Genomic DNA, 71,920 nt, shown 5'->3' on the forward strand with positions numbered 1-71,920 from the left:
ATTTGGACTTTCTTAAAACTGAGACAAATACATGTTGATCCATGTTTGTTGAATAAATGCAGGATGAATGAATAAAGACAGGACAAGTTTCTTTTTTCATTTCCTGCCAACTTTTTAATAATGTTGGTTTCTAAATCAGTGACTCACCCATACTCTAGACTCAAAGTTCTGTAATCGCCTCAGCTCCAGTGACTTTCACCTATATTCCAGCAACCCACATCCATGGTCACACTCCAAACGGTCTCTCCCTCCAGAACCCCAGAATGATTCTCCTTCTGAAATCTTTTTTTTTTCTTTTTTTTTTTTTTTTTTTTGCTGTACGCGGGCCTCTCACTGCTGTGGCCTCTCCCGTTGCGGAGCACAGGCTCCGGACACGCAGTCTCAGCGGCCATGGCTCACGGGCCCAGCCGCTCCGCGGCATGTGGGATCCTCCCAGACGAGGGGACGAACCCGCGTCCCCTGCATCGGCAGGTGGATTCTCAACCACTGCGCCACCAGGGAAGCCCCTTCTGAAATCTTAAAACTCAGAAAGCCAACGTCTGACCCTAACTTCCAGTAAGCTCTCTTTTTACCCCCATCAAGATCTTCAATCCCTTCACCCCTTTCTAATCTGTCCACGCTTCACTATCTTTATGCCCTCTCATCTCTAGATTCCAGCTCACAGTGAATCCCTCCAAAGACTACCCTACCCCCCTTGGTTACCTGACTTTTTTGTTCTTCTTCACATCCCTCAGTCAATCCCAAATCCTGGCTTACTCTGGCTGTCCAGTATCTGTGTTTCAAAGCTGTGTATCTCTGCTGGAGAAAATTCCCACTGAGTTCTCAGGGTCATTTCAAACATTATTTCCAACTTCCATTAGACACTCAACTCTCCTTGAGAGAGAGTTTATCATCCTATTCTCAGTTTCTTTTCCCCACTGAGATATCCATTTTCAACCTTTACCACATTCCCTTCCCCCTCATTTCCCAACTCTTTTGGGAAAATACTCCGTCGGTTATTCTTTTTATACCATCGACTTTCTCCTTCATAACCTCAAAGCATATCTATGTTTCCATCTTGCCAAAATAAATTCTTCTCTGTGCTCTTCTCTTCAGATCACCCTTTTTTCCCTATAACCAAACTTTTCAAAAGAGTCTCCTCCTTTTTCTCTCCCATTTACTTCCCAACTTGCTGTGATCTGGCTTTAGGCCTCACACTTTTTCCAAAAAACAAGATTTCAAATAATTTCCTAATTTCCACAACCAATGGGCATCTTCCATCCTTTGGTCCCATTGGACTCTCTTTGAAGCCTTGGACCCTTCTTAACATCCTCACTTCTCTTAACTTCTGTGAGGCCACTTGTCATAACATGGAAGATGAGGAGCTTTCTAGGGCCTCAGTCCTGGGATAATGGGGGTTGGGGGGGGGCATTGAGGAGCCAGGAGTAGGCAGTGCCGGGACTTGAGGGGCTGACAGGGATCTAGAGCCAGTCTCCAGAAAGGTCAGGATCGTAATTCACAATGTTAAGTGGTGATTGTCTGACAAACAGATTTTATGCCAAGAATGCTGCTTATTTTAGGTCAAACCACATGAAATTTTCAGTGTTCAGCTATTTGTGACCTACAAAAATGGCATGGCATACATGGTTCAAGCTAATAGTTAGATGCTAGTGTTTTAATAGGTGCTAGTATTTTATTTCCATAGAAATTCCATCCTGGTTGAAGCAACAGACAGGGCAACAGAAGAGGGACTGGCAAGGGCTAAGCAGGGCATCCGCTGTGTAGTTTCCAGTAAGTGGAGGTCCAGTGCAAACCGTGGTTCTGTCACACATAATAATTGTAACAACATATAGAGCTAATATTTGTATCATACTGCTGCCTACTTTTGCCAGATGCTGTTTACCTATATTAATACATTTAATCCTTATAACAACAGCAACCTTATAAGGTAGGGCTGTGGTTATCACCATTTTCATAGTAAGGAAACCAAAGCATAAGAAACTCAAGTGACTTGTTTAAGGTCGTACAACTGATAAAATGCCAGAGTATGGCTCAGACTGGGCAAACTAGCCTTGCATGCCACATGCTTAACCACTGTGCCGCACTGCTGCTCTGACACAGAGGTGTAGCTTAGGGCATGGGCTCCAGGGGCACAGTGGAACCGGGACAGCAAGACCCACTTCTAACTTGATCGACTAGTGGGGATGAGGTGCCTCCTGGGCAGGTCACCTGAGCGCTGGGCCAGATGCAGCAGAGGCTGCACCTGAGCCTGCAGTGCCCACATTTACCTGCGTAGGGTGTGAGCAGGCAGGGGCAGGCACCACTGCTCTCTTCTGTGTCTCTTCTTACTCCTCTGAGCTCTTTTTTCTCTGTTTCTTTTTCCCTGTTCATTCTTTAAATGTTCTTGTTTCTGCTGGATCCATATCTATATGTAAAATCCCTCACTGAATCTTCTCTGTTTTATAGGGAGTCTAGAACCTTTAGCCTATCTTACAAAAGCCTTGGCAGTCAACAAATACATGTCAAAAAGCATATATGTAGGTTGAAATGAGTCCCTGTAATGGACATTTTTAAAATGATGTAGTAGTGTGGGTTTGAAAAGGTAGTGACTTTCAAAAAATAATTAACATAAAATTACAGAGGATGAGAGCAGAGGGAATAAATAACCATAGAATAAGATTATTTAGTTAAACTCCTGTGATTTGGGGATGAGGTAAGAAGAAGATCCTTAGAGACTCAGAGACTTGGGCAAGGTCTGAAAGTCCGTTTCTCTTTTCTTTTTTTCTTCATGGATGTATCCAGGAGAGTCACAGCCTTAAGCAGCTTGGGAACAACCCATTAGTGGACAGTTAGAGGCATTTTATCCTCTAGTGTTAACCTTTCATGAAACTAAAATTTAGGAGAATATCTCTCTACGTAACAAATCACAAAATTATGAATCCCAATTCTGAATTCTTCAACATAAGAATATCCCTTATCAGACTTCAGTGAGAGGGTTTACTTTTTACCCCTGATTGGAGACCAGAGACCTGGGCAGCCCATCCACTCCCACCCTGTTCAGAAGATTCTAAGGCAACTCAACTTTCAGCCTAACCATGGATATTTTAATTGTGTTACAAACTTTATAATGATACTTACGATGATATTTTTACAAATTGTGTGGGAAAAGAATTACTTGTTTTTCATAAACGTTAAAGCTAGATGAAGGAACTGCCTACCCAACAATAATTTGAGAGTTTCTAGATTTCTGAGAATCTCCACTAAAAGTGTAAAGATACCAAATAAGAAGCTGAAACTCATTTTAAAAAATGAGAAGTTAAGTGTTGCTACTTCAAATGCAAAGATAAATCCCACCTAATAAAGAAAATACCATGGACATATTTAGTAAAACATAAATATCACAAAAAAGTCAGTTGGCCATTCAGCTGGCATCCTAAGGAACTTATTGCAAAATTCCTCAAAGGTTTGGATTGTTCATCATAGCACTTTATCTCCCGTAACCACCTCGTGTAACCGCAGCTGCTGCACCTCGTCTAGGGCAATAATATTTGGTGTTATAGTCTGGCTGTTCTCATAGGTCTTACTTCCTCTATAAGAGTGTAAACTAGCAGAAAAACTTTTTATTCATCTTGGGAAAATATCTGAAGTAGACGTTACGTGTGCACATCAGTAGATCACAGACATTTGGGAGAAGAAAGGGAACTGAATGTGAAAGGATATATTGACAGACCGATGACATTAACTGATATTTATGGACTATTTACCATGCACAAGAACTGTGCCCAGTACCTTATCGGTATTAACTCATTTAATAATCATAAAACCTTATCAGGTAGGAACAGTCTATTATGTATTATGATCCCCTTTTTACAGATAAGGAAACAGAGGCACAAGAGATTAAATAACATGCCCCCAATCACATAACCCATAAGCGACAGAGCTGTAGTGTAAGCCCAGACCTCTGGCTTCAGAATGTGTGCTCTTAACCATTCTGCTAATGCACTTCCTAAACATAAGCAAAGGAAGCATCGGGTCCCCAGCTCTGAAAAAAATGGTAGGTTTCTGGGTCTGCTGGAATCAGCTTGTTCTACAAGAAGAAGTTGCTCAGTAGATCATCCAGCCTGGAAGCCCAGCTTCCTTGTTGTTGGTTATGTAGAACAGAGTCTGGCTGATAGGATGAATTAATTGAACACATAAAGATCTTTATAAAGGGAAGTTACAAATATTTCAGCATGTCATCATGAGCCCATACAAACTGATTTCATACATGACGTAAATACCCAGTTTTCTTAACTAGATCCATATCTTCTTTCTTTCACCACCCAGTATAGGATTGAGAGTGCTGAAAAATAATCAATAAATGCTCTTTTGCTGATTGATTGATTTACTGACTGACTGATAGGAGGAAGCCTTATTCTTTTTGTTTTTAGTCCCAGCTTCATTTATAGTCAGGTGCTTCAACACCCCACTCTCAGCAGCTCATAGAACCAATAAACAAAATCAGCAAGAATATAGAAGAACTCATCAACCAACAGGATCTAATTAACGTTTATAGAAAACTACAGCCAACTCAGTAGAACACGCATTTTTTCAAATGATCATTGAAACATTCACCGATATAGACCATATTCTGGGACATAAACAAGCCTCAACAAATTTAAAATAATTGAAATCATACAGAGTACATTCTCCGACCGTAAGGAAATCAAATTTCCTTTGGGTTCAGTCAAGCTACTCAACTAAATAATATAATGTTATTTTTGCCTTATTTTTGTCATGTTAACCAAATATGCTATTACTGTGCCTTTCTTCACAGGCTGGTTGATGTTAATGGTGTCACTTTAAAAATCTCATAAATATTTCTTCCAGCATTTTTTTTGAGAAGCCTGGTATTTCATGTAAATGAGTCTTCTCTGATTTGTAGATTTTTGCACCTATTTTTTCCTTGCAAGAGACGCTTTTATTTCTCAGTTCTCCACCCAAAGCATTCACAGTATTAAAGCATTAATCTGCCCTACATAATCAGACCAAGGTTGCTGGCTGCACTGCTCCTGAGCTAAGGGGATTGCTGGCCCACAGGTACAAGGGACTCCATAGTTCTCTGGGAGTCTGTCTTTAATCCCCTAGAGATGAGTTTATTCTGCTAGGAGAAAAAGAACAGAAGTCAATAAAGAACAGAAGTCAATAAGCTCTGTTACTCTCCTTCTGAGTTATTTTGCTGCTGTTGATAGGCTGTCTAAACTTCCCAGACCAATTGCTTTCTGGATTTGTCCTACCCTTGGAATTACCACAGGATTTCCTGGCTGCCCAAAGGTATGTTCTAGAGGCATTGTTATCCAGCGATATCCTTCTACTGCAGTAATCACATGGCCAAAAGCCATCTCAGGACTCTGAGGAAGCCATTAACTCAGTGGGGCAGTTCCAAGACCATGTGGACCATAGTCCCTAGTCGGCTGCTCAGCTAACAGGGTCTTCTTGAAGCTTTCCAGAGTCCTTCTCAGGAGTCACAAGGGGAGTCCATATCACTGTCAATTGTAAGGAAATCATGTACTTCTGTTTACAGAACCCATTCAGACTATTATGGACTCAAGTGTATCCCCCCAAAATTCATATGTTGCTATGAACAAAATTGTGTTCACCCCAAATTCGTATGTTGAAGCCCTAATCCCCATTGTGATAGTATTTGGAAATAGGGCTTTTGGAGGTAATTAGGTTTAGACAAGGTCATGAAGGTAGTAGGGCCTTCATGATGGGATTAGTTCCCTTATAAGAAGAGACACCAAAGAGCTACCCCGTTCTCTCTTTCGCTCTCGCTCTCGCTCTCGTTGTTTTTCTCTTTCTGTCTCCCCCACTATCTCCTACTCCCACTTCCCTGCCATGTGAGGACACAGGGAGTAGGTACCCGTCTGCAATCCAGGAAGAAAGCTCTCACCAGAACCTGACCGCGTGGGCACTCTGATCTCAGACTTCCAGCTTCCAGACTGTGAGAAAATTAATTTCTATTGTTTAAGCCCCTCAGTCTATGGTATTTTGCTACAGCAATCTGAGCAGACTAAAGCATACTTTGAAGTCCTAACTTCCAGTATCTCAGAACATGACTGTATTTGGAGATAGGGCTCTTCAAGGGGTTATTAAGTAAAATGAGACCATTAGAGTGAACCCTAATCCACTAGGACTAGTGTCCTTATAAATAAGAGGAGGAAATTAGGACACAGACAGGCACAGAGGAAAAACCATGTGAAGACACAGGGAAGAGGAGGTGGCTGTCCACAAGCCAAGGAGAGAGGCCTCAAAAGAAACCAACCTTGCCAGCACCTTGGTCTTGGACTTCTAGTCTCCAGAGTTGTGAGAAAATTAATTTCTGTTGTTTTAAGTCACCCAGTCTGTGGTACTTTGTTATGGTAGCCCGGGCAAAATAATACACAGGCTATATCGGGAGTCGTTACAGCATATTCACTTATATGCCAGCATCTCAGTCCATAAAGTAACTCAAAATATAAATCAGTTCAGAGATAATGAGGTACTAAAATGGTGGCAATGATAAAGCACACATGAAAGAGGAGGAAGAATAGGACAGACCACCTTAATAGAGAAAATGGAGATTAGGGCTGAGGTTTGGTGACCAGGGCAGGAGAGAGTTCACTGAGGGAGTGAGAGCAGGAGTGAGAAGGAGCAAAGTAAGGGAGAGAGTGGGAGGGGAAGGAGGTCCCGTACGGAAGTGCTTCCTCTGCCTCCGTGGGAGGATTTTAGGGAGGGGTGTATTAGGGGGTGAAAGCAGGGCAGCTGCCGCTCTGCCCTAAAGGTGGTGGTGTGCTCATCCAGGGGATGGCCTTGGAAGCTGCTTGCGTTATCTGACTCTTCCACCCATGTACCTCCCTCCTTTGAGGAAGGTTCTAGCTTCTGTGAGCAGTAAGGGTGCACATAGCTCCTCTGCCCTCTAACAAGGAGACACAGTTCTGTTATTAATGAAGTGAGAATGAAGTAATTATCTGGATAATTCAGACATCCATCACCGTATTCAACTAAGAAGTCCAGGTAAAAAAGGTGTAAGAGTCTAGAGGAATATATTGATTTGAATTAATTGCCTCAATTTACCATTTTATATTGGACTTGTCCAAATTAAGTTACATAGATGGCCTTTAGCTTTGCCTGTGGGTCAGCCAGTGTTCTGCCGGGGCTCCAGTCCCAAGAGCTGGTCCGGAATAAGAAGACAGACATATCATTTCATACTGACTCATTCTCAGAGATACTTTCTGGATGTGATAACAGTGTCTCACATTCCAGAGTGTTAATCCATAGGAATAATCGTGCAAGGCCATTATGTGCAAGATACGTATGGAAAAAGAACTGAGGTGTCTGAGCCAGCTTCTTGTTTACCTACTTAATAAAAATGCATGAAGGCATTTAGAAGGGGAAAATTGCAATAAACAGTATTTACATTAACACATCCAAGGAGCAGCGACCACAGGTGTTTCACCACATCTTTGCTTCTTCCCTAAGTACATTTCATCAGACATCAGGATGTTATCAAAGGCAGCCCCTCGGAAATGCCGCCAAGCCCCGTCTCCTTCTCTGGCAGTGGTTTGCTGCGGTATTTCTATGTTGCCTCTCTGGGAGCCAGCTACGGCTCAGAACCCCCATGCCTTATCTCTCTACCAAATTCCATAAAAAGTCCTGGGTTCCCTAATCCTCTCATTAAGATTCAGGATGGTGGAGTATGAACTCCTTGGGATATGAAATCAGAACACCTGATTTTGAGTTCTAGCTCAGCTAGTTACATGGCAGGTGATCTCAGAAAGTCATTTAACTCCAGGGAGCCTCAGGTTCCTCACCTGTGATATCTAATATAAAACTCACAGGGTTATTAGAAAGATGAAAAGAAATAATGGATACCAAAGCCTTTAACAGACCTTAAAGCAACATGCAATTGCAGCTCTTGTTAATAAGACACTAGCTTATTTCCCCAGATAAAGGGCAACTTAAGTATATGTGCCCGGGGTCACTGAGATGAACCTTATGTTGCTCATTGGATCCTCTTATACATTCATAGTTGCCTCTTCTAGGGCTCACAAGGAAGACATTGCATAACTTATGTAGACTTTAGCCCTTGCTTCCTTATTTGTAGGAATGAGGGTTAAAAATACCTATTTTGCAGGTTTTAGCTTTTGAATATTAAATCAGATAATTTATGAAAGTGAACTGTAACAATGATTAGTACATTTTGAGTTCTTGATAAATGTTAATGTTTTTTAACATTTATAATGATAGGACTGTTGTTCTGTTACCACTCAGGAGGAGACATGACTATCCCCCCTCCTCAGCATCTGGCGCACTGGTACAGGTCTGCAAGGGCCCTCCGTCTCAGTTTGTTGGTTTATTTGTTTATTTTCCATCCTAACTCCCCGTCCCTGCCCTCCAACTCCTGATCTTCTCCCCTTCCTCCCCAAAGCAACCATTCCAATGTGTTTGATGTCACTTTATTCTATTTATGTATTTGTTTGTTTGTTTCTAGTTCTGTATATTTCCTTGTAAAACATGTGAGCTGTTTTGGGTGCAGAAAAGCCTCATTTCTTTAACCACTGGATACTTTCTGAAGGAAAAAGGAAGCATGGTTATCAGAGGATCATGGACTTGAAAAGGAGCTTGGGATTTTAGCTTCAGAGACCAAAAACATCATTTTTCTTTCTGAGAAGACAAGGGCTCAGGGCCTGTGCCCTCGCTGACTGTGGCTCTCAGTCACTGGTGACTGGTCACCGCCTGGAAAGCACCAGGGAGGAGCAGCACCCAATAAGGGACGGATCAGTTCACTGAGCAAAGGGGACTGACATCATTGTCAGGAACAGGTCACGCCCTATTAGCAGAGAGGTGGGAGAGGTTACTCAGAGTCAGGTACAGGCTCACAGAACCTAGAAATGTCCAAAAGCAAGGCTTAGAAGGTAACTTCTATGTACAAAATTTAACTCTAAATAGATCAGAGACATAAATATAGCACCTAATACTATACACCTCCTTGAAGAAAATATAGAAGTAAATTTTCTTGACCTTGTTTTAGGCAGTGTCTCTTAGATATGACACCAAAAGAACACGTAACAAAAATAAATAAACAAAGCGGACTTTATCAAAGGAGATGTGGGGATATATGTATATGTATAGCTGATTCACTTTGCTATAAAGCAGAAACTAACACACCATTGTAAAGCAATTATACTCCAATAAAGATGTTAAAAAAATAATGAGGAAAAAAATTAAAAATGTACTTCAAAGGACATCATCAAAAAAGTGAAAAGCCAACCCACAGAATGAGAGAAAATATTTGCAAATCCTATATCTAATAAAAGGCTTGTATCTAGAATATGTGAAGAACTCTTACAACTTAATAATAAAAAGTCCAAATAACTCAATTAAAAACCCAAGGATTTGAATAGACATTTCTCCAAAGGAGATATACAAATTTCCAGTAAGAGCACAAAAATATGCTCGATATCCTAGCCGTCATGGAAGTGCCGATCAAAACCACAGTGAGATACTGCTTCACACCCACTAGGATGGCTGTAATCAAAAAAACATACAATAACAAGTGTTGGCCAGGATACAGGGAGCGTGCACTACTGATGGGAACATAAGATGGTGCAGGCACTTTGGAAAAGTCTAGCTGTTCCCCAAATGATTAAACATAGAATTACCATATGACCCAGCAATTTCACTCTTAGGGCATATACTTAGGAGAAATGAAAACATATGTCCTCACAAGAACTTGTACTCAAATGTTCATAGCAGCATTATGTATAATAGCCACTAAGTGGAAGCAACACAAATGTCCGTCAGTTGATGAACAGATAAAATAAGCTGGTAAATCCAAACAATGGAATATTATTTGGCAATAAAAAAGAATGAAATGCTACAGCCTGGGTGACCCTTGAAAATGTTATGCTAGGTAAAAAAACCTGTCACAAAAGACCACACATTGTATGATCCCGTTATATGAAATGTCTAGAACAGGCAATTTGTGGCTGCTTAGGGATGAGGGAATGGGGAATTTAGGGGGTGCTGGCTAATCGGCACAGAATTTCTTTTTGAGGTGTTAAAATTTTTCTAAAAATCAGTTGTGGTAATGGTTGTACAAGTCTCTGAATACACGAAAAAACATGGAATTATATACTTGAAATGGGTGTATTTTATGGTATGAATTTTATCTCAGTAAAGCTGATAAAAAAGAAGTCCTTTTCCAAGGTAGGTCTCAAAACAGCTGAACGTGGCCATTATTTTTTAAAATAACTATTAAAAGCTAAGTGCCACGATTAAAAAGAAGACAGAGATACTAAACAGCACGTTTCTACCCACTTTCTGCTTCGAATACCAAGACACCAAACCAGATTGGGTTCTGGGGATGGCCTGACTCCTCCCCCCATGCTAATAGGAAAGAAAGGATGTACAGATGAAAATAACATCAGCCAATCGGGCAGTTATTTGCTCTTGACTTCAAAATACAGATAAAGACAGAATCAGAAACTTCCGTCCCCAAACTGGCACCTTTCTTAGCTTTCACTGTGATGGATGGTCTGACCTGGACAGAGGACAGAAATAGAATAAACCTGAGATACGACCACAAGGCATTGCTGTCCATACACAGGATCCATCTGGTCCTCTGCAGATAAACAGGCTGGAGGAATGTCCCTTTTAGGGACTTCTAATTGCTGTGCTGACTAGAGCATCATGTAATTTCACAAAATTCCACCATTTAGGCAGTTTGCTAATGGATGCCCAGCTATTCTCAGTCTGATGAGATCCCCGTATTAGGAGATGAGTTGGATGCAGTGACTTTAATGGCCCTTTGACACCCTGAATCTCTGTGATTCTATGTAATTAGTAACATAACAATGTTTATTCTGAATACAAACCCACAAAAAAATCAATTAAGTTTTTCACTTTTAATGAGCAGTAGATTATAAGGAAATACACTGATATCAAAGATTCATTTTCAGTAAAGCAATCTCCAAGCAATTTTATGTAGTCAACATAGATTTAGTGCAATTGGAGTATAATGAATATTCTAAATTATAAACTAGGGGACCCAAGTTCTTGCCCTGCATTTGCCCTTGTTTGGGAAAAACAACAAGAACAAGAAAGAACCTCAGGCTGTCGAGACCTCAGTTTCTCTGTCTATAAAGTAAGAATATTGTCTAGAGTCTGCCTCTAAGACCTTCAATATGGGACTTCCCTGGTAGCACAGTGGTTGAGAATCCACCTGCCAATGCATGGGATATGGGTTCGATCCCTGGTCCGGGAAGATCCCACATGCCGCGGAACAACTAAGCCCGTGAGCCACAACTACTAGAGCTTGTGCTCTGCAACAAGAAAGGCTACCGAGAAAGCCTGCTTGCAGCAACAAAGACCCAATGCAGCCAGTTAATTAATTTGTGTGTGTGTGTGTGTGTGTGTGTGTGTGTGTGTGTGTGTGTGGTACACGGGCCTCTCACTGTTGTGGCCTCTCCCGTTGCAGAGCACAGGCTCCGGACGCACAGGCTCAGCGGCCATGCATGGCTCACGGGCCCAGCCACTCCGTGGCATGTGGGATCTTCCCGGACCGGGGCACGAACCCGTGTCCCCTGCATTGGCAGGCGGACTCTCAGCCACTGCGCCACCAGGGAAGCCCTAATTAATTATTTTTTAAAAGACCTTCTGTTTGTCTGACACTCTGGGAATCCCTGTTCCTCCATTTCCCTTCACAGCTCTGGACAAGGAGAATCCAGCCCAATAATCATAGCCTTCTCTACTAGCTAGAGTTTCAGTGCCATATGTTCCATATTTAATGCCAAATGTCTAATGTGCAGTTTACACAGTAACTCACAGTTAAATCAAAGACTGAATTAACCAGCACGCTCTCTGTCCTGAGCACAGCAAGGTGTGCTCCCTGCCGATCCCCATCCTGCTTTTCCCCAGCCTCTTCCACGGACTCAGCTGGCTGGCTGGGTTACAGACTGTCAGGCATGTCAAACAGTGTCAGCTCCCTGCCGTTGCCCTTTCAGTGGTGCCACCCAGTCCAGTTACCCAAATCCTGCCCATCACCCACCCAAGATCCACTCAAGTCCCACCTCCTCCAGGACCTCTGAGACCCACATCAGATCACTGAAGTCTGGCTGTGCAGACCCCACTCTGGACGCTTTATCTTTTCATTTTTTTATTAGCTGTGATGTGTATTCAGGCCCTTCTCCTCCCCTGTAAGCTCTCAGGAGACAAAGTGCTCAGAGGCTTCCTAAATACCTGAAGAGAATCAGCAGTCACGTGGGGATGGCGAGGCTCATCTAGCCAGCCAGCCGTCTGTGTATCATCAGCGCCAGTCAGCCCTTCGAGGCTAGCGCATTCTGAGCCTCAGTCCATGAGAAGACAAAGGAAACTTAGAAAAACAAAAATCAGCGAAGAGCAGCCGACCAAACCAGCAAAAAGTCTTTCAAAGGAAAAGCTAAGGTATACCTAAGGAAGGCAAGGCAAGGATGACGCCTGAAGTTAGACATGAGGAAGAACTTCCCGAGAGTCCCCAGTATCCCCAGGAGGGCATGGCCTCTCTTTATTTGGAAATCTGTTTAAAATGGGTGAAGGGTTATATTCCTTGCACAGTACTATGAGTGCAGGTCTATGAGGTAGGTGGCCTTCTAGAAATCCATCCCGCTCAGTGATTCCAAATCCTTAGCCACAGCTCCTCATCACAGTGAGGTCCCAGCACAGGATAATTTATGTACTGTTTTATTTAAGCTCCAAAGTCTTCACAGAATCAAAGTAGTCAGAGCTGCAATGGGTTTAAAAGGTCACGTAGGGCTTCCCTGGTGGCGCAGTGGTTGGGAGTCCGCCTGCCGATGCAGGGGACACGGGTTCATGCCCCGGTCCGGGAAGATCCCACGTGCCGCGGAGTGGCTGGGCCCGTGAGCCATGGCCGCTGAGCCTGCGCGTCTGGAGCCTGTGCTCCGCAACGGGAGAGGCCACAACAGTGAGAGGCCCGCGTACCGCAAAAAAAAAAAAAAAAAGGTCACCTAGTCCTGTCCACTCATCACACAGGTGAGGGACCATACTCAGAGTCTGAGACTGTCCCGTGATCCCGGCTCCGAGATCCTGCCTCTCTCGTGCTGATTCAGATTCACCATGCAGTCTAAATTAAGATATAAGCATACACAGCGGCACCTGAGAGTAAAACTGAGTTGCAGGTATGAAAAACACCTGTCTCACAAGGACCATCTCACATTATAATCACAGCGTTTACTCCTTTGCTACCATCTGCCTTGCCTAGTGCGAGGCGCTGGTGAGGGAGAGGGAAGGCGAATACAAAGGTGAAAACGATGCTCAGTTCTCATCCTCCAAGCTTATCTCTCTGGTTGGCAAGTTAACATGTAAACACATGAAAAGTTAGATAATATCACCCGAGACAAATGTAAGTTCAGGGCAACAGCAGGTCTGTATGAAGGCCCTTCACTTGCCCTGTGAAGAAACTGCCTGATAAGAGACCAGGGTCAGACGCCATGAGGTCTTACTGGACTGGAGCCAGAGGAAGGCTCCTCGAAGGAGGTGGGGCTGGAGCAGGCCCTGGCAGGGTGGAGGGATGAGACCTTCATGGTCAAGGAAGTGATAGCTGCACACACATAGAACCTGACTGCACGCTAAACGGTGCTGACTTCGGACTTTTCTCCCCAGTAAGAACCACTGCTCAACATTCTGAGCTTATCTCTTGGACAGCAGAATAACAAAGTAAGAAAGTTTCTTTCTGCTTCCTCACCGGAGGTTAATCATCCATCAGTAATGTCTTCATCTGGTCGACACTGGGCCCATCCCACCATCTTTCACTTGTACCACTCACCTCAATGCACTTTTTTTCCCTGACGTTTATCATTTGTGTCTGTGTTTGTATATGTGTGTGTGTGCACTTGTTATTAGCATGCACAGACCACACTGGGCATGTCTCCATCTACAATTCTTGAAGTTTACTTTCCAGCTTCTGGGCATCATGTGCAATTATAATGCTGTCATAGGCAGAAAAGAGATAGGCTAATTAGTCATTGTCAGCACTGGTCCCTATTTGCCAGATGAGTTATTTGAACAGTACAGCTGGGAATAATTTGCATCAGATTGTATCTCCTTGTTTTATGTCACTGTAAAGATTTATTTAGCGTCATGGTCACTGTACATAAATATCCTGGAAGCCGTGGGGTGTAACTGCATGGCGTAGATTCGTTTGTATTCGGCAAATATATATTGAACACCTATTTCAGTATATGAACTACACTAACTCAGGATATTGGGCTGCTGAGGGGCTTTTAATCGTCTCCATAGGTCCCTGAACTTGACCAGGACCCTTCTGGTCACCTGCACATAAACAATGCGTAGTTTCACTTCTAGAGGCTGTTAACTGGAATCCTTGGCATTATCTAATTCCTTGAAGTTCCATTAATCAGGTGACTTTCTGATGGGTACGCAGAGCTTTGTGATTACTCAGACTGATGGTTCACCTTATGGGACTTTGCATTCACAGACTGTCAAGTCATAGCCACTAGCTGAGATTAATCTTTGTGATATCAGAACGTGTCTCTGCTAGAGTCACTAGTCTGCTTGCTGTAGGAAGGCCTCCATTCACCCCCAGAAAGGACAGTGATTTCACATCCCCAGAAAAGTTAGGAATCATCAGAGACAAATGGATGTTCTGTCTCCCCTATGCGCAGCCCTCAAGGATGCCCTGTCTTGTTTCTGCTCTCTTTCCCTAATGCGATTTCCTGTTTTTGTTCTGTCAATCTCTGTCTCTATATCCATTGTGGTTAGCTAGCTCAATAGCTACCCTCTAAATATACTTCCACTCCAACACACACACATAATAAATGATAATTTATCATTCATTGTCTTTTTTGCCAGGCATCGTGCTATCAATGCAATTATTTACATAATTGTTTCACTTAATTCTCACAAAAATTCCTATGAGGAAGGTTGCTATTTTTAATCCGGTTTTAGGGATGGCTAAACAGAGGTTTAGGAAAGTGAAGTCACCCAAGGTTACAAGCCACACAAGAAACCCAGCTAGGACACAATCCCAGGTCTTCTTGAGTCTAACACTCATACTGCTTTCCTTTACATCAGCTGACCTCGCTCGACCTGGGTTTTCTCTGTTCAATGAATACCTTATACTAGTAGATTTCCTGACTCCTGACACCATTTGATGTCTCTGTGAAGACAGGTCACTGTCCTTTGAAACTTTGAATGTGTTTAGTAGAGGGAACTGAGAAATGTTCTTCTTAAAGGCAAAGAGATGAAGGGTGATATCTGTGTTCACAAATAATGCTATATTTTAAAATAGCTTTTGACAAAAGATCTAAGTGGATTTAGTAATGTAAGAATAGTCTACGCATTAATCCTTACAGTATTCTGTAAGTGTACCCAAGTCAACTCAACGATCCAACACTTCCTCTGTGGTGCTTCTGTACCTGACCTTGTCAGAGGATGAGTACTGCTGGCTGCTACCCAGCACTAGGGTGACCTTTCAGAGGAAATCAGGGGAAGAAAGAGAAGCTGAGCCCAATGCTTCCAAGTCTCCATTTAGAGATGGTGACAGTCACCTCAGGGGCATCTAAGCAACCCACAAGTTTTCCCTGCATCCAAGTTAGCAGATTCATTTTCTGATTCCCAAATCATAAAAATGATGTCCTCTACTTTTTTACATCATCATAATTCAGTATTTGTGTATGTTGTGAAATGATCACAATGCCAACATCTGACACTATACATGCCCCCGCACAATTTTTTCTTTTCTTGTGATAAAGACTTCTAAGATCGACTCTCTTAGCAACTTGCAAATACACAAAATAGTGCTATGAACTATGTTCATCATGCTGTACATTACATCCCCAAGTCTTATGTAATGTTCTCTGCTGACAGACTATAGGACAGTGGCTTCATTTGTCATCCAACAGAGAAATCCTGGCCTTGTGCTTATAAATTGAAGTTAACCATCTCATTTCAGTTTCTTTATACCTAAATATTTTTACCCACGTGCATGGGAGCATGACCGTTTCCTGATCTACTAACAGCAGCTCCTCCTGTGGAAAGACAATCCACGGAAAATAGTTCAAATAAAGTGTTCAGAGAAATGGGGTTCGGGGGCAGTTACTTCTTCCAGAACTTTCTGAATTCAGTGGTGTGGGTGTGAGCAGCCTTGGGTTGAAACCTCTGTAATATCCACTTTTAACAATATTAATATACCCTGGATGCAAAGCAGCTCATCACTGAAGGGAGTTTAGCTGCCCACAGGGAGCTCCTGGCTAAGGAAAATACATGAATTGAGGAGAATTGTGGCAACCCAAGTGCCAGTAACAAGACAAACATCCTCCTGCAAGTCTCGGCTAAGGTAATGGGGGGTTTATACACTGTTACTATCTCAGAACTGACCCTTCTGACCATCATGTTTGGCACCAGAAGATTTAAATGACTTCACAGTTAGTTTGTTACACCTGGATACATCTCATAAATAACAAATCGTAACAACAAATACTGACTTCTGCCTCCGGTGTTTCATGTCCCCGTCAGTCCACAGCCCCTTTTCATTGCTCCAGGACCCCCGTCTCCCACACCTCCCTTTGCTCTCCTCCAGCAGTTATACCCCACACAGTTTAGCATTGCTTTCAGCCTGCCTTCATTGCTCACCAGCAGTTTCCTGTCTACACACTTTGTCTCCCCAACCGGATTGGAGGTGCCTTGTGGACATGGCCAGTCCCAGACATTTGTCCATCCCATCACAGCACCATCCCATCATTCACCCTTTATCATCGCTTCTGGGTCAGTAAGTCAGTGTTACTGAAATATCTATACTGTGCCTTGGCACAAGTTTCCTGTGGGAAATGGACAGTACCTAGAAAAGAAGGGAAGGATTCATGGAGACGTTTCCGGGATGTTTAGGAGGAACATTATGCATCCACCCGCTACTCTACTTCTCCTCGCTGGCCTCCCCCATCCGTGAGGAAACCCAGAAGCTGTTAATGTAGGGAAAAGCCTCCTCTCCTCAATTTCTGAAGAAGAAATTGGGCTGCTGGGGGGAAGACGGGGGAGGCTGGTCTTTTCCAAAGGCCCCACCTTACTGGGGTTTCTAGAAAATTTAGGCTGCTGGATTTCTGCTTTGACTGAGATGTGGTCCCTCAGGTCGAGTGGGGGTCAGTCCCTCACCAGACCTCCCTCCTTCCCCTTGCTGTTTGCTCCCTCCAGATGGGCTGAATCCAGGGCATGTGACCCAGAGCCACGGGTACTGACCTGGGTTACAGGCCCCCATGCAAACTCAGAGTCCACTAAAGGGGGAGGAGGGGGTAGGAAAATGTCTCCACCAAGACGCTGTGAAGGACTGGCTCCCCAGTGGTTACAAAGCTCAGGGAGCAGGGGCGAGATTGGCTCCTGTGCTTGCATCTCCCAGAGGCACCCCTAACTCAGGGCAGGCGCTTCGGGTGCTGAGCCCACTGGCCCGGGGCCCTGAGACCCCGGGGACAGGAGAGGCGAGAGGCAAGGCCCCAGTGGCCCTGGCTGAGTCCAGGCTGAGCCCCCTCCTCGGGGCTCAGAGCAGGGCCTGGGGCGGAAAAGCAAACAGGCCCGGGACGCTGACCTTTGGACCTTTTGCAATTTGCCCAGCGCTCTTTCAGCTGCAGCCCTGCGCGGGCGGCCTCGTATAAATCAGGCCCGGGCGTCGGCCCCGCATTCCCAAGGCGGGTGCGGGTGCGGAGCTGCTGCCTGTGGGCGCCGGTCCCTAAGGAGCCAGCGAGCAGCGCGGAGGCCAGGCCCAGCCAGCGGACGGGAGGGAGCCGCCGGTCAGGTCGGCCATGGGCCCCCCGAGGCCTGCGCTGCTGCCGCTGCTGCTGCTGCTGCTGCCGCTGCTGCTGCTTGCCGCCAGCGCACGGGCCAGTGAGTGAGGCCCCCCCCGGCCGCTGGGGCGCCAGGCCGGGGGTGGGGGGCGGAAGCCAGGGCACGGGCGGGGGCAGGGGCAGCTTGGGCCTGGGTCAGAGGGAGGACGGCCACAGGGTCGGGGGACAGGGGCACAGGACCAGCTGGGTGGCTTCTCCAGACTCAGGTAATGGGTGGGGCTGGGGATTGGGTTCCTCAAAACCTGCTTCCCTCCAAGACACTGAAAGTCCTCTGCAGTTGTCGTCCCCGTCAGACGCTAGGACCCATCTGGAAGGACGGGAACACCCTCAGTTGTCGTTCTCCCTTTCTTACAGGAGACACCGTGCTGGAAAATGTCAGCCCGAGCTGCCCAAGTAAGGCATTTCCCGCAGGGGCAAGGAAGGGCCCCCCCACCCATCCCCCACCCATCCCCACCCATCCCCCTGCACCTCAGGCCACTTAAGTGCTGTGATGCTGTGATTGGCGTACCCTGCTCTGAGCCCAAGAAGCCAGTTCCTTGAGCCTCTGACCCCCTCCAAGGGGTCTCCGCTCTCTTCTACCCACCCTTCCCATCGGTCCTAAAAGTTCAGCCTGGGAGTAGGGTGGGGAAGGGACCGCCAACTGTTGGTCCATAGACAATTTAAAGAGACATCTGTCCTGTTTGTCAGGGGCTAATCATTAATTTGAAGCGCAGGAAGGTGAGGAAATGCTGACTTTAACCTTTGTGCAGAAATCCAGATGCCCACCCCTTTGTATTTACCTGACCCCTAGGGGTCAAAGGAGCTGGCCTTGCAGTGGTACCCTGTGTTCTCCCAAGAGCCGGAGGCTGCCCTCTGATGGAGCAGCACTGCCATCTCGTGGGCGTCTGGCATCACTGCATCTGGGCTCAGAACCCAAATGTTCTTTTTCTCAAATTGTTCAGAAAATGCCTCTCACGCCCTGTGGAAACCTCCGGAAATTCCTTCTTGGGGGTTTCTTAAATCAGCCGGATACCCTTAACGCTTAGTGAATTTAGCCTCAGGTGTTTGGTAGAATCAAAAAAGAGCCACAGAATTATGGTATTTTCAAGCTGAAAAGGCAATGAGAGGTATTTGCTTTCATGCTATCAACTCTTAATTTTCCAGGGAGTCTTTCCTATAGACTTTCTGAGCCTCATTACTTGACACTTCCTGCCTTGTGTCTCAGATTATATATTCAAGGATTACCAGCTAATTTAAATATTAGCCTCAGCAAAATCATAATGCAGAAGCTAAATCTATAAAGGAAAATTAATAAAAAATAATTTGAGTTTAGTTACCATTTTTTATTATCTTTGCCACTACCCCTCCCTGCCCAGGACTGACTGTCCTCGGGCGAGTTATTCCTGCTGTGTAGCTGACTGACTTCTCCTCATTGCAGAAGATGCAACGCGATTCAAGCACCTCAGGAAATATGTGTACAACTATGAGGCTGAGAGTTCCAGTGGAGTCCCCGGGACTGCTGATTCAAGAAGTTCCACCAAGATCAACTGCAAGGTATGAGGGGAGATGGAGGGCCACTGGAGAACCCTGGAGCCCGGGGCTGAGCAAACCAGCTTGTGCCAGGACTGTCGTAATCTCCAAGTGCTGGACTGGCCCTCAGTTTGAAAGTCAGCCACTTTGCTGAGAAGTTGTCTGCCACAGAAAAAAAAATTCTACCCACCAGGTTTATTTTCCCATTAGCTTCCAAGATGTAATTAGAATATGTGATCTAGAATATCAGGATTGCAGACCAGAAGATTTAATATGTTGAGAGATGTCCAGCGGGTGAGCCAAGGGAGGTGAGCATCCCAGGAAAGCATTCTGGAGAGCGGTTTTTATCATCTAAGTCAAATAGTATCTGCTACTACTTATTGTTGAGAATGACTGTACTCCTACCCACGTTCCTGTGGAACAGATCTAAGGGCCACTATTGGGGTTCGTGTGGGAAAGAGAAGTCAGGCTGGGCCACCCTCTTCTTTCTAGGGTCCCAGCGTCTGTGCTGTCAGAGAAGGTAGCCATTAGCCACGTGTGGCTATTTAAATTGAACGAAAGTAAAAATTCAGATTCTTAGTCACACTAGCCACATTTCACATGCCCAAAAGGCACCTATACCTAGCAGCCCCCATGTTGGATAGTGAGAATATAGAACATTTCCAGCACTGCAGAAAGTTCTTTAAACAGTGCTGGATAACAACTAGGGATCTGTTTAAACTACAGCTGCATGCAAAGCTCTGAATAGGCCCTGATAGGTACAGTGGTCTTGGATTTTTGGTTTTTCTATTGATGTTAAGGAAACATTCGCTGTTGAAAGCAGTGATAGCCCTCCTCCTGCCTCCTGGTTTTCTTCCAAACCCTCACTCCTAGGCTGCCTTTCTTCTAGCCAATTGTACATCTTTAAAGGGCGTACATTTAGAACCAATAAAAAGATATCATCCTTTGCATGCATAGGGGAAAGCTTCAGAAGCATGGTACCCTAGGACATGGAAAAGGCCAGAAAGCCCTGGGCTGAGGGGGGATCTGGTGTTCTTGGTGGAGAGTCTTAATGTGCTGTTCCCCTCTGTTGTCAGGTTGAGCTGGAGGTCCCCCAACTCTGCAACTTCATCCTGAAGACGAGCCTCTGCACCCTGAAAGAGGTGTATGGCTTCAACCCTGAGGGCAAGGCCTTGCTGAAGAAGGCCAAGAACTCTGAGGAGTTTACTGCCGCCATGTCCAAGTAAGACGTGGGCCTGTGCATTTACACTTCTGAGCTCTGAGTACCGCTGCACGTGTTGTACATGAGCGTGTGGGTGTGTGTCCACTGAGGCATGAATGTGTGTGTTTATGTTGGGCACGTATGTGAGTGTAAGTATTGGTATTCTCTGTTCACCATGGATCAGGGAATTGCTGAGTTTTCACAACAATTCAAAAGAGGGAAGCAGTATTTACCCTCCCCTACTGAAGTTCCCCTAATTATCATTTAAATGTGGTTCTAAAAGATCTCACGTTTTAAAACTCCTTGAGACAGTAAAGCTGAGATGGTTTGTTTAAACAAGTGAACTCACGTTTAAAGAATGAAACAAGACTACGCCTCGTAGTCTTCAGACAGGGTCCCGGCAGGACTTGCTGTGGCCAAACATGGCCGTGCAGGGCCGGCTCAGCAGAGGACACCAGCTTCAAGGGGTCCAGGGAGAGCTGAGGCCTGAGCTGATCTCCCTCCAGGGCTGGCATTTTGCCAGTGCACACTGACCAGGCCATTCCTCTTGTTTATGACTGGCATCACTTCTGACTGATCAGTGTTCACGTTGTACTGGTTGTTAGATTTTTTTTTTTTTTTGCGGTACGCGGGCCTCTCACTGTTGTAGCCTCTCCCGTTGCGGAGCACAGGCTCCAGACGCGCAGGCTCAGCAGCCATGGCTCACGGGCCCAGCCGCTCCGCGGCATGTGGGATCTTCGCGCACCGGGGCACGAACCCGTGTCCCCTGCGTCGGCAGGCGGACTCTCAACCACTGCGCCACCAGGGAAGCCCTGTTAGATTTTTTGATCATCCCTGCCTCATCTCCAGATCACAGTTTGTAGTGTCCTGAGTGTGTGCAAATACAGACAGTCATGGATTTGTTGATTTGGTAACATCGGAAACTCCCCCCCACTCCGTGCCCTTCTTTCAGTTTGTTAAACATCAGACTCGGAAGCCAGAGGGGCCTTAATGCTTCTGTCTCTTACCAATACATCTTATTTTATCCAGGACTTAGATGTATCTGAGGGAGTGGGGTGCAGTGACAGAAGGGAGTCACAGTTCCTTTTTGGTCCTTATCCTCCTGCAAAAAAGGACTCCTGCTTTTGGCCACCTCAAGGCTTTCCTGTGAGCCTGCATCATCAGTGTCTGCAATTTTCTGAGAGGATGGACAGCTGTGGGAAACATGCCTGGTCTTCTTTTCTTTACTCTGACTTAACTAGAGCAGGTGCTGCCAGGCCATGTGAAACCCCCTGAGGAAGTCCCCAAAGAAAGGTCCCTTAGATCAGAGTTGACCCAGGCTTTAGACATGGCCTGAGATCATATAAAAGAGTGAATGAATGTCCAACAAATGTATGGAAAGAAGCTCCAATTCGCCAGTGGTCGGGAAATGCAATTAATGTAACAATGAGATACTTATCACCTTATACCCATTAAGACTACAGAAATTGAAAACAGCTATAGCACTTGTTGCTAACAAGCCTATGAGGAAAAGTGTACCCTCGTGCACTGATGGTGAGAATGAGTGCCATTAGTCAATATCTACTATAATTAAAAATACTTGTAGCATTTGACACAGCAATTTCAAATGCTGGGACTCTAGCCCATGAAAAGAAAAGTAGTAATGTGTGACAATAGATGCATAAAAATGTTTATTTCAGTGTTGTTCGTGTGGAAAAAAAAAACTAAAAAATCTAGGAAGAGAAAGTGAATGCCATCAAACAGGGGACTATGAATAAGGTATATATAACCACAGAATGGAATGTTATACAGCTTTTTAAAAAGAATCTGTTAGAGCGCTACCAAATGACTCAGAAGGATTTTCATGGAGTATAATTAAATGAGAAAAGCAAGATAAAGACAAGCATGCATAATACCATCCCATTTGGATAAAACAAGGAACGACAAACTCTTTCTATGCAGGTGTTTTCACTCCCACGCTTCTATACGGGATTGTCTGAGTGTGGAGATACAAATGGGGGATGCCCAGTAGGTTGTTCTGTGGGGGAGTGTGACCGCAGAGACCCGATGTGGGTAGAAAAGAGAGAGAGGATGAGTGAGCCAATCAAAGAAGGAAAAGAAATGAAAGAATACCAAAAGCATACACATATTTGTATGCTCTTGAAAAAAATATATATGTATTGATATGTATGAAGAAAAAATGTAAAAAGAAAATAAGTAAAAAGGAGGCTACAAAGCCACCCAGCTTATGCCCATCAGGTTCATGGTGGAGAAAGGACACTGAGTGACCACACTCTCTCTGGGACAGGTACGATCTCAGGCTGGCTGTTCCTGAAGGGAAGCAAGTTTTACTTTACCCAGAGAAAGAAGAGCCTAAACACATCCTGAACATCAAGAGGGGCATCATTTCTGCCCTCCTGCTTCCCCCGGATACAGAAGAGGCTAAACAAGTGTTGTTTCTGGTGAGAATTTAGAAAGCTGATAACACTGGCCCTTTGAACGCATCTTCACATATTGGAGCCGGGTCCCACTTATACATCAGGTGGATCATTGATTCAGCTGCATGGCTAGTTACATGGGAGGCCCGATATTGGTGTGAAGCACAGTGCCCAGGGCTTGCCCCAGCCTCTGGGCTCACTGAGGGCTCAGCCCACGCAGCCTGAGCAGGTTGGGTCTAATTTTATAGCAGTTTCTGGGGAGTCCCAACCACCCTACTCCTTGGTTTGATTTTGTTCTGTTTCCACAAGGTATAGCCTCTGTGTGTTTTAAACACAGAAAATAATTGAATCTACTTGCCAGCCTCTTTTAAGAATTTCAGGTTTTGATCGGAGAGAGAATTCAATTTACTTCAGTCCCGCTAACACTTTTGAGCCCTTACTATGTTCTGAGTTCCATCCTGTGCTACTCGCAGAGAACTCACGGCTGCATCCTGCAGAGGCCTCTCCTCAGGGAGTTCTCAGGACCTGGGATGACAACCAAGACACATATAACACAAGGCAGATTGGAATACGAGCCATAAATGAACAGCAGAGAAAACGCTCTGCGAGCACAGAATATAAAACCAGCACTGGCTAGGTCCTAGGAGGGCAGGCAGGTATGCCTCAGAACCAGGATCACCTGTAAGTGGTTTTCTCACTCCAGCTCTGGCCGCCCTTGGAACCAGCAATGCCCACGCTCTGTCAGAGAGGATGAAGCTTTCTCCCAAAGCCACGTTGCACCCGCCTTTTCTCCCTGGCTCCTTTCCCAGCCCCACCCCAAGAACCTAAAGATGTTTCCCCGTGTTGAATACACCAATTGTATCTTTTGCTCCCATAGGACACCGTGTATGGAAACTGCTCCAGTGACGTCACCGTTAAAACAAGGAAGGGAAATGTGGCAACAGAAATATCCATTGAAAGGAACCTGGAGAATTGTGATCGCTTCCAGCCCGTTAGCACGGCAGTTAGCCCCCTTGCTTTGATCAAAGGCTTGGTGAGTTTCACACCAGCATTGCTATTCACACTGGCAGCAGCCTCTTTATTATTAAAATGATGGAATGTTAGCGCTATAAGGGATCTCAAAGAAAAACTTCTAGGCAAAGAAAACATAAGGAGCAGTAGCAGCTGTGAAGTGTTTGTGTTTGGTGGGATGGACAGGCGTGTGTAGGATACCAGCTTATATGTACTTTGTGCAGGATCATAGGTCCCCTGGGGTAGAATAAGAAGAGTCTGTAGCTTGACTCAGCTTTGGATCTGCCAGGTTGTTGCATCCCCTTGTCAAAATGTCAAGTACCAAGCTCTCTTCTCTAACTGAATTTATCTAGTGGTACAGAACCCCCATTCCCCCACCTTCTTCCCTGAAGGTAAATACCTAGGGCAGGAGACTCAGGTTCAAGCCCCAGGGACTGATGAAGATGCTTCTCCCCTGATCTCATTCACAGACCCGCCCCTTGTCAACGCTGATTGGCAGCAGCCAGTCCTGCCACTACACCCTGGACCCTAAGAGGAAGCACGTGTCAGAAGCCATCTGCAAGGAGCAACACCTGTTCCTGCCTTTCTCCTATAAGTAGGTCACCCTCTGCAGCCTTGATTCATTACTTATGGAGCCAGTAGGAGCTGAATGCTTCTCAGGTGCCCTCTTGCAAGCTAGGCTGTGCCTGGGAGGGGGTTGTGAAGAGGTACAAAGCAGAGCCCATCCCTGTCCTCCTGTCTCAAGCTAACAGGCAATTTGGTAGGAAAGTCTTAGGCATGCAGAATAATTTGGAACCAACAAAAGATAGCTGAGACCCAGACTTTAAGGGCTATAGGTCAGGAAAAACTGGGGATCATTACAGCCTGCCCTGGTTATAAAGGCTTTGCAGAAGATTTGGTAATTGGCATAGAGACTTGTGTATCCAAATCCATTCTGAAAACTGATCAGTCAACTAATGTATATTGAGTAACTGCTATAGTCTTGGCACTGTGCTGTGGGAGGTGCAAAGGAATTTCAAAGCACAATGTTAGTCCATTCCCTCTGGGCGCTCCAGAATGGTGGAGGGTGTAAGGTACATATGTCCTTCTGGTGGAAGGACAGCCAGCATGACCAGAAGGAGGTGGTGCTGTTCACCAGGGGGATCAAGGACAGTTGGCTTTTTTTTTTTTAACTGGAGTATAGTTGCTTTACAATGTTGTGTTAGTTTCTGCCGTACAGCAAAGTGAATCAGCTATGCATATACATATACCCCCTCTTTTTTGAATTTCCTTTCCATTTAGGTCACCACAGGGCACTGAGTAGAGTTCCCTGTGCTATACAGTAGGTTCTCATTAGTTATCTATTTTATACATAGTAGTGTATATATGTCAATCCCAATGCCCCAGTTCATCCCACCCCCCCTCCCCCCTTGGTATCTAGCTGTTTGTTCTCTACACCTGTGAAGGACAGTTGGCTATAACTATGGGTTGAAAGGTGAGCAGAATTTGGGTAGAAGCAGAGGTGGGGGAAACATTCAACGTGAAAAGAACAGAATGGTCTGGGGAGCCGGCCATTGACGACATGACGTGCCTCCTTTGTTACCAGGAATAAGTATGGGATGACAGCACAGGTTACACAGACTTTGAAACTTGAAGACACACCTAAGATCAACAGCCGCTTCTTTGATGAAGGTAAGACTTTATGTGCACCTGATTGCCAGGGCTGGGAAATCTGCCCACGATGTACCAGCCATGGCTTAGCTCCTTGCTGGGCCCGATGAAATGTCTGCTGGTGATGAGGTCATGGGCTCCAGTGTTCTGGCTGTGGGCCGTTCTACTGAGAAAGCATATTCGCCTCAGAATGTCAGGTGGCAATGGGATAAAGGAAAGGGAGTTCCCCAAAGCTACCTGGGTTTTTGTAAGTAGGAAACTGGTTTCCTAAGTCAACCTTTGGTAGATCTGACAACCTCATACACCCCATGATAAGGCCTGGGGCCTGGACAGGGTGGGGCAAGTGAGAGAGACCCTCAGGGTCAGGGATCAGTCTTTAGAGCTGACAGGAACTATAGAGACCTCTAGTCCAACCCCAGCCCTGCATGTCTTGTACGTGAAGCTGTCGTATGTCTTACCTCGTTGTTCTCAGCAACCTGTGATGTCAGGTGGTAGTAACGTGTGCTTTTATACCCATCAAAGGGGAGAGGGACCCAGAGAGAGGCTTAGTGATGTGTTCACAGTCACAGACTATTAGAGGTGGTGAAAAATAGGCCTCCAGGTCTACTCTAACCTAAGTGGACTCCTTCCACTGCACCGTATTTCCGTGCTGATTCACCTGCCTCCCTGGCACAGGCGAGAGCAGGGTGATGAAGGGGACACAAAAGCGTCTTCCCCTCCCCCACAAACTGCCATTAGATGCCCCTGGAAGAAAGGGTGGGCGAGCAGCAGTGAGTCAGCTTCAGCTGTTGCCACAGCAGCAGCAGCGCCTCCTCACCAGGTCTTTTAGGCAGAAGGGTTATCCAATACCAGAGTCACAAAAGCCTGGATTCAGTTCCAGCTCTGCCTCTCACACCCAGAAAGGTCTTGGGCAAGGTGAGTGGCTCGCTTCTGGGTCTTAGTTCCCTTATCTTTATTTTTTTATTTTTTATAAGTTTATTTATTCTATTTATTTATTTTTGGCTGCATTGGGTCTTTGTTGCGGTGCACGGGCTTCTCACTGAGGTGGCTGCTTCTCTTGTTGTGGAGCTCGGGCTGTAGGCGCACGGGCTTCAGTGGTTGCAGCACGCAGGCTCAGTAGTTGTGGCTCGCGGGCTCTAGGCGCGCGGGCTTCAGTAGTTGTGGCGCACGGGCTTAGTTGCTCCGCGGCACGTGGGATCTTCCCGGACCAGGGCTCGAACCCCTGCCCCCTGCACTGGCGGGTGGATTCTTAACCACTGCGCCACCAGGGAAGTCCCCCCTTATCTTTAAATTGAGGAATACTAATACCCTCAGGGAGAGTGTGATGAGTCAGTGAAAACAGTGAAGTCAGACCCCTAGCACAGAGCCAGATAGATACGTAATGGGCATCAAGTAGAGTACTGGATAGTTTTCTTTTCTTTTCCCCTCTGCTGACCCCTCCTTGATCTCCAGTTTCCAGTACAAAGATGAGGGTGAGCAGCAGAGGTAAGCAAGAATCCCTCTGACACATTCCTCCTTCCAGGTGCCGAGGCGGTGGGTCTTGCCTTTGAGAGCACCAAGTCCACATCACCTCCAAAGCAGGCCGAGGCCATCGTGAAGACCCTCCAGGAGCTGCAGAAACTGGATGTCTCCGAGAAGAACGCCCAGAGAGCTAACCTCTTCCATAAACTGGTGACTGAGCTGCGAGCCCTCAGCAATGAGGCAGTCACATCCCTCTTGCCAAAGCTGATCGAGGTGTCCAGGTATTTCTTGAATGGTCGCAGCTCAATCTTTCATAGATTATACACCTGTGGTAGCTGGCTGAGACCTCGGCCAAACAGAGAATCTCAGGGACCACTGAAATTTCAACCCAGTTAATCAATTAGTCAGTCAGTTAACGTTTACTGGATAGAGAAGTATCGGCTAAGGTGTCTAGAGTTCCATGGGCAAAACACACATACACACATTGCATCCAAGGTAGATACGTATTTGTGTATTAAGACAGGAGGAAAATATTTCCCACATTTTGATGTGTATCTTCTAATTCCTAGTTGTGCTCTCTGGAAGCCTATAGGCTAGAGGAGAGAGAACTCAGGCAAACAAAATAATACCGTGCCTTCTCTTTACTCCAATGCACTCACTGTTAGTGCCATGAAGACCAGAGAAGGGACTGAAGGCTGGATGAGTGTTTGCCTGGCATGTTCTGTGTTCTGACCAAAGGATGACAGACCTTTCTGGGTGTTGAATCCAGGGGGTCCTTCTTCAGGCTTTGCTCCGTGGTGCTTCTCCGGTGGATAATGCTTATAGGGAAGGCTTTCTGGTTCTAGGGATCTGAGTTAGATTTTGGAAGATGGTTGGATTTGGATTGTGAATAAGGGGAATAAGGGCATTCCTGACAGAGGGAACACCATGGGCCAAGGATATTTTAGCTGCCTAGAAGGTGATGTTTATAACTCTCTCTGCCCTTTTCTTCTCAGCCCCATCACTTTACAAGCCTTGATTCAATGCGGACAGCCCCAGTGTTACACTCACATCCTCCAGTGGCTGAAAAGTGAGAAAGCCAACCCCCTTCTGATAGATGTTGTGACCTACCTGGTGGCCTTGATCCCAAAGCCCTCTGCCGAGAGGCTGCGAACAATCTTTAACATGGCAAAGGAGCAGCAGAGCCGGGCCACATTTTATGCTCTGAGTCACGTGATCAACAAGTGAGTTCTACACTGGTTCTCCTCGTAGGAGCTAAGGAAGACCCCGCTTCTCTGTATTAAGTTTGTACCCTCCCTCCACTTTCAAATTATGATGCTTACTCTTTTGTTTTTCTACTGCTCATTTTGAGAGTAATGATTTGAAATAAGAAATCAGCAAATATAAGTGTATATTTTAAGATAAAGCTGGCTATGCTTGCTGAATCCTACCTCTTATTCTGTAGCTATCATAAGACAAACCCTACGGGGACACAGGACCTGCTGGAAATTGCTGATTACCTGTCGGAACAGATTCGCAATGACTGCACTGGGAACGAAGATCACATCTACTTGATTCTGAGGGTATTTTCAGTTTTTTGTATGAAATGCAGTTTTCCTGTACACCCCTCACTTCTTCTGTGCCCTGATTCCCTCTTGTTTCTTTTCAATGCAGGTCATTGGAAATATTGGTAGAACCATGGAGCAACTAACCCCAAAACTCCAATCTTCAGTCCTGAAATGCATCAAAAGTAGACAGCCATCACTGCTGATTCAGAAGGCTGCCATCCAGGCCCTGCGGAAAATGGAGCTTAGAGACGAGGTAAAGTCCACAGAAGAGGACTGAAAGTGAAAAGTTTATTCAGACTGACAAGGATTTGGAATGAGATTCTAAATCTCATCATTCTAGTGACTTTATTCTACTGCTTTTTAATTGCAACTTTCGACACACCTGGTGACTGCCTAGCAGTAAGGTGGACGTGAGAGAAATATTTGAGCTTGTTGCTACTCCAGCAGGCGGAGTGTGAGCTATTCACTATATGCTGTCCTCCCACCAGATTGACCATCGTTCCCATCTTGGGAAAACATGTCTGATTTTTCCCGTTTCCCTAGACTAGGATAGTCAAACTGGCCCCAGAAAGTGGCAGTGGCCCCAGAGCTTTGCAGACAACCTGACTTATTAGTACCAAATTCTCACTGTCCCTTCCCGCCTTTATCCTCATATTAATTTATGTTAAAACAACTTTATCTTCAGTTAGTGGCAGATCTCCGACAAGTTGTAACTTGGCCATAACTTGTGTATTTTAATGCAGTTGAATTCAACATGCATCTGATAGGTGTCTTCTGAGAACACTTCCTTCAGCTGGTTGCTCTGGGGGGAACACAGGCAAGAAGGTTCAGTACCAGCGTTTGAAGGATTCTTAGAGAGAAATTCAACTTGCGCATAATAAGACCAGGCACGTTTGCCAGGCATGTTCTGTGTTCTGACAGTGATAACAGTCTCCTCTTTTGGCTACAGGTCCGGGACGTCCTACTTCAGACTTTCCTCGATGACACCTCTCCGGGGGATAAGCGACTGGCTGCCTATCTCATGCTGATGGGCGGCCCTTCCCAGTCAGATATTAACAAAATCACCCAACTCCTCACACGGGAAAAGAATGAGCAAGTGAAGAACTTTGTGGCTTCCCACATCGCCAACATCTTAAACTCAGAAGAGCTGTATGTCCAGGAGTGAGTGAAGTTGTCCCCATCTGCCACAGGGGCCTGAAGTTCCAAACCTCAATTCTGATTTAGCCGCTGCCTGCCCTTCATACATTGTTCTTTCTTCTGGAACAAACATCTGGGTGAAAGGGTGGCAGATCTGAGCCAAGCTCTTGGGGCAAATGAAACCCAAATAGCTTGGTAGCGATTGGAAATCCATATTTACTTGGGGGTGGAAGAGTAACGTGATGTGTGTCGCCTCACAATATCCTCCTCCTCATCTAGGTTGAAAAAGTTAGTGGAAGAAGCTCTGAAAACATCTCAACTTCCGACTGTCATGGACTTCAAAAAGTTTTCCCGGAACTATCACCTTTCCAAATCGATTTCTCTTCCATCACTTGACCCAGTCTCAGGCAGAATCGAAGGGAATCTTATATTTGATCCAAGTAATTACCTTCCTAAAGAAAGCATGCTGAAAATGACCCTCTCAGTCTTTGGATTTGCTCCAGCTGACCTCTTTGAGGTATGTGTGAGATTGAAGCAGAGTCTTACGTTTTCTAGGCCATTCTGTTCTACATAATAAACATAAAGTCAAATCAAGGGAGCCGTGAGCCAGCTACGGAGGAACAGGAATCATCAGGCAGTGGTACCATCACTTCTTTCCCTCCTCCCTTGCCTTCCTGCCTCCCCACTAGGGGCCATCTGAAGCATGACTCCTTATATGAATGGAAATGCAGATGTCTCAGAGAAGCCCTTAGACCCCAAATCCAAGGAAGTGCATGGGCTGCACAGTCAGACGGCTCTGGTTCAAACCCCAAGTCCACTCCCAACTCTGAATCTTTGGTTTAACTATTTATGCTCTCTGAACCTTAGCTGCCTCTTCCAGAAAACAGGCAAGTGATAAGTTCTGCCTGTCAAGATTCTGCTGAGATTTAAATAAGACAACTCACGTGGAGTGCTAAGCTCAGCTCCTGCCCTGTAGTTGTCACCGAATACTTGTTTAATGAATTGGGCATAAAGAGGGGAATGGAAGGCTGACAGACAACAGAGAAACATGATGGCATTTTCTTGCCTGATTTTCTTTCTCAGATTGGTCTGCAAGGAAAAGGCTTTGAGCCAACACTGGAAGCTCTTTTTGGGAAGCAAGGATTTTTCCCAGACAGTGTCAACAAGGCTTTGTACTGGGTTGATGGTCAAGTTCCTGATCATGTCTCCAAGGTCTTGGTGGATCACTTTGGCTACAACAAAGAGGATAAACGTGAGCAGGTATGTTTCTGTTACGTATCCTCTCAATGAAAGCTTTGGGTTTCAATGCGAAAACATTCTTGTCTAAGCCTGGAAGTCACCAAGGTACTATCTAACTGAAGTGACAACTATGGCTATTATTAACCAGTCAAGTGAGGATAAGAGCCAGTATCCTCTGTAGGTGTGGCCTCCTGGAGATTCAGTCTACCCACATCCAGACTCATTAGAGGCCTAACATAATTAGAGGCTCTCTAACATTAGAGGCTCTCTAACATAGAGTTCATAATAGTATGAACTCTGGGGCATAGCTTTGAAATCTAACCTCACTCTCTTCAAGCTCTGCATACCTGGACAAGTTGCTTGATGTTATGTCTGTTTCCACATCCCCAGATTGCTAATAATAATCCGTACCCTTCATGAGAATATTTAAAGACTAAATGAACTGAAGTATGTAAAAAGCGAAGCAAAGTGCCTGACTCTTAACTTGATTACTCAAGAAGCAGATAGTATTATACTCGTTACTTTCATATTTTCATTATTACTAACTACTTTCTTTGGCTCTCACCCACACCACTGCACTAGCTTATGGGAGCGCGATCCTCTTTGAAGCTAGCATGAGCCTCCACTTAAGGAGTAGAAAATAGATTGTATGATCTGGAGCTTCTCATGCTTTAGCTTTTTGCTACCCAAAGTGTGGTCATCCTTGGCATCACATCAGAGCTTGTTAGAAATGCAGGTTCTCAGGCCCTACTGGGCTCTGCTGAATCAGAACCTGCACTCTAACGAGACCCCCAAGGAACTGGTGTGCACATTTCAGTTTGAGAAGCAGGGCCATAAGTTACTCCTCCATGCTCGCAAATGGTCCCACCTCTGTCTTCTAATTTACTTACCTCCGCTTGAGGCTGAGGGTCTTTGATCTGTTTGGAGCCTTTCAGTCAATCACTCTTTTCTTCCTCAATGCCCAAGCATCAGTCTATGGAATCCTTATCTCTAAGAACTTACCTAGATAAGAACTTACCTAGACCAGGTGTTTTTCAAGCTTTTGGCCAATGTATGTAGCAGCTATGCTTTCCCAAGAAACCCCTAGTGTTTTTGCCTCGTCAAAGGAGAGAGGGAGTAAGCAGGGGAGGGGTTGGCAGACAGAGGGTCTTCTAATCTTGGGGAGCCATTGGGATCCTGGCGTCCTGGAGAGCGTCCCTTACTATGGCTACATCATTCAAGTTAAGAACAGAGTGGAAGCGCCGTTGTCCCTGAGCGTCTTCGTCTCAGTCTGGAGGAGCTAGTATCTACCTTCTGATAAAAGGTGGGAGCCTGATTTCAGTGTCTGCCCTGTGCCCCTGCCTTGAGCATTTGTGTTTAGGCCCATCCCGGCTGCAGCAGGTAGGTCCCACATCTAAATCTACGGGTGTTTGTTCGACAACACTCACACCTCACTAGACGTTTTGTTGTTAAAATCCCAGGACATGGTCAACGGAATTATGCTCAACGCTGAGAAGCTGATCAAAGATTTGAAATCCAAAGACTTCCCAGAAGCCAGAGCCTACCTCCACATCTTGGGCGAAGAGCTTGGCTTTGTCAAGCTCCAGGACCTCCAGCTCCTGGGAAGGCTGCTGCTGAGCGGTGCCCGTACCCTGCAGGGGGTCCCTCAGATGGTAAGTGGGTGACAGGATTAGCCTGGGCTCCTTTTAGGTCTCCCAGGCTCCCTTAAGACCCCAGCCACACAAACCAGAGAAAGTGCTTGTACTTCCTTCAGAGAGGCAGGTTTGTCTTGAATTTCAGTGAAGAAGATTCTTGGATCCTAAGGAATTGATAACATTTAGAAATTAAGCTATTCATCATGTTAGATGTATCTTTCAACAGCGTTCATTTGTTCATCTGGAAAACAATGTTAAGTGTGTCTCCCTCTACCTATGCTACAGGTTCCTTTTAATATTGAAATGATGCAGTGATTATGAAACAACATATGTGGAAAACTGTAATCCACTATCTAAATATGAACTATAGGTTTTTGGGTTTTTTTAAGGTTTTTTTTTTTTTTTGGCTGCGTCAGGTCTTAGTTGTGGCACGCGGGCTCTTCGTTGCTGCGCGCGGGCTTCTCTCTTCATTGTGGCACATGGGCTTCTCTCCAGTTGTGGCGTGTAGGCTCCAGAGCACGTGGGCTCTGTAGTTGTGGCGTGTGGGTCCCAGAGCGCATGGGCTCTGTAGTTTGCGGCACGCAGGCTCTCTAGTTGAGGTGCGTGAGCTCAGTAGTTGTGGTGCGCGAGCTCAGTAGTTGTGGTGCGTGGGCTTAGTTGCCCCGCAGCATATGGGATCTTAGTTCCCTGACCAGGGATTGAACCCACGTCCCCTGCATTGTAAGGTAGATTCTCTACCACTGGACCACCAGGGAAGTCCCTATAGTGTTTTATAATTATTAATTTATTAAAAAGGGAGAAAATATCCAAGTATACTCCCTAGGATATAATGAATAATAATGTGGCTTTAATAAAAGAGATCTCAAGTTATTTTGCAGGTGTGTTATAAAGAACAAAGAACAATACATACTTGTATGTACATCATCTAAATAGCTCATCAGTTTTGTTTTTTTTATTATTGCGGCCTGCGGGATCTGCATTGTGGTGTGCAGGATCTTTTAGTTGCAGCATGTGGATCTAGTTCCCTGACCAGGGATCGAACCCAGGCCCCCTGCATTGGGAGCACGGAGTCTTAGCCACTGGACCACCAGGGAAGTCCCAGCTCATCAGTTTTTAAAAATCGGTTTTACCATAATATATTGTGCTGCAAGTTAAACCCTCATTTACATTTAGACTCCAGAAAATCAGAATTAAGCCATGCTATGCAGTGATATTTAAAGTTCATAAATCTCAGAGGCCCAGAAATATTCTGAAATGCCTTCTAAATCACCAGCTGAAAACAACGTGATATTTACACAGGGCAATTTTTTGTATCCCAATTTGTTGAAATCAATCATCATTCATCTTTGCTTATTAAACTATTCAGCTAATTAAAATATGCTGGTCCCTTCCTTTCTGGATAAAGAAGAATAACCATTGTCTAATGGGGGGGTCGCATTTCACAAAGCCCACTTTGATGAGGCGTACTTTTCGTCTCCCCTGTCGGATCTACAGATTAAAGAGCTCGTAAGGAAAGGTTCAAAGGGTGACTTGTTTCTTCACTACATCTTCATGGACAATGCCTTTGAACTCCCCACCGGACTTGGATTACAACTGCAGGTGTCCTCCTCTGGAGTCATCACTCCTGGGATCAAGGCTGGAGTGAAACTGGAAGTAGCCAGTGTAAGACTCTGTCCACTTTTTCCTTCCGTAGGTTGTTCTTTTCCTCCAGGGTGGGTGTCTTGTGCAAGTTAAAAAATGTGTTTCCAGTTCAAGACGAAGTGCGTCACCATTGGAATCACCTCGTTAACTGTTATGACAAACGTCAGACTTCCACTAGGATGCCCCACCTTGCTAGTCCTGCTGGGGCACGGCAGTAGCATGAGAACTCAGCTGTTTCTGTCGTCCTTGTGTCTTGTTATGCTTCAAGTTAACTTGGGCACTTGCTATTCCTGGGTATCAGTCTGGCCCTGGATGACTGAGAACTTGGCTTTTCCTCCTACAAACGAATCTCAGTAACGTTTCCTCTGGTGTGAGCCATCCAGAGATATTTGCCCAGGGGTGGGAAGGATGGTTGATCTGACTGCAGGGGACTGAGGTAATTTAACAAAGCTGAATAGGTTGTTTTGTGACTTACAGATACAGGCAGAACTGGTGACAAAGCCGTCTGTGTCTGTGGAGTTTGTGACAAGTATGGGCATCATCATGCCGGACTTTGCTAGGAGTGGGGTCCAGATGAACACCAACTTCTTCCATGAGACAGGCCTGGAGGCGAGAGTAGCCCTGAAAGCTGGGCAGCTGGAGTTCATCGTTCCTTCTCCTAAGAGGCCAGTCAGGCTGTTCAGTGGCAGGTAATTCTTTCAGTTAGAGCTGATGAGCCAGTCTGAAAGAAGGAATTATGACTACAGGGTTTGGCCAGGCTAGACAGCTGATTGAGATAATTCAGGCCCCAGTGGATCTGGGGGCGGTGGTGGCTGGAGAGAGAGAAGGTACTGGATTACCTATTTTTAACCTGGCCTAGACTCAGTATGTAATTACAGTTTCCTCGACTTTTCACATTTTACTAAGATGAGACTTAAGACCTACTGATTAATTAGTTGCTGTTAGGTTGTGTTTTCTTGTTGTTTGTTTTGAGAATGAAGAAGCACTAGCTATAGAGAAGTCATCTTTGGGAAATGGGTATTTTTCCCAGGAAAACCACCAAAGGACATACTGATTTGCAGTGGCTAGTTCAGTGCATAAAGCATGGAAGTCCTACTCTCCTGATTATGGGATGCTGCCTCCTATCGAGAGCTCCATTTTCAATGAAATCTTCAAACATTGATTTACCTTAGTTTCCATATTTTGGACACATTAATTTGTCCATTCAGATATAGTGAGGCAGCAGTGACTATCAAGTGAGGGCTCGGTTAGAGGAAGCAGGAGAGGACCATGAAATGACATATCACGGAGCCTGTGGCAGTTAGGGAACACCTTCTGAAGAAAGCCACACTTGAGCTGATCCCTGGAAGCTGTGTCGGAGTTATGCAGACAGAAGAGAAAGGAATGACTGTTCCCAGGCAAAGAGAAAAGCACATGAAATGGCCTGAAGGAAAAGTGATACGGTTTGGGAACTACAAGAAATTCCATGAGGTCAAGTACATGGGGAGCATGGTGAGAGAGGAAGTGAGAGGCTGGCAAGGGTCAGCCTGTGAGCCGTCTTAGGGAGATTGGGCTCTTCTGAAGGCAAAAGGGTTTCAAGTGGGAGCATAAGTAAAATAAGGTCGGTGCTTTAGAAAACTCTGACTCCAGAGCGGGAAATGGGTGGAAAGGAGGCGTGACTGGCAACAGGGAGACCAGTCAGGAGCCTGTTCCAATCACATACAGGAGGGAGACGATAGTGGCCACACCCGACAAGGGCCAGGTTGACAGATGAGTGAGCCAACCCCAGAAATCCTTAGGAGGTAGAAACACAAGTACTTGGTGATTGACTGACTGAATATGGTGGTCGTGGGCGGGTGGAGAAAGAGGCAAGAGGAGTCAGGGGTGCCCTTCTTTGAAATAAGGACTAAAGAGGAAGAGCAGCTGGTGTGGGGGACAATGACGAAGTCTATTTTCAACACGCTGCACTGGAAGTCCTGTGAGCCAGCCAACGAGAACACCCAGGTGTCAGCAGACCAGTGGGTCTGAGCTCAGTGAAAAGGTCTGAGCTGTGAATACAGATCTGGGCATCACTGGCACATAGCGGCGGTTGAAGTCCAACAGTGATTAGTATAGAGTAAGGCATGAGGGACTAGGGCAGAAACAGGCAGAACAGACACACAAGAAGGGGAGAGGAGTAAGCAGCAACGAGTGAGAAGGGGTGACCAAAGCCGTAAAGGGGCCCAGGAGTGGCCACGGGGTGGATCACCCCATAGACAGGCCAAGGCTGGCACGTAGGGCCCCAGCCCACCAGCAAACGCTGGTCTTAGGGCACCCCCTAAGGTGAGGAAACAATACTGAGAAAAGAACACAATATATCAAAGATCCTTTCATACTTGGATGAAATCAGGACATTGTTGAACTTTCTGGCACTTACTAATTTTTTAAGTACGTACTTGGGAGGAGGAAACCATAATCTTTTCAGGGGGTTCGGACTCAAAAGTCTTAATCTGGCCATAAGTGAGCAACTCTACTGAATGCTTCCAAGAGATCAAGGAAGACAAAGCCTCAAAATGTCCTTTGGAGCTGATTGGAGCTGCTGATGAAAGCAATTCCGGAAGCACCATGCGGGTGAAAGTCAGATCCCTGTTCAGTGAGATGGGTGTTGAAAGAAAGTGGAGACTGCAAAGGCAGACAAATTTCTTGACTGTGAGGGAGACAAGAGGGGGCTAGAAGGGAAGGAAAGGGGTGTGTGTGTGTGTGTGTGTGTGTGTGTGTGTGTGTGTACACACACAGTGGGAGAAGAAACTTGAGCATGTTTAATGCTGGTGGAAAGAAGCTAGTAGAGAGAGATTTCAGAGGAAAGAGAAGCAGGACACCTCTTATCCACACTTTAGGAAGGAAGGGGCAGCCCTGAGGTCAGATCCCAGTGATGATTACTGACCCCTCTGAGCCTCTTTCCTCTGTAAAAGGGGACTCTTAATGCCCACTGTTGTGGAAATTACAGATAACAAATGTGACGAACTTAGTGCAATATCTTAGTGCAAGTTGTTTCAGGAAACATAAGAGTCACCGTGATTGTTAGTCTTGTTAATGTTCTTACTTTTCTTTGTTTCTGAGTAAATCAAAGAATCTGAGGTGGGTGTGGACAGAGGGGAGACAGAGGGCAGGATAAGGGGGCGTTTGTGCTGCGAGAATCAGTGATGTTCATTTCGGTCCCTGACTTGAAGATAACTCAGATTTTTTCTTCCTTCACCAGTAACACATTGCATCTGGTGTCTACCACCAAAACGGAAGTGATCCCACCTCTCGTTGAGAACAGGCAGTCCTGGTCAACTTGCAAGCCTTTCTTTATTGGCCTGAACTACTGCACCACGGTTGCTTATTCCAACGCCAGCTCCACAGACTCTTCTTCCTACTACCCGCTGACTGGGGACAGCAGGTCAGAGATGTCTCAGTGTCCCCACCCAGCACATGCTTACCTCCTACCTTATGGCAACCGAGCAGGGCCAAGAAAAAACGCTGTGTGTTGTAGATGTCACGTCACCAGCCTCAGGAATTTGCACCGTCCTTTGATTATTTAGAACAGTTGTCCTTTGCCCAACACACCTGAAGGGTACCTACCTAACCTTTGAGTCTAGGGTGGGCGTCTTCATAGGTGGGTAGGAGTGGGGCGGTGCTGGAAGGTGAGGCGTCATGACCCCTAAGGGAGGTCTTTGCTCAAAAAATAAACAACAAGGGACTTCCCTGGTGGTCCAGTGGTTAAGACTCCACGCTTCCACTGCAGGGGTCACAGGTTCGATCCCTGGTCGGGGAACTAAGATCCCACATGCAGCACAGTGCAGCCAAAATATAAAATAAAATAAGAGTTACAGGACAAGTCTTATCCTTGTTCTCAGCTTTGCTGACACAACCAACCAACTCCTGCTTGTCCAAAACCCCAAGCACCCTGGGATCTGCCCTTGCCTTGGGCTTTCAGAGGGACTGAAAGGGATCGTAAAGATCATCATTAGTTAAGGACAAGAGACAATGTTAAATAAGGACCAGATTTTTGTTGCAGTTGAGGCTGACTTGTTTTGGGGACGTTGTCACCATCATGAAAGCTCTAACATTATGCATCACACGCATTGTAACATCTTTAGATTTGAACTGGAACTGAAGCCAACAGGAGAAGTAGAGCAGTATTCTGCCAGGGCATTCTACGAACTCCAGAGAGACGGTGAAGCTTTGGTGGACATGCTGAAGTTTGTAACTCAGGCAAAAGGCAAGTGCCCAGAAAAGGGTCCCTCTATCTCTCTGCCCTCGGTCTCAGGCCCAGGACTCACAAGCAGAATATATTTAATTTAATGTATTTAACAAATATTTACTGAGTGCCAGATAAGCGTCAGGCCTGTTCTGAGAGCTGAGGCTAGAATAGTGAACAATGGAGATAAAGTCCCCATCCTTGTGGAGTTATAGTAAACAACCAAACAAGTAAATATTCAGAAAGTCAGATTAGTGCTGGGGAGAAGAATAGAGCACAGAGGGGTCTAGGGAATGTCAGGAGTGGCAGCAAGGAGGAAGGATGGGGGAAGCCAGTGCCATTTGGAATGATAAGGGAAACCCTCACTGGTAAAGGGAGCATAAAAAAAAGACGTGAAGGAGGGAAGGGGATAAGCCATGTGGAAAGAGCGTTACAGGCTGAGGGGCGAGCTGGTGCAGAGGCCCTGAGGCAGGTGCATGGCTACTGTGTTTGAGGAAAAGGAAGGAAGCCAGTGTGGCTGAAGCAGGGAGATCAGGGAGGAAAATGGTAGATGAAGTCAGAGAGGTAGGGGCTTGTGAGGGAAGGATAGTCTTCTAGGCTGTGTACGGATGTTAGTTTTTACGATGAGTGAAGTAAGAAGCTACTATTTTTTTTTAATTGAAGTATGTTTGATTTAAAATGGTGTGTTACTTTCAGGTGTACAGCAAAGTGATTCAGTTGTACATATATTCTTTTTCAGATTCTTTTCCATTATAGATTATTACAAGATACTGACTATAGTTTCCTGTGCTATACAGTAGATCCTTGTTTATCTCTTTTATATATAGTACTGTGTATCTGTTCATCTCAAACTTCTAGTATACCCATCCACCCCCTTTCCCCTTTAGTAACCATAAGTTTGTTTTCTATGTCTGTGAGTCTGTCTTGTAAATAAGTTCATTTGTATCATTTATTTTTTAGATTCCACATGTAAGTGATAGCATATGATATTTGTCTTTCTCTGACTTACTTCACTTAGTACAATAATCTCTAGGTCCATCCATGTTGCTACAAATAGCAGTGTTTCATTCTTTTTTTATGGCTGAGTAGTATTTCGTTGTATATATATACCAGGTCTTCTTTACCCATTCATCTGTTGATGGACACTTAACGTTTCTTCCATGTCTTGACTATTACAGATAGTGTTGCTGTGAACATTAGGGTTCATGTATCTTTTCAAATTAGAGTTTTTTTCTAATTTGGATATATGCCCAGGAGTGGGATTGCTACATCGTATGGTAAGTCTCTTTTAGTTTTTTAGGAAACCTCCATACTGTTCTCCATAGTGGCTGCACCAATTTACATTCCCACCAACAGTGCAGGAGGGTTCCCTTTTCTCCACACCCTCTCCAGCATTTGTTACTTTTAGACTTTTTGATTACGGCCATTCTGACTGGTGTGAGGTGATACCTCATTGTAGTTTTGATTCGTGTTTCTCTTAGCAGTGCTGAGCATCTTTTCACGTGCTTGTTTGCCATCTGTATGTCTGTTTAGTTCTTCTGCCCATTTTTTGATTGGGTTTTTTTTTTGATATTGAGCCGTATAAAGCTGTTTGTATGTTTGGAAATTAATTAAGCCGTCGTTGGCCGCATCGTTTGCAAATATTTTCTCCCAGTCTGTAGGTTGTCTTTCCATTTTGTTCATGGTTTCCTTTGCTGTGGTTATAAGTTTGATTATGTCCTATTTGTTTATTTTTGAAGAAGCTACTGTTTGATTTATGTTTATGTTGAAGAAAGACTTGAGGGGGACAAGAGCAGAGAAACTAGTATGTAGGCCGTCAGAGTAATCCAGGCCAGAGACAGTGGTGCTTTGGGTTGGAGTGGTGATGGCAAAGGCGGTTGGACTCAGCCATGTTTTAAAGACTGGGCAGACAACAATCTGCTGATACAGTAGGTGTTCAGGGTGAGAGAAAAAAGGCAATCAGGACGACTCGAAGTTTTTGGCCTGAACAGCTGAAGAACAGGGCTGCCACATCCTGAGATGGGGGCACAAGTTTTAAAAGTTCACTTTGGAAGATTTTTTATGCAGGAATAATATGTCACAAAATTCAACAAGGAAAACAAAACGTGCAGGAAAGGGGGGGCACGCAGGGGGCACGTACTGAAAAAAGTGTCAAGTAAAGATTTTACAAGAGATGTAAAATGGGTATTGACCTGTGAATTCAAGGAAGCCTGGAAATCTTGTGGCAAAGAAAGGAGGAGCCGGGGAGAGGGGAAGGCAGGGCAGGGTGGCAGCGAACCAGGAAGGGTGTCGTAGGCAGACGATCATACAGAGATGTCACGTGTGCCTGACACAGAAGGACCCCGAGCCCTTACTGGTCCCTGAACACGCTGAGTTTTTCTCATATCCGAACGTTTGCCTTTCTGATTCCCTCTGCCTGGAAGGCTCTCCCTGCAGAATGCAGCGCAGCTCAGCCTCTCTCTTCATTCAGGTCTCTGCCCACATATCCTCTTGTCAGAACTTCTCTGACCACCCACACGTGAAATAGCACCTGTTCTATCCCTTTCTCTCCTTTATCACCTTATCCGGTTTTACTTTTCTTCTTAACAAACATGTATTGCCACCTGACATAAATAAGGTACTTGCTTATTTTCTGTACCCCTCCCATTAGAATGTCAGTTCCATGAGGGCAGGGGCTTCCAGTGCCAAGAGCAGTGCCTAGCACGTGATAGGCAATCAGTAAATACTTACAGATTGAACAAATGTGCGAGTACCACTGAGTTAAAAATTTAAGGTAAAATCCTGAACTGTGTCCTCATTTGAGCACATTAAGTACTTGAGGTTTCTCTGCCTTTTTCTCTCTCTTTCCTTCCTAAACATATCTTCTGAATAGACATCTTGATTCTCTTGTACACTCTTCCAGGTGTGAAGCAGACCGAGGCTGCTATGATGTTCACATATAACCGGCAGAGTAAGACTTTGTCCAGTGAAATCCAGATTGCAGATTTTGATGTTGACCTTGGGACAGTCCTCAGAGTTCATGATGAATCTGCTGAGGAAGGAAAGTCTTACAAGCTCACCCTTGACATTCAGAATAAGAAAATCACTGAGGTCACCCTCACCGGCCACATGAGGTAAGGAAGGCTCCAGGCGGGGTCTGACCTGAGCTGTGGGCCTTCGTGGCTCTTTCCTTTCTTCCTTTTCAGCTTGAAAGCTGACCAAGGGGTCTGCACTTTAAGGGGCAGACAGAGCCCTCAACACTGTGACCCTCTGCACGTGTCCAGTTGGATCTGCCTACCGTTCATTGGGTACTTACTATTCATCAGGCACTATACTGGGTACTTTAAAGAAATTATCTCAGCCCTCATAAGAAACTGCACATAGGTATGAGTTTCCCTGTTTTATAGATAAGGAAATGGTAGCTCGGAGGGGTTAAATAATTCGGGAAGGCAGTAGAGCTAGTAAATGGTAGAGCAGGATTCAAACAGTTTTCGAAAACCTTCTCTCTCCCATACCTCCCTGGAGTGTCCTGAATTTGTAGTGAGTTAGCTTTAGAAGTTAAGGAGTTCAATCTCTGGTCATTTCTCTGAGCCATTCATGTATCTTGTTTTCATCGCCACAAATGGAACTTGCATTGAACCCTGCCTATCTCTTTGGAATGGATGGAGTCACTGATGTCAACTTTTTCTTTTTCAATAGTTATGACAGGAAGGAAGAAGGCAAAATCAAAGGTGTTATCTCCATACCCCGTTTGCAAGCAGAAGCCAGAAGTGAGATCCTCACCCAGTGGTCTCCCTCAAAACTGCTCCTGCAGATGGACTCATCTGCTACAGCTTATGGCTCAACAGTTTCCAAGAAGGTGGCATGGCGTTACGGTAAGCACGTCTTCCCCACGTGAGCACTTCCAAGAGCACGGTGTACTCGACGGCAGTGCGTGTTGACAGCCACAGGTGGGAGCTGACCTGGCACTGCTGACAACTATTTCACGTGTGTGTTTTCAGATGAAGAGAAGATTGAATTTGAATGGAACACAGGCACCAACGTGGATACCAAAAAAGCAGCTTCCAGTTTCCCTGTGGATCTCTCTGATTATCCTAAAAGTTTGCAAATGTATGCCAGTAGTCTCCTGGATCACAGAGTTCCTCAAACAAACATGACTTTCCGGCACATGGGTTCCAAATTAGCAGTTGTAAGTACACATCAGCCAGTCAATAAATACACGGTTATAAGTGCTAATTACATAGTCAGCTCTGAGTTAGGTGAAAGAGTATCCAGAGATGGATAAGGCATGCTTCCTACCCCCAGGGAATTCCTGGGGAGAAAAAGAAGCACTCACGTATGCATAGTTACCCAGTTACACAAGGCTATGTTTTTAAATACCAAATGAATACTACTAAGCAGAAGAGTTACCTAAGATATCACAGGGAGCTTCAGGACACTGACTAGGGGTTTGACTATGCTACGTATTCCTTTTATAAAATACAGGAAGAGATTAATTACTGACAACCAAAATTCATAATTTTTACGATTTATTTTTTAACTTTGAGTATACCGTCCTGCTTAATGATCGAGCTGCCAAATACGGATTCTCACCTGATGTTAATTGTGTTTGATGCCCATCCATGCCCATTGCTTTTAAAACTTCTGTTATTTTGTAGGCAACAAGTACGTGGCTTCCGGAGGCATCGAGGAATCTTCCTTATGCCCAGAATTTACAAGATCATCTCAGTGGCCTACAAGAGTTGTACCTCCAGAAAATGGAATTGCCAGACTTCCACATCCCAGAAAACCTCTTCTTAAAAAGGTAAAAAGAGGAACCAGAAAAATTTCTTGAACCATGAAAAGTAAATGGAAGATTTTACTTAGCATGATTTAGACTTCTTTTAAATTTACATTTTTAAGGGAAACAAGGTAAGCATTTTAAGGAGATTAGTAACTGTCACACAAACATTGTGGCATTTTCGCATTTTAAATATGAGGTCAGAATGTGAATGCCAACCCAGTCGGGAAAAAAAAAAAAAAAACTAAGAAAGTAATTAGGAGATGCTGGTACTTCCACCCTAAGATGTTGTATTCACTTAGTTTTAAAACTGAATTTGAAAGCCATTTACTTTTCCTCTACTATAAGTGAACTCGCCTTATGCTCAGGATCAGGATATACTCATAATCGTGAAGAATTCAAGAGTGGCTGGCAGACTTGTTGGCTCCAGGCTTGCTGTTGAGCTCACAGGGTCAGAACAGCCATTGGGCATGGAATGAAGGCACATTCTGAGAGCATATGTCACTTTAGCAAAATAGCATCATCCTTATGGGGAAGTCAGATTGGAAAATGCTCGGTCCCCTTCTGTACTTACAGAAATACATGTGATGCTTTGATTTCTGTCATGAAAATTTAAAACTCAGAGCATGAGATGAAAAGACTGTTCTGGATTGACTGTTCTCTGTGTTATCCTCAGGGTTTAGAAAACAAGTGGCCTGTGTCACATGGGCCTTTCCATAGTCTGTGTCTGGGCAGCAAAGTGTAATAGGCCAGATAAGTGTGTGAAAGGGCTAAAATCCACCAAAACAGTCATATGGACAAAATATGAAGATAAGAGAAAAAAAGTGGCAGCTTCAGAGGACCCAGGAACCTCTTCCTTCACTCCTAGTGTTTCCAACCAACAGTCTTGTCTGTGCTGTGCTGAAAAGGCAGGACCACAGGACCTTAGAAATGGATGGGGCCTTATCAAGCATGGGATCTGATCATGAATGTTGGGATCTGGATAGGCAGCATCCAGTCCTTGACGGAGTAATGCAATGAACAGTTATTTGTTTACTACACTTACACTCTGCCATCCTACTTTCCTCTTGTGAGTTGTCAAAATAGTCCACTGTATGTGCATAGTACTGAAAAGATTGGTATTTTAGGTATTTTTTCTCATTTCATATCCAAGACCAGCTCTGTGAGATCAGCAGAAACGGTACTATCATCCTCACCACACAGATAACATCACTGAGACTCAGAAAGGCGAATTCACTAGCACAGCTCCCACTGATTGCTGATACTAATGTTGTAACTCAAGATTACTGATGCCCATGCCTGTGCTCTTTCCACATGTCAAGATGCCTCAATTCAGTTGAGCAGATACGTATCAAGTATCCCATGTGCAGTACTAGATTAGACTAGGTGCAGTGAGAAAATAAAAACTGGATAAGGTGTAATCCTTCCCCCCACAGGAAGACACTGTGTAGACACTGACAACTGAACAAATAAGTGCTAGTTATATAAGCAGATTATGAAAAGATCTTTGAGATAGGTGGAAGCGACTGTGTCACTATAAGAACAAGAGAAATTGACTGTGACTTAGATGGGATGGTAGAGATAAGGACACAGCTCTTGGGAGGGATTTGAACGGATGTGAGTGTTTGTAGGTAGAGGTTAAAGCCAAGGGACGCCAGGCCCGGGGAGCAGCAGGAGGAACAGTGCAGTGCAGGATTGGAAATGAGACACATGCACTATCGCTTAGAAGCTCAGGTGGCAGAGAACTTCGAGGGCTTGCTGTCTTACTGTGGGGACACCGTCTTTGCTCTTCATTTCAGTGACGGTCGGATCAAATACACCCTGAACAAGAACAGTGTGAACATTGAGATCCCTTTGCCTTTTGGTGGCAAATCCTCCAAAGATCTAAAGATGTTAGAGACTATTCGGACACCGGCCCTCAACTTCCAGCCTGTGGGATTCCACCTGCCATCTCAAGAGTTCCAAGTCCCCACTTTTACAATCCCCAAGTTGTATCAACTGCGGGTGCCTCTCTTGGGTGTTCTAGACCTCTCCACAAATACCTACAGTAACTTGTACAACTGGTCCGCCTCCTATACTGGCGGCAACACCAGCACAGACTCCTTGAGCCTCCAGGCTCAGTGCCATGTGAAGGCAGACGCCGTGGTCGACCTGCTCTCCTACCATGTGCAAGGTGAGCCCTGCCCAAGGGGAGGTTCACAGAGCGAATTTGCTGCAGGTTCCAATGGGCTAGCCTCCTCTGGGAAGGGAAAAACTTGGGCTTTCTTGCAGACACTGTTCTTGCTACTTGGAACCCTATTCTTTTTCCTTCCTCCCTTCCTTCCTCCCTCCCTTCCTTCCTTTGGAAATATGTATTAAACACCTATGTATCAAGTATTCTACTAGGCAGTAACAGAGAAAACAGATAAACTGGCAATTAGGATTCAGTGTGAGAGGTGCTGTGATAGGGTATAGTGTGTAAGGTACAGTGGAGGACAAGGGAACCCAGCAAGGTCTGTGGTGGTCAGGGAAGGCCTCCAGGAGGAAGGCCTTTTGCTATCAGATTTTGTGCTCATGTTATAAATGGAGGAGACTGTTGCACAACTGACCAAGACCAATGGGACTTCCTTATTGAAAGACTTTCAACATAGAAATTGTTGTGGAAGTGCATGACTTCATTTAACCAATGTGTTTTGATTTTTATGCTAGGATCTGCAAAAACAACGTATGACCACAGGAATACACTCACGTTTTCAGGTGATGGGTCTCTACACCACAAATTCCTGGATTCACACGTCAAATTCAGTCACGTGGAGAAAACTGGAAACAATCCAGCCTCAAAAGGTTTTCTGACATTTGATGCATCGAGTGCCTGGGGACCACAGATATCTGCTTCAGTCCATTTAGACTCAAAAAAGAAACAGCATTTGTATGTCAAAGAGGTCACGATTGATGGGCAGCTCAGAGCCTCTTCCTTCTACGCTAAAGGAGTATATGGCCTGTCTTATCAGAGGGATCCTACCACTGGCCAGCTAAGTGGAGAATCCAACATGAGGTTTAACTCCTCCTACCTCCAGGGCACCAACCAGATAACAGGAAGATATGAAGATGGAACAGTCTCTGTTACCTCCACCTTGGATCTGCAAGGTGGCCTCATGAAAAATACCGCTTCCCTGAAGTACGAGAACTACGAGCTGACTCTGAAATCTGACACCAATGGGAAGTATGAGGACTTTGCCACTTCGAACAAGATGGATCTGACCTTCTCTAAGCAAAGTGCATTGCTACGTTCTGAGTATCAGGCTGATTACAAGTCACTGAAGTTCTTCACCCTGCTTTCTGGATCACTAAACTCCCGTGGTCTTGAGTTAAATGCTGACATCTTGGGCACTGACAGAATTAATAGTGGTGCTCACAAGGCAACACTAAGGATTGCCCAAGATGGAATGTCTACCAGTGCAACGACCAACTTGAAGTATAGTCCCCTAATGCTGGAGAATGAACTCAATGCCGCGCTTGGCCTCTCTGGGGCATCCCTGAAATTAACAACAAATGGCCGCTTCCGGGAACACCATGCAAAATTCAGTCTAGATGGAAGAGCTACCCTCACAGAGGTGTCACTGGGAAGTGCTTATCAGGCCATGATTCTGGGGGTCGACAGCAAAAACATTTTCAACTTTAGAATCAACCAGGAAGGACTCAAGCTTTCAAATGACATGATGGGCTCATACGCTGAAATGAAACTTGACTACACAAACAATCTGAACATTGCAGGGTTATCACTGGACTTCTCTTCCAAACTTGACAACATTTATAGCTCTGACAAGTTTTATAAGCAAAATTTTAATCTACAGTTACAGCCCTATTCCCTGGTAACTACTTTAAACAACGACTTGAAATTCAGTGCTCTGGATATGACCAACAATGGAAAATTACGGCTTGAACCTCTGAAGCTGAATGTGGGTGGGACCATAAAAGGAGCCTACCAAAATAATGAACTAAAACACATCTACACTCTTTCTTATGCTGACTTATCAGCAAGTTATAAAGCAGACACTGTAGCTAAGGTGCAGGGGGCAGAGTTTAGCCATCGGCTCAACACTAACATCGCTGGGCTCGCTTCAACCGTTGACATCAGTACAAACTACAATTCGGACTCCCTGCATTTCAACAATGTTTTCCACTCTGCAGTGGCCCCATTTACAATGACCGTTGACACGCATACAAATGGCCATGGGAAACTGGTTCTCTGGGGACAACACACTGGGCAGCTGTATAGCAAATTCCTGTTGAAAGCAGAACCTCTGGCCTTTACTTTTTCTCATGATTACAGAGGATCCACAAGTCACCATCTCGTGTCCAGGAGGAGCATCAGGACTGCTCTTGATCACAAAATCAGTGCCCTGCTCACTCTGGCCGAGCAGACAGGCACCTGGAAACTCAAGACCCAGTTGAACCAAAATGAATACAGCCAGGACTTCAGTGCTTACAACACTAAAGACAAAGTTGGTGTTGAGCTCAGTGGACGAGCCCTGGCTGACCTCACTGTGCTGGACTCCCCTATTACAGTGCCACTTTTACTCAGTGAGCCCATCAGTGTAATTGACGCTTTAGAGCTGAGGGATGCTGTTGACCAGCCCCAAGAATTCACTCTTGTTGCTTCTGTAAAATATGATAAGAACCAAGAGGTTCACACCATCAACCTCCCATTCTTTAAAATCCTGCCAGAATATTTTGAGAAGACTCGAGAGGTAGGTATAGGTGCACTGGAAGCTATACAGAAAGAATTGAAACACATCAATATTGATGAACGCATGAGGAAATACACAGCAGCCTTGGACAAACTCCCACAGCAAGTTAATGATTATCTGAATGCGTTCAACTGGGAGAAACAAGTTTTGAGTGCCAAGGAGAAACTAACTGCTTTCACAGAAAATTACAGAATTACAGAAAATGATCTGCAGATCGTATTAGACAATGCCAAAATCAACCTTAATGGAAAACTATCTCAGCTACAAACATATGTGATACAATTTGATCAGTATATTAAAGATAATTATGATTTACATGATTTTAAGGCAGCTATTGCTAAGATTATTGATCGAATCATTGAAAAATTGAAAACTCTTGATGAACATTATCATATCCGTGTAACTGTACTAAAAGAAATCCGTGATCTGTGTTTTTTGATTGAAAATATTGATTTTAACAAAATTGGAAGTAGTACTGCATCTTGGATTCAAAATATGGATACTAAGTATCAAATCAGAATCCAGATACAAGAAAAATTGCAGCAGCTCCATGCGCAGATTCAGAATGTAGACATCCAGCACCTTGCGGACAAGGTCAGACAACAGGTTGAAGCTGTTGATGTCAGAGTGCTCTTAGATCAGTTGAGAACTACAATCTCATTTCAAAGAATAAAGGAAATTATTGAGCATGTCAAATACTGTGTTACACATCTTTTTGAAGATTTTGAAGTAATTGAGGAAATCAATGCTTTCAGAGTCATGGTCCATGAGTTCATTGAGACATATAAAATAGACCACCACATCCAGGTTTTAATGGATAAGTCAGTGCAGTTGGCCCACCAATACAAGCTGCAGGAGACTGTTCAGCAGCTAAGCAGTGTCCTACAGCAAGTCAAGATGGCAGATCTTGTTGAGGAATTGATTGGGTTTACCGACCATGCTCTCAAGCAGCTTGAAGCATTGTCTTTTAAACAATTCATTGAGGAAATAAACAGATTCCTTGACATGCTGGTAAAGAAGTTAAGGTCATTTGATTACCACCAGTTTGTAGGTGAAACCAATAATAAAATTCGTGAGGTGACTCAGAGAATCAATGGTGAAATTCGGGCTCTGGGACTTCCACAGAAAGCTAAGGCACTACAGCTGTTCACAGAGGACGTCAAGGCCACAGTCTCAGTCCATCTGGAAAACCTAAAGGCCACCAAAGTAACCTGGTTCCTTGATTGGTTACGGGTTTCTGTAGTTCACATGAAAGCCAAATTCCAAGACACCCTGGAAGATATACGAGACCGAGTGTATCAAATGGATATGCAGCAGGAAGTCCAGCGATACCTGTTCCTAGTTGGCCAGGTTTACAGCACACTTGTCACCTACATTTCTGATTGGTGGAATCTTGCTGCTAAGAACCTTACTGACTTTGCAGAACAGTATTCTCTCCAAGACTGGGCCAAAAACCTGAAAACATTAGTAGAACAAGGGTTCACTGTTCCCAAAATCCAGACCACCTTTGGGACCATACCTGCCTTTGAAGTCAGTCTCCGTGCCCTTCAGGAGGCTACATATCAGACTCCTGACTTCATTGTCCCCCTGACAGATCTGAAGATTCCATCCATTCAGATCAACTTCAAAAAGTTGAAAGATATAAAAATCCCATCCAGGTTTTCCACGCCAGAATTTACTGTCCTCAATACCTTCCACATCCCTTCCTTTACAGTTGACTTGGTAGAAATAAAAACAAAGATCATCAGAACCATTGACCAAATGCTGAACAGTGAGCTGCAGTGGCCAGTCCCAGAAGTGTACCTGAGGGATCTGAGCGGGGTGGACACGGTTCTTGCTAGAATCCCTGTGCCACACTTCCATTTACCAGAAATCACAATTCCAGAATTTGTCATCCCACATCTCAATGTTACAGATTTTCAAGTTTCTGACCTTCACATACCAGAATTCCAGCTTCCCCACATCTCACACACAACTGAAGTACCTACTTTTGGCAAGCTGTATGGCATTTTGAAAATCCAATCTCCCCTTCTCATATTAGATGCAAATGCTGACATTCAGAATGTAACTGCTTCTGCAAACCAGGCAGAGATTGAGGCTTCTGTCACTGCCAAAGGAGAATCCAAATTAGAAGTTCTCAATTTTGATTTTCAAGCAAACGCACAACTCTCAGACCCTAAGATTAATCCACTGGTTCTGAAGGAATCTATGAGGTTCTCCAGCAAGTACCTGAAAATGGAGCATGAGAGTGAAGTGCTATTTGTTGGAAATGCTATTGAGGGAAAATCAAACACAGTGGCAGGTTTACACACAGAAAAAAATACACTGGAGCTTAGTAACGGTGTGCTTGTCAAGATAAATCATCAGCTTACCCTGGACAGCAACACAAAGTACTTCCACAAATTGAACATCCCCAAACTGGACTTCTCCAGCCAGGCTGACCTGCGCAGTGAAATCAAGACCCTGTTGGAAGCTGGACACCTAGCATGGACTTCTTCTGGAACAGCGTCCTGGAAATTGGCCTGCCACAAATTCTCAGATGAGGGAACACAGGAATCCCAAAGTAACTTTACTGTGGAAGGACCCATCACGTCCTTTGGATTATCTAATAAGATCAATAGCAAACACCTAAGAGTAAACCAAAATATAGTTTATGAATCTCGCTTCCTCAACTTTTCTAAATTTGAAATCCAGTCACAAGCTGAATGCCAGTACTTGGGCCGCAGTGTTCTAACTGCTAAAGGTATGGCGCTGCTTAGAGAAGGGAAGGCAGAGATAACTGGCAACCACGATGCGCATTTAAATGGAAAGGTTATTGGAACTCTGAAAAATTCTCTTTTCTTTTCAGCACAGCCACATGCGCTTACCGCATCCACAAACAATGAAGGGAACTTGAGAGTTAGTTTTCCATTAAAATTGACAGGGAAGATAGACTTTTTGAATAATTATGCACTGTTTCTGAGTCCTGGTGCCCAGCAAGCAAGTTGGCAATCAAGTGCCAGGTTCAATCAGTATAAGTACAATCAGAATTTCTCTGCTGGAAACAATGAGAAAAGCATCGAGGCCCACATAGGGATAAATGGAGAAGCCAACCTGGATTTTTTAAACATTCCTTTAACAATCCCTGAAATGACTCTACCTTATACAAACCTCACAACACCCCAGGTGAAAGATATCTCCTTATGGGAAAAGACAGGCTTGAAGGAATTCTTGAAAACAACAAAGCAATCATTCGATTTAAGTGTAAAGGCTCAGTATAAGAAAAACAAAGACAAGCATTCCATCCCAGTTCCTCTGGCTGGATTTTATGCATTTATCAATCGTAACATCAATTCCTTCAACAGGCATTTCGAGACAGTCAGAAACAAGGCATTAGATTTTTTTATCAAATCCTACAATGAAGCAAAAATTACATTTGATAAGTACAAGGTTGAAAAATCCCTCAACCAGCAACCCAGGTTCTATAAAATTCCTGGATACACTATTCCAGTTACCAACATTGAAGTGTCTCCATTCACAGTGAAGATGTTGACATTCGGGTATGTGATCCCCAAAGAGATCAGTACCCCCAGCATCACCATCCCGGGTTCTGGAGCCTACGTGCCCTCATACACATTAGTCCCGCCATTCCTAGAGCTGCCAACCCTTCATGTCCCTAGGAATCTTCTTGAGCTTTCTCTTCCAGAGTTCAAGGTATTGAGTACCACAAACAAAATTCTAATTCCAGCCATGGGCAATATTACCTATGATTTTTCCTTTAAATCAAGTGTCATCACACTGAATACCAATGTTGGTCTTTATAACCAATCAGATATTGTGGCTCATTTTCTTACTTCCTCTTCTTCTGTCATTGATGCACTGCAGTACAAATTAGAGGGCACCTCAAGTTTGACAAGGAAAAGAGGGTTGAAGTTAGCCACAGCTTTGTCTCTGAGTAACAAACTCGTGGAGGGCAATCATGACAATACTATTAGCTTCACCAAGAAAAACATGGATGCATCCATGACAACAACTGCAAGAGTCCAAATTCCACTTTTGAGAATGAATTTCAAGCAAGAACTTAATGGAAATACCAAGTCAAAACCTACTGTCTCTTCATCCATTGAACTGAAGTATGATTTCAGTTGGCCCCATGTGTACACTACTGCTACAGGGGCGTTTGACCACAAGCTCAGCTTAGAATGTCTCACCTCTTACTTTTCCATTGAGTCATCTACCAAAGGAGGTGTCAAGGCTTTTATCCTTTCAAGGGAATATTCAGGAACTCTTGCCAGTGAGGCCAGCACTTACTTGAATTCCAAGGGTACTCGATCTTCTGTGAAGCTGCTAGGAGCTTCCAAAGTAGATGGTATCTGGAACCTTGAAGTAAAAGAAAATTTTGCTGGAGAAACCACTCTCCAACGCATATATGCCATCTGGGAACAAAATACGAAAAACCATTTACAGCTAGGGGGCCTCTTTTTAACATCTGGAGAGCATACAAGCAAAGCCACCCTGGAACTTTCCCTGTGGGAAATATCAGCCCTTGTTCAGGTCCGTGCACGTCAGCCCAATTCCCTCCTTAATATCAATTACCTTGGCCAGGAAGTGTCCCTGAATGCTAACACTGAGAACCAGAAAATGAGCTGGAAAAGTCAGGTCCAGGTTCATTCTGGGTCTCTCCAGAACAACATACAGCTTTCCAATGGCCAAGAAGAGGCACGCCTTGACATGGCAGGCTCCTTAGAAGGGTACCTATGGTTCCTCAAAGATGCTGTCTTACCAGTTTATGACAAGAGCATATGGGACCTCCTAAAGCTGGATGTAACCACCACCAACGATAGGAAACAGTATCTCCGTGCTTCAACTGCCCTTGTATATACCAAAAACCCCAATGGCTATCCTGTTTCTATCCCCGTGCAAGAATTGGCTGATAAATTCATTATTCCTGGACTGAAACTAAATAACCTAAATTCCGTTCATGTCACACCTACATTCCACGTCCCCTTTACAGATCTTCAGGTTCCATCCTACATACTTGACTTCAGTGAAATAAAGATCTACAAGAAGCTAAGTACTTTGCCATTTGCCCTCAACATACCAACACTACCCAAAGTGAAATTCCCCAAAGTTGATGTGTTAGCACAATATTCTAAACCAGAAGTCTCAGTTCCCTTTTTTGAGATAACTGTGCCTGCATCTCAGTTAACTGTGTCCCACTTCACCCTTCCAAAAAGTATTTCAGTTGGCAGTGCTGTTTTGGATCTAAATGTGGTGGCCAGCAACACTGCAGACTTCGAGTTGCCAACAGTCACCATGCCTGAGCAGACTATTGAGATTCCTTCCATGAAGTTCTCTGTACCTGCTGGAATTTTCATTCCTTCCTTTGGAACACTGACTGCACGTTTCGAGGTGGCCTCTCCCTTGTATAATGCCACTTGGAGTGCTGGTTTGAAAAATAAAGAAGATCACATTGAAACATTACTGGATTCCACATGCAGCTCCACCATTCAGTTCCTGGAATATGACCTAAACGGTAAGGAAATTTCCTGCCTCCCCTACGCGCTTTATTTCTTCAGTGCGAGTTGTGAATAAATAACTATGTATTTAGATATGACTCGAAGCAAAATTGCTCTCTATAGCAAAATTGAAAAGAGGCGGGAAGGAGACACATGTATACCCCACATGTGAAAACCATCCTGTTGAAAACCTACTGACATTGCTGAAGAATAGGTTCAGAGAAAATAGATTTTTCTGTAATCATTTTAGGACTAAAAAGGTCTCCTGTTTTTTTAAGTGAGGACCGCATGTTTCAAACATATAAGACAGTTAAGATAGAATTCTCTGCTTTCACAATGAAAATGTTTATATCCTGCAGTTACTAATCTAATGAAATATAAAATCTTTCCCATACAGTTGTGGGAACACACAAAATTGAAGGTGGCATGTTAGTTTGTAAAACTAACGGATCATTTGCACACCGTGACTTCAGTGCAGAGTATGAAGAAGTTGGCAGATATCAAGGACTTGGGTATGGAACTTCTATTTTCATCTCTTTTCCAGTCATTGTGATGTTTGCCATCTCCACATCCCTTTCGTGACAGCCCATCTGCTTTCTTTTGCTTTCAGGTACTGGAATGGAAAGGTCGACCTTAACATCACCAGCCCGACATTAACTGATGTCCGTCTGCGCTACCAGGAAAGCGAGAACCACCAATCCTCCTCAGTAGCCTCCCCAGCCATAGGCACTGTGGTCATCGACATGAAGAACATTAACGATACCTTATTGAGATGGAACCTCTACTACCGCCCTCAGGTGAGTCCCATCTAGTGGGTTACACACCCCAAGAGTAAACAGAGAATATGGGCAGGTAATACAAAGTATTACCTAGGGGCTTTCCCAAACTAGGTGAAACACAAGCAATGAGCAGGTTGAACTTCTCTTCTGAGGAGCTGTTCTCCAGAACGTATTAGGAGTCTTTTATTGATTGTATTTGATGCACACATGACCTCATGTTACCACTATTATTTTATTACATTTGGGCAGTTCTAGAAAGATGAGTTTTGCCTCATCACCTAAATCGTGGAAAAACTCTGCCATATGCTGAGTACATTTTTCAGACTGGGGCTTCTTGGAGTATTCGAGGCTTCAAAATTCTTCCCCACAGTAGGATTGTTAGATATGCCAGGTTTCTCTCACGTACTTTACAAGCTCTGCCAGGGCCCAATCAAAGATGCCATCAGTAGAGGAGAGAAAATAATCGGGTTCTGTCACTAAAGTTTATCACAGGCTTAGAGGATGGATGGCCCCTGATATTGGGCTTCTAGGTCTCTGCTCGGTGGGCCCTGGACTTTTTTCTTTTTTGTTACTTCTCCTTTCTCTGAATTAGTCTTTCCCTGTGTTTTTCTCCCCGTTCTTTTCCTCCTCGTCCTCTTCTGATCTTCAGGCCTCGAAAGGCCTGAATGTTAAATGTTACTGTGTAAATGCCTTACATAATTTTGTCCTTTCTGGGGCATGTGTTAAAGAGGACTTAACAAGAGTGTATTTGTTTAACCGTAAGACAAACACATGAACTGACATATGAAAGATAAATCCCCATCAGAATATGAAAGATCCTCTGATCTTTACTTTTAACTGCTAATGAAGTTTTAGTGTAGTATATTATGTGAAATCAAGATAATTGAAAACATGTTCTTTTCATCCTTTTTTGCTGGTTTTAGTCCTCTCCAGATAAAACACTCAACATAGTCAAAATTGAGATGAGGGCCCCGGAATCGGATGATGAAGTTCAGATTAAAGCTAACTGGGAAGAAGAAGCAGTGTCTGAATTGCTAAGCTCTCTCAAAGACAATATGCCCAAGGCCATGGGGGCCTCTTATGACTATGTCAACAAGTACCACCAGGAGTACACGGGACTCGATCTGAGAGATGCTTCTTTAAAACTGAGAAGAGGTTTGCAGAACAGCGCTGAGCAGGTGTATCAAGGGGCCGTGAGGCAGATTGATGAGGTGGACGTGGGGCTCCGAAGGATAGCCAGAGGCACCACTAATACCTACCAGCAGTGGAAGGACACGGCCAAGAGTCTGTACCAGGAACTGTTGGCTCAGGAGGACCACAGTGGTTTCCAGAGACTCCAGAAGAAGGTGTTTGACAGCTTAATAGGAGTGACTCAGGAATACAATGTGACAGTCAACCGTGTGATTGACTCGTTCATTGATTTCCTGAAGTCCACCAGATTCCAGCTCCCAGGAAGAGCCGGGAACTACACTGAAGACGAACTCTACACTATGGTCCTGAAGAAAGTAGGTAAGCTACTGTCCCAGGTACAATCAAAGATCCATAGTGGGTTAGAAATACTGTTTTCCTATTTCCAAGACCTGATGGAGAAATCTGAATTAATCAAGGACCTAAAGAATAAATTTCCCTTTGATTCAGTGTACTATCAACTAATAGGTATAGGCTCAGAGTATGGAAAACTGTTGAAATCTTTATCACAAGAGATCCAAAAGGCACTTAGTGACCTCCAGTCTGTCAAGACTACAGAGATGCTAAGTAATCTTAAGAGGTTTCTACAAAGCATTTTCCAAGAGATAGAAGAAGATCTTAAACGCTTGAAGGAGAAGAAATTTACTGATCTCATTAATGATATCCAACACGACATCAGCATAACCTTCGACACATTCATTTCATTTGTTTTTAGACTCCTGAAAGAAGACCTAGGTCCTAACTTTGGTGAGTTTAATGAACTTGTTCAAAACAAACTTCAGGAAGCCTCTCAAGAGTTACAGCAGCTCCATCAGTATGTGCAGGCTCTTCGCAAAGAATATTTTGATCCAAGTATGGTTGGCTGGACAGTGAAATATTATGAACTTGAAGAAAAGTTCATCAACCTGATCAAGAACCTAGTAGATGTCCTTAAGGACTTCCATTCCAAATACACTGTCAGTGCTGCTGGCTTTGCTTCCCAACTCTCAAGTCAGGTTGAGCAACTGGTGCAGAAAGATTTCCAGGAATATCTGAGCATCCTTGCCGATGTAGATGGAAAAGGGAAAGAGAAGATTGCAGAGCTTTCTACCAGTGCTCAGGAAATAATTAAAAGCTGGGCTGTTGCAGTGAAGGAAATCATCTCTGATTACCGCCAGCAGTTCACATATAAACTACAGGATTTTGCAGACCAACTCTCTGATTACTATGAAAAATTCATTGCTGAGTCCAAAAGATTGATTGACCTGTCCATTCAAAACTACCACATGTTTCTGAGATATATCATGGAGTTACTGAAGGAGCTACAATTGGCCACAGTCAATGGCGTGAGCCCCTACATAAAGGTTGCTCCAGGAGAGTTTACTATCACCTTCTAATTTTTTATAGCAATTCTCATTTATTCTTCTGCTCCAATTAAACTTCCACATAGCAGGGAAAAAATTCAAACTGTGTGTATTAATATAATCATCCACCAGCCAGCCCTGTAGCAGGGAGCTGACTACAAGCAGAAACACATATGAACTGGACCTGCATCGAAGCTGGCATCAGATCTCTGAGGGTCTCTGAACTCTGGGAAATGACATTTTTTTGCAAGTTAAAGAAAACCAGGATCTGAGTTATTTTGCTAAACTTTGGGAGAGCGAGAACAAATAAATAAATTCTTTACTGTGTCTCATACCACTCAATGTGACTCATTCATATTGAAAGATAGAGAAATGAGGTAATTTATTCAAATGTCTGGCATTTCAAAACCTCTAGAACACACACTGTTTTGAGTGATAGGGGAAAAGGAGAATTTAGGGAGGAAAACACTTTGCCACCTTGAAGAAAGTAACTGATCTCAGAGACTGTATTTGCCAAGTGAGAATGAACAACTATTTGCAAAGGCTTTCACATAATTTGACCCACAGGAGCATCTCAGTATGTGCCACACAACCTTCCTCACCAACCAGTCTGCTTTTGCCAGGTAAGGCTCTCTGCTAGGCTCTGAGATAAACCATCAGGCCCTTTATTTGACTCACCTGCCAGCAGTGGAAAAGGCGTGGCTAAGAAAGAAATCGTAAGGGCAAGGGCTTCATGGCAGTAGGGATCCCAGAAGGCTCCCTGCAGTTCGGCCAGGATCCATTCGTGGCAGAGGAAGTAAGGGTGGGAGAGGAGACTTGGGACATGGGTTCCTAACATTTCTGGGACCAAGCATACATTAATGCTCTTGAATTTCTTTATTTCTCCAAACTTAATATCCAGTAATCCTAAGTGTAATCAAAACCCAAGCGTTTCCCCTACTACATCCACTCACCTCAAACTCTGATTTTAAACACTGGCAACATCCAGTCAGAGCATCCAGGATAAGCTCTGGTGAGGGAAGGCTGCAGAGAAGCCGTGCAGCCCAGCTGTCCCTCATGTCATTGGGAAGGTCAGCGATAACTTGCATTTCAGCAGCACTGGAGGACAAAGGAAGGGTGTGACCTTTGGGGAATAGGAAATTGGAGACCACCCCAAGTCCTACATGAGACCTGTTTGGAAAAGGCCCTTTTTATCCCCAGATACCTTCAAGCTGCAGCATTCTTTCATAAAGCCTTCAGATTCCCTTGGTAAAGGCCACTCTTAAAATGCACAAGCATTACCTGGAAAAGAAAACACATAGCCTCTTGGTACCTTAGCAGGATTCTCCTGTCTAGAACCGAGGAGCCAGAAAGAGTCATAGGGAGGTGGAACATGTATGGATCTGGTGCTCAAAGAAAGTCTTTTGGCTAATGAATCAATAGATGGATGGATGGATGGATGGATGAGTGGATGGGTAGATGGATGGACAGATAGTTGAGTGAATGAATGAGAGGGTAGATAAGGGGTCAGTTCCAAGCGCGAGATAAGGGGAGAAATTAGGCCCAGGTCCCACAGCAGCATGTGAGCGGTTCCAGACATAACTCTGAGACTTTCCCTGATGAGCTGTGAGCAGCAAGGATCTACTGAGTGTTCAAACTGAAAGGAGGCCTGGGATTATGGCTTAATTTGGAGGGAAAGGAGGAGTCCAAGCTTCCTGGTGCTCACGTGGCCATATCTGTGTCTGGGGCATGAGAGGAAGAAAAGACAGACACAAATTCAAAATGATCATAGTATCACACAGTGCCACCTGTTCAGTTCCCTGACTGGTATCCCTTATACGAGGTGCCCCTGGCTGGCTTAGAGTATCTTTATCATGCGCAATAAAGTTGGAAGAAGGGATCTTTGGCAGGGCTTGGACTTTGCTTGTCCTCTACCTTGGTCTTCCACTACATATCAGGATACTTCTCTGGGTTCAGTTAGTGGCTACATTCCTTACTTGTTTGGAGCTTTGAGCATCTTATTTCCCCTCTGTGAGCTTCAGTTTTCTTATCTACAAAATGAGGATAATATCTATCCTACCTGCCTTGAAAGGCTGTCCCATGAAAATCAGTTGAAATAATAATGTGAAAGCGTTTTGTAACCTTTAATGTTGTGTAGAAAGGAAGTGTTATTATTATTAGATGATTATTTAAACAAGTTTATGGCAAGGAGAGAGAATGGAGACAAGGAGAACTGGCCAGTTTAGTGAACATTTATTAAATGCTTCTATGTCCTAAGCACAAAAGCTCTACAGAGGAGACAAAAATTAGCAAGACACAGTTCCTGGATGTCTGTCTGTCCATCTGTTTATCAAAGGTGGAATGTGTTGTCGCGTGATGGGTATAAACAAAGTACTATGAAGGTTTTATAACAGGAAAGGATAAGAATCAAGAAGTTTTCATGGAGACCATTGAAATGGATCTTGAAGTTACATAGACTTTAATAAGAGATAAGGGAGAAATGACATTCTAGAAGAAGAAAATAGCAAATAAAGATAGATGGGTGTGTTTGAAGGTGGCCAAAGCACAGAAAAGTCAAGGGGAGACAGGACTGGAAAGGCAGCAGAGGTCTTGAAAGCTGGAGTGAAAGGTGGTACTCTCTTGGCTGGAGAGGGCATCCAATGAAAGTATTTGAACAGGAGGGTGTTATGGGTTGTGACTTAAGAAAACTGATAATGGCAGCTCTTGCAGGATGAATTGTAATGAGATGAATCTGGGTATGAGGCTGTTCCAAGGTCCAAGTAAAAGATGCTGAGCATCTGAGCCAAGTCATAGGTGCTGCAGATGGTGAGGACCGGTTGGATACAAGAAGCATCATGAGGACATAAGACAGAGCCAGGGGGCTGACTGTTTAGGACAGAAGGGATGGGTACAAAAGCTATTAGAACTGAGCTGCCTTGGAAACTCACTGGAACCAAAAATTGGAGGGGTTGCTGGAGTGACCTGAAAACAAGGAAGAACGACTAAAGCAGACTTCAGAGTTACGAAATTTTGAACCTGCGTAACTTGAAGACCTATGGGGCATCACTAGAAATAGGAGAAACGTGTTGAGGGTAGACTATTAATGTAAGGCATGGACTCACAGATGATCAGTGACAGCTGGAAAGGGAGTGTGGGATCGCATGGTAAGTTTCAAGTCGCAGTGGTATGTCCAAGCAGAAGTATCTCTAATATTAAATTGGAAATGTGGGCTAGAGAAACAACATCCAAAGGAATGGGGACTAAGGGGAATGTTAACCAATTGCATTGATTTTATGTCTTTATACGTACCTTTAGAAACATAACAAGAAAACAAAGTGTGTCCTCTTGTACAATTAATTGGCCTATTGACCTGAGAGTGAGCCAACATGTATGTGTCCTGAGAACACACTGTGAGATGACTCGGAAAGCACTACTATAAACACAGCTATTCCTCCCGTAAAACAAATATCCAAAGTTTAAAACCAAAGGAGAAATAAGATAATGGCGCCCAGCCCAGGTCCCTGGAACTCTGGAAGCGTGATCAAGCTGTGTGCTTTGGTTTGACTCCCAGGTCCTGCCTTGGACTAGTGGTGCTGTCCCCAGAAGAAACCTTGTGATCGTTGGGTCCACTGAGAGTGGGCACCACCAGGTGCATTTGGAGCCCCCTCAGTTCTCTTTGCTTTTCACCTGGCGGCTGGTCAGTTGGGGAACCCAATTGCACTTTATTGGTGAGATGAGCAAAACCCCCTCTGACTTCTCATTCTAGGTCCCTCTTCTGGCTCTAATTTATGACTTAGTCCCCATTCAGTCAGAGAAGGGGCCAAGCTGGCCCTCAAATGGGGCCTGTAACATGGGAGCCAGAGTGGACAAACAGATGTTCCCTCTAAAAGTGTCTAATAACCAGAGATAAATGTGCAGAAACAGACCCTACCTCTTAGCTCATCTCCTTGTCTTGCTGTTTCACATTAAGAGGTCAGCTGCACTCCCTTCAAGCACTCCATTTGTTGGTGCGATGGTTGGGTGGTCACTAACAAATAACATTCCAGGGCCTCGTAAAAGCTGGTGGAGTAGGAGGTACACACGTTTCTAGGAGGAGAGGGCCCTGCCCTTCTCCTGTACAGACTGGCTCACGCCTCCTCCGAGTCTGAGCAGTGCTTTGGGTCAGTGATACCCAGGCACTAGGCACTGAGCTCTGACCTTTGTGTCAACTTTACCCCTCCACTGGCACCACCGAGGCCCAGTTTTAAGTGAGAGACACAACGCAGGCCTTGGAGGTAGCCTGGTCCGTGAGCTGTAGACCTGTGTCCCCACCCTTGCTTCTAAGCTGTGTCTGGGCCATAGCTGTGCAGCATGAGTACCACACAGAGAGCAGAGGCATCCACAGTTCAGACTGTAAGCTACAGAGTAGCCTGAGGAAAGGGCAGTTCAGTCAGCAGCCCAGCTCCCCAGTTCTCCCTGGCCCCTCAGGTGGACTCTCCACTCCTTCTCTTCCCTTCCATCAAGCAGGTCCCACTCAGACCGGCACCTAGGCCCCTATAGAGCAGTGAGGTCCAGGACAGCTCCAGGAGCCTTGTACCTGGGCTGGGCTAGATGGATCGGAGCTGAGGTCATTAGAACCCTCCTGGAATTACATGATGCCTGGGAAGTTCACGGAGAGAACAGTAGAAAGATGGCGGAGTCCTGCCTGTAATTCTGCTGAGCTGGGGCAGCACTACTTCCCTCTTCTCAAAAGAAGGCTAAGCTCTGGAGCCAAATTCAGGCTTCACCGTTCATGAGTTATATAACCTCAGGAAAGTTACCTGATTTTTCTAGTTTCACCTTTCAAATGGGAATAATGAAAGAACAGGTTGAAGCACTCTGAGCAGGAATAGAGGGTGGTTCCCTCTTACATTATAGGCTTGTAATGAAGGTGAAATGAAATAATGTATCTGAAGTACCTGGCACACAGAAAGTGGATTAATTGAATGTATCGTATTGACAGAAGTTAAAGCGAATGAAGTATAATTACAATTACACACAACCATGTAGAGGAATTTTACCAACATAAATGGAGCAAGAAGGTAAGTCCCAGAAGACTAAACACAGCATGATACCCTTTTAATAAAGTTAAAATCAACTAAAACCAAACAATTTATTTTCTGGAATTATAGTTTTAAAGGAAAGGAATGGTAGACTCAAGATTCAAAATAGGTTACATATGGTGGAGAGAGACAGGGGAAAGGATGGGTGTATTAGTCAGACTTCTCCAGAGAAACAGAATTAATAGTGTGTGTGTGTGTGTGTGTGTATACACATATATATGTATATATATATATATGTGTGTGTGTGTGTATATATATATATACACACATATATATATACACACACAGAAACAGATTTAACAGGAAATTTATTATAGGAATTGTCTAGAAAATGGAGGCCAAGAAGTCCCATGATCTACCATCTGCAACCTGGAGAACCAGGCAAGCCAGCAGTGTCTGGGTTTGAAGGGCTGAGAATCTGGGGGCCAATTGTGTGAGCCCTGGTCAGAGTCCAAAGGCCCAAGAACCAGGAGCAGTAATGTCCAAGAGCAGGAGGAGATGGACGTCCCAGCTCAGGAAAGAGCAAATTCACCCTTCCTCTGCCTTTTGTTCTATCCAGGCCTCAACAGATTGGTTGGTGCTCACCAGTATTGTGACTGCTATCTGTTTTACTCAGTCTACCAATTCAAGGGCTAATCTCTTCTGGAAGCGACCTTACAGACACATCCAGAAATAATGTTTACCAGCTACTGGGTATCCCTTGGCTCAGTCAAGGTGACACATAAAATTAACTGTCACAATGGGTGAGGACACAAAGGTAGGTGTGAGTTATGTCATGCTTTCACTCTCATGCTGGATGAGTTTGGGGGCATTTATTATGTTATTAATTAATTTAAATATATTATTATTTTTTACTTTATTCAAAAATGTAAAGAGAGAAAAGAAAACCTGCAAGGGCCTGACAAATATTAAGTACTTAATTTAATTTGTGGTTCCCTTTCTTTATGGCATCAACCTGGGATTTTTGGATGGACAAACTCCTCTTTGAAAAGAAAATTATTTCATATCTTCAGCAGCTGTTCATTAAGCCCCTTCCCTAGGCCAGGCACTGTCCTAAGCATTCAGGACACAGAAATGCACAAGGCTCTGCAGTGGGAGGCTGGGGGAGGCCCAGATGGGAAGGACTCACAGGAACCCTAGGGTCCCAGGGGACAGTGGGGGCAGGGAGGGAGAAGGGAAACTAGTTGTGGGGTCCTGGGAGAGTCACTCTGCCTCTCAGTCCTCAGTTTCTACATCTGCGAAATGGGAACACAAAAGTCATGCACTCCAGATAAAGTGAATTAGTCTTGGTCCTCTTCACTATCTAAACTTTATTTCTTATCTCCATGACTGATCCTTTTTAATTCTCCCTAGGAAAATCCTTCAAGCCTCAGCAAAAAATGGCTCTTACATAAAGGTGGCCAGTAGGCACATGAAAAGATGCTCAACATCGCTAATTATTAGAGAAAAGCAAAGCAAAACCACAACGAGCTACACCTCGCACCGGTCAGAATGGCCATCATTAAAAAGTATACAAATAACAAATGCTGGAGAGGGTGTGGAGAAAAGGGAACCCTCCTACACTGTTGGTTTGCCATGTAAATTGGTGCAGCCACTATGGAGAACAGTATGGAGGTTCCTCAAAAAACTAAAAACAGAGTTACCATATGATCCAGCAATCCCACTCCTGGGCATATATCCAGAATATAATTCAAAAAGATACATGCACTTCTGTGTTCACAGCAGCACTATATACAATAGCTAAGACATGGAAACAACTTAAAAGTCCATTGACAGATGAACAGATAAAGAAAATGTGGTATGTGTATATATATATATACACACACACAATGTACAATGTATATATATATTGTATATATACTATATATATGTATATATATATACAATGGAATATTACTCAGCCATAAAAAGGAATGAAATAATGCCATTTGCAGCAACATGGATGGACCTAGAGATTATCACACTAAGCAAAGTAAGTCAGACAGAGAAAGACAAATACCATATGATATCACCTTTATGTGGAGTCTAAAATATGACACAAATGAACTTGTCCATGAAGCAGAAACAGACTCACAGATGTAAAGAACAGACCTGTGGTTGTCAAGGGGGAAGGGGGACAGGGGAAGGATGGATTAGGAGGTTGGGACTAGCAGATGCAAACTATTATATATAGAATGGATAAACAACAAAGTCCTATTATATAGAACAGGGAACTATATTCCATATCCTGTAATAAACCACAATGGAAAAGAATATGAAAAAGGATATATATGTGTGTGTATGTGTATATATATATATATCTGAATCACTTTGCTGTATACCAGAAACTAATACAAAAATACAACATTGTAAATTAACTATACTTGATTTAAAATATATATATATATATATATATATATATATATATATATGTATGTGAAAATAATAGGTCTTAGTCCTTGAAACCTCTGGTCACCTATGATGCACACCCAGGCCACATGCTGGCATTGACCCATGTTCTTTGCTGCCCCAGACCAAATTCTGAAATCAACCAGGCTATTGCAATGGGCTTCCACTAAGACTTTGTCAGTTTTCTTCTACGTTCCACCTTGTGGCTGGGTGCTTGAAGGTCCCAGCCTCTTTTGAGGATCCCCTGAGTTTGGTGAAACAACGATTCCCTTCTGTGAACTCCTCTGAGACAACCCACTCAGCCCTGCTGTGGGCTGTTTGTTGACTGCCTGAGTGACCATTGCACTGAAGTCGTACTTGTAGACTTTTTCTCTCACGAAAGGGTTTGAATGGAAGAAGGAGGGGGCTGAAAACCCACAAGGCTGATGTTGGCTCTTTGGGGAGAGACCATCCATGTCTTCCAAGGAGGCTGAGCTGCCAGGGGCTGCTCAGGGTGGTGGGAAGCTGAAGTGTCTCTTCTTTCCTCCACACCCGCCCTGGAACTGCCCCTCCACACACCCACTCCCCCCAGTAAAAACTGGCCTCCTCCTAACTCCAACCCCCTTCCAACCTACCTGCTGCCTTCCCAGCCTCCACACAGCCACCACTACTTCCTCTGCTCCAAGATGACTGGGTGTGCATTTTAATTAATCAGGCCAGTTCATTTGGTCCATTTTTAGTGGCATTTCCCATTGTACGTCGTTTCTCTGATGTCTTAGATCACTTCGTCTGCCTGCTTTATTACCTTGACCTCTGGTCAGGGCTCTTAATGCCCCGGGTGATGGATAACAGAAGGCCACCTTCACTGACTGCAGCCTGATACTCTGGACTGCCTTCTTCCCTTCCCTCTGGGTGCTTGCTCCCAGGCCAGATTCTGTGTTTTTACCTCAGCTTTATCCTCCCCGGCCCTGGCACCCCACATCCCCATTCACAGGTCTCCTAGGCCATGCAGGACTGAGTCTTATTCTGTATCAGGTACAGATGCAAACTCTCCTCAGGTCTGTGTATGGGGCAAAGCCATGGGCTAGGACAGAAGGCACGTAAAGCCTCAACTCCCCAGTGACACCGGAGGCGGGGATAATCCAAACATGGGACACACCAACTCCAACTCCTCACTCCTCCTCTGACGGCCGCTTAGCTTCTCCATGCTCCCCACAGGGCCACCGTGTCCTGGGAAACCCCAGTGGAAATCTGGCCTCCTGGGAGTCCTCCATCTGGCCAGTGGGGCAGTCTCCATCTGCAAGCAGAGCCTCTACTTGGAGGAGTCCCTCCACGGCAGTCAGGAGGCCTGGCTCCATCTCTGCTGCAGACCTGGCTGGCTCTGTGACGCTGCACAGGTCACCCTGCCTCCTATGGTCCTCCCAGGACTGACAGCCTGTGGGTCCAGTATGACCACGGCATGCCCCACTTTGAGCAAATCCATATACACAGAGCACAAACCTAAAACTCATTATGCAACCAAGTGCTGGCTGCCTGGATGTGCCCACATTATGCAGCCTCCAAGGTCTCCCTCCTCTTTAACATCGGAATCAACCCACTGAGCTCCAGCCCACATACACCCCCTCCCCGAGGTCCCCTAACCCATGGCTGTCCTGTGAGCCAACTGCTCCCATCTCTCTAGGGCTCTCTTCTCCTCCCCCTTCAACTCTCCCCAGGTCCCCTCCCCAGGCCCACCCAACAGAGGAAGACTCCAGTCACTGTGGACGGCAGGAGGATTTGACTCTTCCTGGGGAGGCAGTGGGGCCTCCCGTTTTCCAACAAACGCCCATCGACCTATTTTCCTTTAAGACAAAACAAGCAGCCTTCTTACCAGGAAACATTTTGCCCTCCTCTTAGGCCAACAGGCTCCAACTGCAGCTGGCTTTAAAATACTTTTTTCCTACCTTTCACAAATAAAATGGGGCAGTGATTCATCCTACCATGTTTTTAAAAGAATCTGTTTATCGAAAATTCTTCACGCAGTTTTCCTGGGACAAGGTAGATAGGTAACAAGAGGCCCCCACGTGTTTCTGCCTTTTCCCGAGAGGGTGAGATGAAAACCTTGCACGGGGAAACTTAGTCAAGGCGTTGGTTTTGTTGTGAGGGGTAGGTCCTGTGGATGCAGGTTCCTGATAGAATATTCTCTGCGGGGGCTTCCCAGGTTGTGCAGTGGGTAACAATCCGCCTGCCAATGCAGGGGACACAGGTTCGAGCCCGGGTCCGGGAAGATCCCACATGCCGCGGAGCCGCTAAGCCTGTGCGCCACAACTACTGAGCCTGCACTCTACAGTCCGTGAGCCACAACTACTGAGCCTGCGTGCCACAAATACTGAGCCTGCATGCCGCAACTACTGAAGCCCACGCACCTGGAGCCCGTGCTCCGCAACAAGAGAGGTCACTGCAGTGAGAGGCCCACGCACTGCAATGAAGAGTAGCCCCCACTCACCACAACTAGAGAACGCCCGCGTGCAGAAATGAAGACCCAGCGCAGCCAAAATTAATAAATAAAAAATAAATAATTTTTTAAAAATTCTAAAAAAAAAAAAAGAATATTCTCTGCATTCCCTTTTGGTGTCTAAGGGAAGGAAACAGGTAGGAGAGAGCGGAGGATAGAATTTGCAGGCGATTTTTCTGCTGCAAAATAGTCACTTACATTGGAAGGTGATTTCTAAGCCAATCACATCCCTGACTCACTTTACACATTTACTAGGTCCAAGAAAATGTGAGCGTTCACTTTGATAAATCAAAGAATATCTGAGGGACTTCCCTGGCGATCCAGTGGTTAAGACTCTGCATTTCCACTTCAGGAGGCACAGGTTCGATCCCACACGCCGCATGGCGCGGCCACATAAATAAATAAATTAAATAATGAAGGGAAAATAAAGGGAAATAAGTGTCTTTAAAATAACATTTCAGTAGCTGATGTTGCCAAAGAATGTTTGAAATGTACAATATAAGAGAATCTGATGGGAAGATTCTCGTAAAGCAGTTTCCTCTTATCCTATGAAACATTCTCCCTAAAATGAATGTTCTTCGCAGTTTTCAGAGTTTTATGGAGTTTTCTTCAATCAGGGTGGTACCCAGCCACGTCCTACTGAGGCCACTGGAAGGCACTGGAAGACAGTGTGCAGTAAATATACCAGGTTACATCAGGGAGGATTTGTTTCTACTGTTACAGAAATACTTCTATTCTAGGAAAAATCCAATTGAGAAATCAGGCCGGTCACTTGGTTTGTACATATGGTGCATTTTCCTCACAGAGGTCCCAGTCTGACACGGAGGCAGGAGGTGTTTCCTGCCACGTCATCATCACCGGCACATACATGAGGGCAAGGTTACCCTGGGGAGTCCGTCAGCGGATCCAGCCTCCTCTCTCACCTAGAGCGCGGGCTCCGCCGGCCCCCTCTCCTGAGTTCCCTAAGTCTTGACTACCTGTCTGCCCACAATGCAGCCCCACTGTCTCCATCGTATGATGCGTCCTCTGGGCCTGACACAGGCTGGTCTCGCTGTGACACCTCAGCAGTACCGGCCTGGGGCCCTCTTCTCAGAGTACGGACGAGGTTCCCTACTCCCCTCAGCTCACTGAGGGCACAGAGCTTGGTTGTACTCCCCCAAGAGAAGGAATGACGACACACCCCAGCCCTGGAAGCGGCCCTGCTTCCGGCCAGCCAGCAATTTCTTTGTGGTGGAAAGGGCAGGTCAGGTGGAAAGCAGACTGGACTTGGGAGTCAAGTGGTCTGGGTTCTGGTCCCAGCTCATCCTCACTCGCACCTCTGACCTAAGTCTGGGAGGTCACGTAACTTCCCTGAGCCTCCATTTCTGCATCTTATAAAAATCCCTCTCACAGGAGCACGGAAACACCGGTGCCCGCTGAAGGCATGGCACACTCAGCCTGCCCACGGCCTGGCACACAAGGAGATGCTGAGTAACGTGTGTTGATGGGGTGAAGGATGGTGCAGGCTCTCCCGGAGGGCTGAGCCCTCCCCTGCCGGCTCTGACCCAGGAACGGGCCTGGCTCACCGGCCCGCCCAGCAAGGCTGCTTCTCTGCACCATCTTGATTCCCGCAGAAACTTTCTCTTGTCGGACAGAACACACGCTTCCCGTCATCTTTTATTTCTGTGAGGGCTTGCTTACGAGCAGGGCATTCTGTTCTTGGAATTTCTTGTTAAAATATTTCATTTAATTAAGTTTTTACAACCAGCTCTGCTTTGTGTCTGTCAGAAGGTAGGGGCCATGGCCGCCCTCTCCCCAGCTCCCTGGGAGGCCAGGTCACAGAGCCTCTGGGGAGGGACAAGCCCAGGCCTAGGGGCTGTGGCCTAGGTCTCCAGGCATGCAGCCACCAAAGCTGAAATTGTCAACAGGTGGACGCCCTCGACGGGCCCCACTGGAGAACTCAGTGCCACCAGAAAGGTTGCCGAGGACTCCACATGGGTATCTCTCTCTGCCCAGGAACTGCCCTGTCTCTGAGCCGGAAACACAGTCCAGGGCAAGCACACCGTAGATGATCACAGCCACCTCTCAGAACCTCCGAAACTCCAACCAAGACCAACACCTTGTGGCCTTCCTTCCCAGGCCCCCACCTCGCCCACTCCTCTGCCTGTACAAGCCTTGCTCAATTCCTTCTCTGCGGGCCCCGTGGTCAGATCTGCCTCCCCACTCCAGCCACATCATGAAATGCAGACCGTACCCACTGCCCGACTGGTTGTTCATCCATCCTCTCCTCCGGACCGACAGACCGTTGCCTCCACCACACCAGGCCACGGCGGGGTCACCACGTCCACGTGGGCCCCAGTTCATGGCCTTGCTAGGGAACCTCAGGAGATGCTGAACTCACCATGCCCTTTCTCCCCCAGGGCCCGGCTGCCACTGGGCAGGAATCTGTGGTCAGAGAGGAGGCAGGAGGTGCTGTGCCCCCCACACTCGGGTTTTGGAAGGATACAGACCATGGACACCTAACAGGTAGAACATGAGGTCACTTAGATGGGGGCGGGAGACGCAGGTGAGCAGATGGGTTTGTGCAGGGACGTGGCTGCGCCCAGCACCCAGCACGGAACCTTAGGAAACTCTCTTACACAGCAAACCAACCGGCGCTCCCCTGCTAGTCTCCCATGGTCCCTGGCAGAGCTCCCCCAGTGCTTCTGGAAAGCAGGACCCAGGGTGAGGGAGCTTAGGAGGGGTCCGTCCTGTGCCCCAGGCTAAGGCCGCACCCTGGTCTGTCTCAGGAGCACTGGAGGCCAAGGTTCCCCCTTCCTTTCTCTGGACCCGGCCTGTACCTGCCCTAAGGGAAGCACCGTGACCCCTGGATAATTCCAGGCTCCTGGTGGCGTTGCTAAGAGCCCGGCTACCACCTGTCAGGAATTTGCAGTCAGGGATGTGGCAGAATGCGCCGTTTTCCCACACTCATATTTTAAAAGGTTACAGACCATGTGTGCGTAACAGGCAGAACATTAGGTCACTTGTCTCACTTAGAACAATAATCCGTTTTGCTAGGGGTCAGGTTGACACAAAGAATCTGTCCAGACCAGGTCTCTGGATGGGACTTAGCCCTCCCCTCAAACTAATGAAATTTTCAACTCGTGGGTACTTGAGTTAATAAAGTGTGCCACACATCTGCTCGGGCCGCTGGCAGAAGAAAGCCCTGGGGTTCAGTTTTGAGATCACTGACATAATGTTTGAGTGGCCTCCCGCTGCTGCCCGGCGGGACACCAAATTAAGGAAAGCCGCACAATGAATGTGTGAGAAAAAACATTAGTGTCTAAACACAGAGGCCAAGGCTCCCCGAGGAGAGGGTGAGCGAGGGGAGGCCAAGGAATTACAGAGAGAGGGTCAGTGGGTGCTACCGCTGGGATTTCACACCAGCGGCCTACAGGTAATGAATTATTTTAAAGGAAATTGGCACCAACATGATCTTAGATCAAAAAGATGAAAAAAGTAAAAAGAGCGTATTTTCTGTGGCTGTTGAATTAAGTGCTAAAGTATAATGGGAACAGTTCTGAACGAAACATAAAGCTGGAGGTGAGAATATAAAACGGCCCTGGGAGAGGTTACGTTTCAAGGCCCACTGACCCCTGAGAACCAAGCCACCGCTCCCCATGCCACCAGCCTGGCAGGGGCGGGGTCATTGGGCTTGACTGAGACCTACTCAGGGCGGGGAGGAAGGAGCCTGTCGCCCGTGGGCACACTCTCCACAGGCTTTCCCAGCTGCCCACAGACAGAAAATCAAACTTAAAGGTCTTCAGGGTATGTAATTCCTGATGACCCCTCTGCTAGAGATGTGGAGAGGACGGCAAGAGGCCGGCCCTGAATTTTCCGTGGTGTTCCCTTGGCGATGAGGGAGAAGCCTTCTTACTTCCGTGGCCTGGCTCCCAAGAAACGCCACTGCGTTTGCTTTGAGGTCAGTCTAAACCAAGGTAGGGCCAAGGGTGTTCCCCGCCCCCCAAAACCAATGAGTAAGGGGAACTGATCAGGGCTGAGGCCCCCTGCTGACACTGCCCGGCATCTCCCCCAGTCCTGCCTGGTGACAGGGTGTAAGGGGGAAGGGCGCTGACGGCTCCCCAGGGCCCCCGGCCAGGTGCCTGGGCTGAGGGTGGTACCCTGGAGGAGAACGCAGCACCCTCAGGGGCAGCTGCCCCATAAACGAATCCTGGGCTCAGGCGGGCCGGAGAGGCACACAGCTAAGGTGAAGGAAGACCATGCTTATGTCCTCCAGGCTTGGCCCGGGCTTCTGCTGCAGGCAGGCTCTGCTGGGGAATCACCCGGTTACTTGTCCTTAGTTCCTTTGTTCCTCTAAGTGCTGCCCATGTGCTCTGGGCCCTGCCCCGTGGGGCGCACAGAGGGGTGAGGCCAGTACACAGGGGTGAATACCGGAGCCTGCATGATGGGGCCCTGTGGCCCAGCACCACGAGGGGTCTCAGCCCTCCTGACCCGGGAGGAAAAGGGCTCAACAAACGTGGCCCCAAGGGCTTTGCCAGCAGCCCCTGTCACTCCCACCCTTTTCCCAGTAGCAGGCCACACCTGTCTGCTCACCCCTTTGCCACAAAGCTCCCAGATTCCCCCTCCTCTGGGAAGCCTTCTCTGACCCAGTGCCCCAACCCTCAGGGCCCCTGGTGCTCCCGTGAGCCTGCCCTCTTGGCTCCTGGCCGTGTGGCCTGTGCGTGCCCTGGGCCAGGCCTGGGTTTCATACATCTCATCCCATCCATAGCCCACGACTGGGCCTCGTGGACCCAAGCCCCTGGCAGGGACACAGAAAAACCTTAAAGATCAACTTTAGGGCAGAGTTGGTTCCAACTACACACCCGTGGGAGGCCAGGAGCCCACCCTTCAAGGGAAGGCCACTCTCCCTTTCTCAGTGAGAATTCGGCAAGTGAGCGAGGAGGGGCAGGGCGGGTGGGGCCAGTCCCCACGAGGGGCCACGCCGTGATTAATGATGCTCCCCAGAGGCTCTCCAGGCAACCGCGCGTGGCCGCCGTGGAATGCAGAGTAAGCCGCTTCTCAAGCCGCCCAGCCCCGCGCGGAGCTCCAGGGCTTCCTGTGCCGAAGAAATGCCCATGCTTTCAGTTTCCCAACACGCGGCCCAGATCTCACTCTGGGGAAGGAAGGGGGCTTGTCCTTCGAGCCGATCCTCCAACAGAGGACGCAGAGCAGACTCCAGGGCCTGGT

General features: G+C 45.6%; 1 protein-coding gene across 1 annotated transcript; it reads left to right on the forward strand.

The window, feature by feature from the left end:
• Nucleotides 1-17,807: 17,807 nt before the first annotated feature.
• Nucleotides 17,808-56,827, forward strand: APOB (apolipoprotein B). Its single transcript, XM_060168948.1, has 29 exons — nt 17,808-17,889; nt 18,204-18,242; nt 19,267-19,382; nt 20,435-20,580; nt 22,847-23,000; nt 23,854-24,009; nt 24,458-24,582; nt 25,573-25,658; nt 27,160-27,379; nt 28,094-28,321; nt 28,543-28,660; nt 28,752-28,898; nt 29,595-29,806; nt 30,062-30,299; nt 30,866-31,042; nt 32,482-32,673; nt 34,150-34,317; nt 34,774-34,985; nt 37,514-37,696; nt 38,397-38,518; nt 41,400-41,610; nt 42,176-42,351; nt 42,478-42,665; nt 43,135-43,280; nt 45,056-45,429; nt 45,945-53,501; nt 53,882-53,996; nt 54,095-54,281; nt 55,187-56,827. The coding sequence occupies exons 1-29, from the start codon at nt 17,808-17,810 to the stop codon at nt 56,825-56,827; spliced, it is 13,716 nt and encodes a 4,571-aa protein (XP_060024931.1).
• The last annotated feature ends 15,093 nt before the right edge of the window (nt 56,828-71,920 follow it).

Source organism: Lagenorhynchus albirostris, chromosome 13, assembly GCF_949774975.1.
Source record: "Lagenorhynchus albirostris chromosome 13, mLagAlb1.1, whole genome shotgun sequence".
Classification (NCBI taxonomy): domain Eukaryota; kingdom Metazoa; phylum Chordata; class Mammalia; order Artiodactyla; family Delphinidae; genus Lagenorhynchus; species Lagenorhynchus albirostris.

Bases quoted from the DNA above. Each gene is read 5' to 3' on its own strand.
- APOB (XM_060168948.1), top strand. From the start codon at position 17,808: ATGGGCCCCCCGAGGCCTGCGCTGCTGCCGCTGCTGCTGCTGCTGCTG. The intron at 31,043-32,481 runs GTATGTTTCTGT...TTAAAATCCCAG, and splicing joins AAGAGGATAAACGTGAGCAG to GACATGGTCAACGGAATTAT. The intron at 34,986-37,513 runs GTAATTCTTTCA...TTCCTTCACCAG, and splicing joins GTCAGGCTGTTCAGTGGCAG to TAACACATTGCATCTGGTGT.